Source organism: Epargyreus clarus, unplaced genomic scaffold (genome assembly GCF_041222505.1).
Source record: "Epargyreus clarus isolate Ecla_fem2 unplaced genomic scaffold, WU_Ecla_fem_2.2 ptg000023l, whole genome shotgun sequence".
NCBI classification, from domain to species: Eukaryota; Metazoa; Arthropoda; class Insecta; order Lepidoptera; family Hesperiidae; genus Epargyreus; species Epargyreus clarus.
The window spans coordinates 13,254,394-13,315,341 of record NW_027332230.1 but is presented as its reverse complement, the minus strand read 5'-3'; the positions used below and the strand labels follow the sequence as shown (position 1 = coordinate 13,315,341).

Here is a 60,948-nt window from a genome sequence, read left to right as displayed (position 1 = left end):
CAGTAAATACAAGAGTGGAAGCACATGTTTACTAAGTGCGAGCTTACGTAGCAACAAATGAGCTGACCACCGCCTCGGGGACAAATCGCGTCCAGCCGAGCTTAGCGAATCTAGGACCGGGGTCTTGTTTATAAATTGGGAGCGTGAAATATTTTGCGAAGTTAGATATTGGACTAACTAAATTTATTCCTCGAGTTAAATTGAACTAAATTTGCCTTTAAGTGAAGCAACACATATACTGCCCTACTAAAAACTACCCACTACTACTACTACCTACTACCCCCTGGGTAGTGGGTAGGGGTCTATCTGGGGTAGATTAAACATGTCAATGGACGACGGTAGTCACACTCACGAATGGACTGTATTCTCGTTTGTTACTTCATTATTTTAAAAAATAAAAATAACTTGCCTTGAGTGTTACAAATCTTAAATTAGACAATGCAATATAATAAGTAAATATAATACAGGACCCAATTCTCATGAATAATTACATTAAAAATAAATAAAATTACAATCGAGTTCGACAAATAGTGAGCAAATATAACTCGTTCGCAAAAATAAATTTAATTTATGAGTGTGTTTTTAACGAAGCCGCCTGGTGAGCACTTGATAGAAGAATAACAAATATGTTATTAATACTATTTTTACGTTCGTTCAAAAACATTACTATCATAGGGTAATTATAAAGTATAGAATGAGTTTATTCGATACGAGCAGAAGGTAAAGATCAAAATACTATCACTATGGCAACACTCATAATTCAATTTTAAATGTAGAGAATAGCTAATTTCGTGAAATTTTGAATACACGTTTCATTTGGTTGACGATACATTATTAAGTTTGTTGAGGTTTTAAATCCAATATGGCTGACGACCTAAGACGGACAACCAATTATTTTTAATACACTCCTAATATACGGGAAACCCCGCACGAAATGACTGGTTGTTTTTAATATAATTAAACAGGTATAACAGGTTTATAACAGGTTGTATAACAGGTTTATAATATAATTAAACAGTTGTATTGGATAAATAAATCTTTGAATGAATAGCACATCTGCCTACGATTCGAACCGTGTTAGCGTGGTCGCGCTCCATGATAATTATAACTCTGAGACCAGCGTATTCCCATTTCTCGAATTTTGACAATCCCATCCGATCTGGCTTCAACTTCATAAGCCTTGGTGCCATAAATCCTAATTGCTTACAGTGAACTGGAGTGGATCGCAGGTAATTTATTGAACGGGGACCAGATAAAGCCATTCATTTCGCACACAACTGCAAGGCTCGTATTTCAAGAAGTTTTGATATGCACTAATAAATGGCGTTCGGGATATAGCGCTTGGGATCATCAACATTCGGGATAGTTTGTTTACGGGAATGGCTGAATTACTTTAGGAATTTATTGAAATAATGCATGTTATGGTTTTGTACTATGTCCATTTACCCATAGTCATGAACCATGTTTTGTTTTTATAATATAGGAATAGCAGACGAGCATGCAGTCCACCTGATGGTAGGTAAGTGGCTACTGCCGCCCATAGATATCTGTAATCAACCCCAGGCTGGATAAGATATTACTACCTGAGTTCAGCCACAGATGCCCCGCTGCCCCTGAGAAATAAGCTAGAATGCCTCAGAAAATTACGTCTCCCTTACCACACAATTCAAACCAGAAAACAGCAGCGCTTAACACTACTATTAATAGGCAGAAATAGCTATGGCGGTGGTGCTGCCAGAGATGAACCAGAAAGAGTTCTACCACCTTCAAAGTAATGAACAAACTATATATATATATATATATCGGAGAAAACACGATTAGGACATCAAAAGGACACATCAGTCAGCAATTCAGTAACACTAAAACAAGTTATCATAGTCAGTCGGTCAAGTATATAGCAAAATAAGCGATTAAATGTGTTAATTAGATAAACCGACAGTTTCGCATTGGAGATGTGACCGGGTCCGTGTCTCACGGTAAACTACCCTCATTCTCGAATACGACTGTCCACATGGCGCACTTTTTTAAATAAAAGTGACGTCACGGCGTTTACCTAAGTTACACGTACTAAGATAATAAAATTAGCAATCTTATTAAACAACGATATCGATATCCACGACATATACATAGTATCAAAAGTTGAACGGTTTATTTTAGGATACCTCTTAATTCAACTGATTAATTCCACAAAACCATTACAGCATCGCAGAATGAAAACGAAATAACTGTTGGTACCGCGACCCCCGAAATGCGTAAAATTGTAAAAGTTAAACGCCCGTAGCCGCAAAGAAGCTTAGCAAACATAAACATTTTGGGAAAGTTGTTAATGAAACCGCAACGGGCCTTTTGTAAACGTTCAATATTATTTAATAAGGCCCTTTACAGTTCATATTATGGACGTGAAAGTAGAATTTATGCATTTGAAGCTGGAAAAGAGTTTTGAAAGTGGTAGAATAAGTATCGATTGACCGGTTAGGTACCACCGGCACCCCTATTTGTAATTTGAAGCAGTTCTTACGTTTCGGATGTGGATGCCGACTGACATACAAACGGTGGTATTGGATAAATGGCATCTAAGATCAACTTCAGGTAAACCACCTATTCTCTATGGATAAATTATATCTATTATATTATTATATACAGGGTGTCCGGTAAGTACCACGACAAACTTGGGGAGAACATAGGTGAGGGTCTGACCTCTCTGAGAAAAAAAAAATCTAAATATATACCTATTTTTTTTCATGGTTTCTTTACATCTTTTAACCAATTTACATTTCAATATGATAGACCTATCTATCATATTGAACAGAAAAAATAAACACTACATCACCAAATTTGTACACGCAGTTAACGAAAGAAGATGAAGAGAGTTGAATTTCTCAAAAAATCTAAAACAATTGATAGTGCAAAAACGGTGTTACTTTTACTAAGGAATTTTTTTTTCCCCAGACAGGTCAGACCCTCACCTACGTTCTCCCCAAGTTTGTCGTGGTACTTATGGGACATCCTGTATAAAATATTCATAGGCAGCAATGTCATACAGTCCACTTGATGGTAAGTGGCTCAGACATCAGGTAGATTGTGAGCATATTCGTTACTTCAATTTTGTAAAAAAATATGTGGTAATACTTCAGTAAAATTTAATATTAACAACATAGATTAGTAAAGATACTTCGCCGCCTTGAAATTGAATGAAGCCACAAACGTCTTATTAGTAAGTTCTTTTTTTTAATTCTTGACAAATAAAAACATTTTTAGAGAAAATTTAGGAATAAATAACTAATACTGCGTAATTTACATAATAAATAAATAATTATTTCAAATATTTTAGGGATATTTTAGCACGGAGACGTGGCAAATTTTTTTACGCAACTATTTCAATTCTCAAAACTGGGTACATTTTCTTGTTAGGAGTGAGTAATCTTTACTAATCTATGATTAACAATGATCGAACATTTAAAATATAAAATACCTATATGACATAGTATATTATACATCAACCATGAGTTATATTAATAAAAGAATATGTATGTGCACATCGCCTACCATTTATATTATTAAGCATTAGTTTACTCAAAAATATTTGAAACGATACCTAACGTAAAACTTTACTGTAGCAACCGCAAGCTTCAAACAGCATTAGGATAAAACGTTATTAATAAATATTTAAAGACGGAATTCCAATTCAAGCTAAACTTCGTTAAAAGTTCCGTAGCGCGGTTGTCCGCAAATAGCCCTTTGTTAGGCTCCAACTCCAGCTTCCGGCCTGAAAACTGAATAACTGCTTGGAAATTGACGCTTTCACTTGTCGCTAACTTGCTGTTAGGGTTGGAAATCTCTAATTTAATATTTTTTAGCAGCTTTCTTTCTTCTTTCTTTAAAAAAATAAAGTGGCAAACGAGCATGTCAACGGTCAAGTTAAACAGCCTCTGCCGCCCATGGACATCTGATCTCAGCGCATTACATAACTACAGGGCATTGCCAAGGGAGCCAAATGAAATATGAATCGTATACAACATAACGTTATCTCAAAGACCGAAACCTAGATGGGATATCCCTAAGGCCCAAACCGCAAATCTGCAGGAATGAATGCTTTCTACGCCCATAGTTTCAGATTAGGGTTAACTGTGTCATCATGGAAATCTAGATATTTCTTTGGCTGGATATCATGCTAAGAGACCAACTCAAGACGCTTTATATAACATACTCGTATGATGACCGCTGCTCCCTGTGGGTCATCAAAACTTATGTTTAACTCCACTGTACCCATTTAAATTATTTTGTAATATTCAATGATGAGTCCTCATGGTAAGTGACTACTGCCGTCCATCTACATGCATCGCATATGTGTAATCAACACCAGATACGAGTAGGATCGGATTCCTTCCCAAAGTTGACCACAAGTGCGTTACTACCCCTGTGGACCTAGTAGAAGCGATTCGAATAAGTATGTCTCCCTTACCACACCTTTGAAAGCGGAACATAGCATCGCTTAACACTGCTATTATAATGCAGATATAAATGTGGTGGTGGTAATGGTAACGGAATCACAGAGAGTTCTACACCCTTCAAATGATACGCGTCGACATAAAGGGATGTATAAGATGATTCATTAACTCGAGTAAATATATCGCACGTTTTCCTGCGAACAAAATAATATCCCAGTGTAATAAATCACAGATTTCGCTTACAAAATATTATAAACTATCTTGTGTGGTTACGCCTACTATTATGTTTTGTGATAAAACGCGTGGGAGCAATTAATTTTGTCTAGTACGTTCATGAAGCTTTTATAAACTATAATACACCTTTTAGATACGTTTATTTAGATATTTGAATTCGAATTACGTGTTATAAGAAAGCATAGTGGCTCTGAGGTAATGCGACAATCTTTGCTAAGAGGTTCTGGGTTTACATTTTTTTCTAATTTTAAGAATGCCTTCCGACCTCTGGTACTTATAGGTAAGGTTAACATTCAGGCTCGAGCACTGTCCAGGTGTCCAGTGTCGGAGCGGATGGTCCAGGTGCAACATGTAGGGCCGGACCTCACCCCAGATACTGTAGTTGGTCGCCACCGAGGTGTGATATCTCAGACGTGGTCACATTCTGTAACCGTGCCATCCTTGCGAAAAATGCCAGTAAGGTGTGAACGGACCGTGTCATTGTACAATATCAAATTATACAAACTCAATATTAAATGTAGAATTTGAATTAGATAATCAAAATTGTAAAATTCATGAAGTAACTACCACCAGAAATATCCATCGAATAACCTAATTTTTGGGATGGAACCGAAATGTTATTAGTGTGCATTTGTGCAACACACTTCTATTCTCATCTCAATTTAATAAGCGGGTCATTAACTTAACTATACAAAATTTAATACATTTTTTTTATTTTACGAAGAACAAATGCGTAGGTGCAGTTAATTTTCTTCTCGCCGTTTCACCGCCCACTGATTTATAAAACAAAGCTTAGCGCTTAGTAATTAACTTTTCATTTTACTTTGTTTAACTTAATTACCTAGTAATTACACTTTCATGGAATAGAAGAAAAATGAAGTAATATTAATTTGAAAACAAAGGATAACAAAGTTGTCTCTAATATTTTTTAATTGACAGTAACATGATATAAAACTCGATTCTATGAATATGGTATTACTGAATTACATAATATATTTTATGCCTCTCATTCATGCTTTATATGTATGAGTATGATCATATGAATGAGTGAAAAACTACACAAAATACTAAGCTATCAACATTTAAAAACTAAGTGGCGAATACATTTTATATTCCACATGACGTTCACAATGACTCAGACCCGATCACGGATGTTAATCCACTTGCATAACCTAGTGGGACGTAGAAGGTCCAAGGAAAGTCTTTGCAAGCGATGGAAAATAAAGAAGAGTAATAGAAAATCAAAATGACTTGTTACATGATCAGTGACGTTTCAACCGCGATCAAATCAACTGTTTTTATGTGGAACGAAAAAAGTTGACTTGTCGTTTATGTCGTCAAGTGGAACGAAGAATTAGTTTTTTTAAATAGAACTTTTTTCTTAATTAATATTAATTTTTATAAAAATTGTAAAACGGGTTTATTACATGTAAACATAATATCAGAGTTGTTCGCAATACAAAGTAAATCCTCAATTTTGTGATAAAAACTGCAGTAATTTAAAGATAACATAAGTTCCTATCTTACACAGTTGCAATTTCATAACATAAATACTAGAGTCCATGTAAAAATATTGTCATTTTAAAAATATGCAGCGTATTCTGCCAACATGAACCGAGTAAAGTACGGGTAGGTTACGCTGCTAGTAGGGTTGGTATTTTTTCTTTGTATGATCGTTAAACTATGATTTTGTTGACTAAAAAAATATTTCTGCTAAACGGATTGCAGGCTCTGGACCCCTCCACTCCTCTCCAAAAATCCATCCATAAACTAGTAAACACAGTCTCACAATGAAAACGGTTAAATAGTTAAACGCTCTTTCAGCCTTATCTTGTTAGGCTTAGGATTAGGAGAAACTTTACACATATTTTTGATCTTTTTTTCCAATTTAGAATACAGTCAAAAGCACTAAAGTTTTTTAACTTTCAAATTAAATAAAAATGTTAAAAGTATAATGCGCGGCAACCCTACGGCAAGGATGAGCCAATTTCATATTTGCAGCTTTGCAAAGCTTAGCTGTAAGAGAATCGCTTGTGTCAAAGAATAAGCAAAGTGATAAAAATAAATGCACTGTATCGTAGTAGACTTTATTACCAATGTTGTCAAAAATTTAATAAGCGGATACTTGTAGTAATGTTTTCTTTTTAAGAATATGAACGAAATATTTTATTTGTCTTTAACATTTTTTGCCCCTTTCTATAATAAAAAAAGAAAATAACTGTGTGGTTGGGATTGAGCTACTATATTTATTAATTTGAAGTATTTAAGATAATAAAAATATGTAATTACATTTCTACTACCTGTAATATTAATTTTTAATTTGCTAATAGTTAATACTCTGTAAAGTATTCTTTAATGAGTTCCATTCATAAAATTCAGAGCCTTTGTTCTGAATTTTAAAGGTCTCATAATCGAAATTCCTTACTTTGCTAAATGAAAATACACATAGCGAGTAAATACCTAATCAAGCCCAAAACTTCAACATTGTTCTCAACTCTAACCCAGCGACCTAAGCCTAATCCCTCAGTATTTATTGAAGAGAACCTTAGTACAGTAGAACTGAAACAGTATATAATTACAAAAATTGTAACTCGAAGAATCGTAATCATTCGGACACCAAAACACGAAATTCCCAATAATTATTACCGAGCAGTTTAGCTTCAATAATGTAGAATTATAGAGCAATGTTCCGATAGCTCAGTGCAGGTAACGTTGAGTGGTAAATAAATAGAGCGCGTTCGCAACTTATTTCAAACCACCGCATACGTTGCCTGGATCTGATAGGATTTACATTTTATACACTCTGCGGAATCAAGTGGGTTCTCAGAAAGCGCTTTAAGTAGTCGAGTAAAATCAAATCGATACGGAAATTGAAAAAGCGTTTAGCTTCGCTGCTTTGGACATAAAATTAATAGTTTTAACTGAAACGTATGATTCATTTGTAAATGTGTTATTGCATCGATTTGTATGTTTGTTTTTTGTATACTTCCTGATCATACTCAAGTTGTCACTGTAGACTGTGATATGTAAATAACACTGCATACAGTGTTTCGGGTACTTATTCACGCAAGTATCTGAATTTTTAATTTAAGTATCCACTCTATCTTCTTTAGCAATGTGAGGACTGACCATCAGATGGACTGCATGCTCGCTTACTAAGTACTTCAATAATTTAGCTTCAGAATTTATTAGAAAAAAGGCACCTATCTACAGTACAGTCGTTGTCAACCAAATACTGTCCCACTGCTGGGCACGGATTTTCTCTCAGAGTCAGAGGGGTTTAGATAATAGTAAATAGATCGAGGTAGTCAAGCGCAAACTTCACGTGCCTTTTAATATTTTTTACGACCGACGATTCACAAACGTGCAGGATTCCTCACGAAGTTTTCCTTCACCGTTACAGCTAGCAATAATTCATTGCTTACCTGGTACAGTGATAAATTGATATCGACGAATGTAGCACATTACTAGTTTATATAATCGAAGTATTCTTATTATAAATGGTACCAATACTACCAATAATAACATTGTTTCAAGATACCTACATTCCAAGTTCCAATACTTACATCGAAAACAATAAAGGAAACTGACCGGAATCGCTTCACGAAAGGTAATAACTACACGAGAGTTTCACGGCAATATGACCCCTATGCAATGAAAGCGAAAGAGTAGTTTAGCGTGAACAGTAATAAATTTCCGGGTATATAAAAACAATATTTAGAGAGAGGTTCCCATCGAGACAAAGAGTGATTTTGACGCATAGACCCTCATAACAGAGAAGGGCATTCAATTCGATCAAATGTACCTTTTATTTTGGTAGTTTGCCGTTTTCTAATATCACTAACGGATCTACCGAGTCCGAATGGGTTCCTCTTGTAATTTTGTATTCGTTCCCTTTATGTATGAATAGTATGTGTACCTCTGGTTAAATATGTAAGTCGTTTCCAAGTAGATGTTCGTTCTGAAACTATGTATGTTTTTCAGCTGATAATTATGTTTTGACTTGATAGCTATCCTTGAAACAAAAAGCCCCTTAAATGGTAATAAATTTAATATTCCTTTTAAAGATTATAATTTTATTACATAAAATCAATTACTTTATAAACACAAATTTTATAAATCAAAAACTAAAACTAGGTTTCGGAAGCGTAAATATGTAAGTCGTTACCAAGTAGATGTTCGTTCTGAAACTATGTATGTTTTTCAGCTGATAATTATGTATTGACTTGATAGCTATCCTTGAGACAAAAAACCCTTTAAATGATAATAAATTTAATATTCCTTTTAAAGATTATAATACATAAAATCAATTACTTTATAAACACAAATTTTATAAATCAAACACTAAAACTAGGTTTCGGAAGCGTAAACCTTGGAAAAATCTAAAGTAGGATTTAAAACTGAAACCCGCAGTGTTAGATGTAAAATCCACACAATAACTAAGTATAGCAAATCACTACTTTAAAGTGAAAACTATAAAGGTATAAAATATAGTACATACACATTTCATACAGTCTAAGACAGCAAATCTTTTCCTTAATAACCGTACTAGATTTTATAACTTCACTCAGGGAAGGACATTGCATACAGTGCATCTTGAGAAAATTTCATAACTTTTTATGGCTCCCGAGGGAAAAATATTTCTTGGCCCCAACTGTTTTGACTGGACGCGCGCGAACAAATACTGTCTCAAACAAATTTTCTTACGGCTATATCAGAGAAAATCACACAATGTGATTGTGTCTTCCTTTAAAATGAAGATTTTTACGTTAATCATGAAGAATATATACAATTGTACAATCGTCTGGTAGAATCGTTTTTTGCCTAAAAACACTAGTGTTCAGCGCTACTTTGTTATTTATCCGATTGATATGTCTTCAGAGGTAACACAGCCTCGGTGATTGACCTCTTATCTTATCTGGGGTTGTTTACAGATATCCATGCACGGCCGTAGCCACTTAGCATCGAGCTGCATCGTTTACTACTTCAGTATTACAAGAAAGGAGTATAACAACATTTGTCTAAAACTTAAAAGATAAGTACTTGATAAAATTAACTACTCGAATCAGCTTTAAGACGTAGAATTTTCTTACATCACTCATGAAGTGTGTAAAGTATTTTCTAACAAATAAAATGAAATTAGTCAAGTTAAGAAAACTATTTGACAAAATTAAGGCAAGTATACAATATATGTTTTGTAACAATGACGCCTACCGTGCCAATGGAACTATGAAGGTGTACTACAATATTTTGTTTGAAACTGGCAATCAGGTAATTACAGAATGCTCGCCGTAAATCACAATCAATCACGTCAGCTCAGACGTTATTCATATAACGAGGGAAATCTCCTTTATCTATCGTATTTATCGTTATTCGTTTTAAACACATACTTTGTATTTATAATTATGTTAAAAGTATACTTACAAGCACTTTAAAGACATATTGTCTGGTATTCATATGAAAGTAAATTACTCCACGAAGTCTCAGAAAAACAAAAAGTTTCGGATCCGTGATATAACTATCAAATGAAACAACTTTTTATACAAATGACGTAGCAAATAAGCCAACCTGATGGTAAATAGCAACTACCGCCCATGAACATATATTTTAATAACTGTAATATACTGAAGACAACGCTTTCTCCATAAAGCCTAAATCTAAAGCTCTTTCTATTAAAGATCCCGCTCGTAAGGACTAACATAGTTACCTCATATGTAATTCAGCGATTATCCACACCATTCCACCGAAACGCAGAACTGCTTCAAGCTAAATAATTGTAGCGGTGATACATCCCCTCGAACCCTACATCTACAATATATCACCATCAAAAAAGGCCCGACACTTCAAGCGAATCTACATTCGTACAAAACCGTATAGGATTTCTCTGTTCACCTAATATCCACCAGTTCTAATTCTGTTTTTACATTTAATATCGTCCGCTCTAACAGAAATGACGTTTAACGTGACGTGGATTGATTGTGATTTATGAAGCGCCGCGTTCCTCGTAATTAACTTCTATCTGCACTAACAAACCTAGACTAGTCAGCAGAATATAATTTATAGTGACAGATTTTGTTAGAGAACCCTGTTAAAATGTAACATAGGTATAGGTAATTTCATATGACCGCATGAGCGTTTGGGAATTAAAATACAATTATGTTTCCTTATATATATCTGCTGTGAGGCGTCTGTAGAATGCAGAAAGCATCTGTTTTTTTCAATTTGTACGGTGGTAGAAGTACACAGTACGCCGATACCATAATCACACTTGTCCCTGTTTTATTCCTCGTTTATATCTACGGATGTTGAAAGTATCAGACACGGGCCGTGGCAGACAAAATCATATGTTGTCGTTTAAGTGTGTACGCAGCATACGCGGCTGTGTTACGGCACATATACATAGATACGATACGATAGGATAGATTACACGATATAATATTAAATGTCTGCTGCGACACGCGACTGGCACGCCATATGTCTGTAAGAAAAAATAAACCATAATAGTTATAATTATGGATTTTTTCCGAATTAACAGGAGTAAATAAGAAGGAACTACCTAGCACCGTTGAACGGGAATAACGGGTTTATTAAGCAGAAAAACCTCGCAACCTCCTGAAACTTAATTTACAAGTATAAATCAGTATGATACAAATATTATACTTATAATTCCACTGAATACACATTTAGGACAACAGACAGCTGTCGCGCCCCAATTTGACGAAGTGAAACATTAGTATAAATTACAATCTTAAAAAGCTTTTCGGCATCTCAATGTAAATATGACATCTGGCACTTTCTTAAATATTAAAATCACAAATCGTCCGATTCTAATCATCATTTTAAATTAAGGCTATTTTTACATGTACATGAAGATAATAAACTTGAGTAGAGCTGCTGCGTTCTAGTATGAAGGGGTAGACATTTATACGAGGTCAAGTTTAGCTCTAAACTCTAAGAGTAACACAACATCGGTGGTGGAACTTAGGTAAAATTCTTAACCTATCTAAAGATGATAACAGATGTCCATGAGCTACTATGGCGCCACTTATCATCAAGTAAATTTATCATTACAAATTAATTATTATGAAACATCGCGAGGAAACCTGTATATCTGACAGTTCTAAAAGTAGTACCAAAATAAAACAATCCATATTTTGCTAGCTAGTGGACTTTAGCCTAAACTCTTCTCACCTCGACACGAGGCCGGTGCCCAGCAGTGGGACAGTAATGTGTAGATGACGTCAACCCGCACCTAATTTAATATAACTTCACGATACGTTATATACATTACAATAAGAATTATTAATATTATTTTATTATTTAGTTAACGATAAAAATCCTTCTAAAACGCAACGCAAACACAAAACTAGTAGTAAACGCACTCTAACAAAGCTAGCAAAGCCTGAAATTGCCCGTAAAAGAGCACAGATTGCTATAAATTCTCTTTAGTGGGTGATTGTTATGGATATATTTCGGTCTTTTCATATTTTGTGACCATTGTACTTCAAAAAATAGCTTAGATATATAAAATTTTATATTAATATATTTTATATATTTACTATCACTTGAGGGTATTGTGTCTAGGTAGGTATGTAATTTATCCTAAAGTTGATTAAGATCTTATTAAACCAATTAATTTCGTATTCGTACTTTTAAATTAATAATAACAACGACCTATCTTCGTAAAGGAATAGTTACCATATCCATAAATATGTAACAATTATGACAAAAGTAATGTGCTAAAATGGCCCAAGATCGGGAGAAAACTTTATTTACAAAGGTGTATAAGCAAATACTTTTCTTACAAGATGTACTAAGTATTTTAGAAAAGAATCGTAAAACCAAGCCCGAAACGAATAAAGACTTGTTTGAACCATTTAATAAAATAGCATAAAAGTCGATGGACTTTCAGCCACATACGTTCCCAAAAAGCTATTTGGTGCTCAAATTACCCGCAAACGCACTAAGAAAACTAGCAAGGCATGAAATTGGCCGTAAGAGTTCTATAAATTCCGTTTAGAGAGCGAGTGCCGTGGTCGCCTTTTGGAGCTTTACAACCAAAGGGCACGAGATTTCGCCTTTTAAAGCTTGTTGGAGGCATTCGGCTTTAAAACGACCGACAATGGAGTTGACGTGTATCTCGTATCTACCGAGTCCTGACGTTATGGAGAGTATACTAAAGTAACGATTCTAGATCCTTAGTAGACTTACGGTCGTTATTTTTAATGTGTCCAATTTTTGCCTATTATGATCAAGGTGACTAACAGTTGTCAGTAGTTGTCAAATTTAGATTTTTAGTAATTTCTGCCTAATAGAAATTATTACGTCATTTATAGGAGACTTACTTAGCCAAGAATGAAATGGCAATATTGATGATTTGTTATGTAATGAAGCATAATATAAAACCATCACCTTTTTCCAAAGTGAAGCAGTTGTTGTGTTTAAGTGAAAAAGTGTGATTTCATGCGGCTGACTTACATATAAGACGAGCATCTTAGTCCTCAGGAGTGCCAAGACATCTGTGATCAGCTTCAGGTAAAACCTCTGTTGGGACCGTGGACGACTGCTGCTACTAGCATACCCGTGGTCCCGACAAAAGGCGTTCAAAAGAACACCGCGGGGTTTTAATCGGTAGGAGTCGGGCATATCCTTTCCGCTAACCCCGCAGCTGAGAGGAACCCTTGAAGGATACACACGGAAAAAGAAAACCTATGTTAAAATAAAGAATTATTGTTGACAATCCGTTTCAGAAGAAATAAATGTTTCTTTGTTTATAATGTGTACAAAAGTATAAAACATATTAAATTAAACGATCACATGTATAAAATGCTATTCGGAGATTTCTTACGTGTTGGTCGTATGAGCACACATAAAGTATGTAGCTATAACAGCTGCTTTGAGACTAAGTCGGCCCTGAAAGTGTGAACAATTTCTATAAAGAAATGTAATAGATTTCGCAAAACATTTTTGTAGGTCGCTTTAACAACTTTATCATAGTCGGTGGTAATATCAATAAACACTGTTTAGTATTCAAATACTATATTAGATGTAAACATTGATGGGGTATATAACTTGACTGAATTCGAAGTTCACGTAGACATTGAATAGACTTATATTAAGTTCAATAGGAGGCTTTATAAATTAGTCTTCAGGGACAGAATTCAGAAAGAGTTCATGTTTTATTTCAATTTGATAATGATATGATGATAATTTAATATAGGTTGCATATCCCCTTTAATATTTCATTCTATGTCATCCTTAATTTTTTGCAATTTTGAAAATATAACATTCTTATAACTGTAATGGGATAAGTATAGTATTTTTGTAAAGTAAAAATTATTTCAGCCATTTCATAAATAAAATCTGAACTTTTAAACATGTCTCTACAATGGAAAAGCGGTCTTTAACGTTTTAAAATAGTTAAAAAATAAGCTATTTCTCTAATATATTACGTTGTTTGAAAATAGAGCGCCTCAAATAACCTCAACAAATCACAATTTAATTTGTTTAAGTAAAAACATGAAAAATTTAATACGATTGACTCTTGACCTGTCTGTGTCTGAAGTAATAAATAAAATTCAATGTTTTCTTCACCAGAGTGAAATATTGCACTGAAGAAAGATATAAACCTGTATTAGACAGCAATATTGAAAAACTTTGTTTGAGATATAAATTCCTGAGTGTAGAGAACTTTTCAATTTATTAAATTGAACGCAATCGTGTTAGGAGGTAACGTAATTTATACCTAAGGGTCAAAACACGTACACGACACGACATGACACTTTAGTAAGAATTTATGATCGACTAGTGGTGCCCGCGGCTTCGCCCGCATTTTAAAGATATAATATGACATACATAAAACAGAAAATTCGTACCTTCATTGGAATGACAGTGGTGCCATCTGTCGGTCTTACCAACTCCCAAACCTTCGTGGGCTCTTGGACAACAACTTTGCAAAAGATCATCACTTGATCAAATGCATAGTTTCCGATTTTATAAAATGTATATAGACAAATATTCATTTTTATATAAATAGATAGATGATCGACTAACATGGATAAGTAAAGTAACTGTAGGTAAATTATGAAAAAATCGAATTTAGATCTTCTGGGTTGAAAGATCGATTCACTTAATCGATCCATTACTGGAGATCGATTAAAATAATCGATTTTTTTGTTCAAAACATCGATTCTCCGATTAATCGATCTCAGATCGCCATCCCATCCGTAGTTCCCGTGGGATTTCCGGGATAAAAACTATGCTATGTCCTTTCTCGGGTCTCAGACTATCTTTGTACAGAATTTCATTAAAATCAGTTCAGTGGTTTAGGCGTGAAGAAGAGACATACAGACAGACCTGATAACCTTCGCATTTATAATATTAGTAAGGATATCGATTAAAATAATCGACTTTTTGGTCCAAAAGATCGATTCTCCGATTAATCGATCTTAGATCGCCATCCCTAGTTCCCGTGGGATTTCCGGGATAAAAACTATCCTATGTCCGTTCTCGGGTCTCAGACTATCTTTGTACAAAATTTCATTAAAATCGGTTCAGTGGTTTAGGCGTGAAGAAAAGACAACCAGACAGACAGACAGACAGACAGAGTTACTTTCGGATTTATAATATTAGTAAGGATTAAACGTTACTGTAATGAAAACGTTGTACCGTACACATAGATACATATCATGAGACAACTTCATGTTCTATTTTACGATCCACATCCTAGTTTCCCACGACACGACATCGTATCACTACACGACTTTACAGCGTGCGACTACGCGACGGCGTATTCTATGTATGTATGTGTTTAGACCCTAAGTCCGCCGCATACTAGTTCGAAAACTAAACAACATTTTCGATGCACTTCACGTATGAAGCTTAGTTTACATTCGCTCATGAATATTTAATAACTATCTTCGAAAATGCATCAACATAACGATATGTTAATTAATGTAAGGACGCTATAGGTGCTATATACTATACGACTATTATACTATAGCATTCCTAAATTACTAGCTATTTTGTCTCCTCAAAGAAAAAAGGATCCAAAAATCCTATATACTAAATCATAGTACCTAAACATACACACAAAGGTACACATTGTAGAAGAAACGACGCTGCGTTCTGCTTTGAAGGGTCTGGTAAAAGAAACAAATTTATGAAACGTTCCAACTTAGTCCTCAGTAGTAACACATCTGTGGTAAACCTTAGGTCAGATTAATCCTAGCTTAGGATTGTTTATTGATGTCCGTGAACCATGTCCATTAGCCACTTTTTATATAATATAGGAGTAGCAGACGAGCATACAGTCCACCTGGTGGTAAGTGGCTACTGCCGCCCATGGACGTAATCAACCCCAGATATGACCAAATATTCCTCCCTGAGGTCGGTCACAAATGCGCCGCTATGATGCACCCCTGAGGACTAAGCTGGAACGCCTCGGAAAAGTATGTCTCCCTTACCGTACCCTTCAGACCAGAACACACCAGCTTTTAACACTGCTGTTATGAGTAATAGGTGTAGCGGTGGTGCCGCCGGAGTCGAATTACAAAGGGTCCTACCACCTTCAAAACTATTAGGAGGACGGCATACTCATTTCATACTTCTATAAAAAAATATTTTAGAATATTTACTTAGGCAAAAGTTCTATATGTAGGTCGACTCGTTTTCTAAAACCGGCGGAAACTATTCAATAGTGAACACCCTATTGTGTCACCAAAGATTTCGACTACTAATTTATTTACAACCACCGCGGGCAATATTTCAACGCCCAACCCCTATCTTTGGTTTCGCCCTCTATTCATGCTGGAAAGAGTTATGAATTCTTACGTATGCTATTTCGATTCGACATAGCAAACAACTTGTTCTATTGAAATTTATTGTGAAAGTAAAATATTACTGGCTTACACCTTTGTATTTAAAAAAAGCGGTGTCGAGCGCTTTTATGTTTTGATTTCAGTCGTTTTTTTGGGTTCCGTACCCAAAGGGTAAAAACGGAACTCTATTACTAAGACTTCGTTGTCTGTCCGGCTGTCCATCTGTCACAGGGCTATATCTCCGGAACCGTAATAGATAGACACATTATTTTTTTACAGGGGATGCATAACGGTGACCGTAAAAATAAGATAAAACTGAATATTAAAGACCCCCTTAGTTGGTATTGTCAAACAACAAACCGGTATTTTTCGGCATTTTTCGATCTAACTGTTAAACCGTACTAGGAAGACGGTTGAATTTTTTACAATCCATTTACTACTATAACTGGTATTATAATAAATACAAATAAGAACCATAAAACATATTTTAATATACTTATTTTATTTTATTATACGTTGTTTACGTATCATTCATCATCAACCCAACGCCATCTATTTTTGTGTTATATAACTAAGTATTGTTGAAAATTTACGTATCATTCATAATCGCCCCAACGCCATCTATTGTTGTTTCATATAACTATGTATTGTTGAAAATAATAAAATGAATAAAAATAAGTAAAAAATAATGAATGCTGGTACAGAAGGCTCCATTTGCGAGTTCGACTCGTACTTGGCGAATTATTTAAGTTGCAGTAGGAAATGAGTATTCAGTCGACCTGTAAATATTCACTGCCGTCCATGAATATCGTTAACCAACTCCATATAGAACGAGGGTTCCCAAAAGGAAAAACCTAACGCCGATCAAAGAAGCGTGGCCACTCCTGAGGACTAAGAATGAAGATGTAAGCCAGTCTGTACCCACATTTCCAGCAAAACACAGCAAATACCTTCAGCTAAAAATAGATGTGACGGCGGTACATCCCCTGACAAAATATGCATTCATAATCATACTTCATATTCAACTATATTTTAATTTATTTGATTTCCATCTTACTTCAATTTCATAACAAAAGTTTTAAAAATAAAACATCACCTAACACCTAGGCTTATGTTATTTAATTATATATAAATTATAAAATACGACCAGTATAAATAAGAACTCCAGACTTTACTCTAGATTATAAAAAAAAGCAACGCAAATACTTTATGACTGCTAAAAATAAATAAATGGGCGACAAATATTGACTCGCCGTCTGCTCATTTCATTTTACACACACGAAACATTAGTCATATGTTTGCGATATTAGGTACAGTCCCTCTTATCAGTTATCGGGAAAAACGTATTTTCTCATAAGTGTTTTGTAATTAATCCATTGACCCATTTTATTGGTGCGTGAAACCATTCTCTAACAGTGTAGGTATATTCAACTACATTGTTAGCAAATAGTGTTATTCCTTATCTATTAGTGGAAATGCAAAATTCTAAGAATAATAATAATTTTTTGTGCTATTGCGATGAACGCTTTAACGCGTGGGTACTCCTATCGGTATATTTTGTTATTTGCCCAGGATTCTTATATATTTTACAGGCAAACAGTAGTCTGCGTCCGTTCCTAATAAACCTAATAATTTTAATCGTTCCTAATAATTTATTTATGTGTGCGAGTGGGACGCGTGTGAAGGCATAATAAACGCGCGACAGGCTAAACGCCAAACATTAAGTTTAACAGAAATGGTTACACAAGCACCTAAACTTGCCTATAAGCGTTCTAAATGCCTTGATCTACCTGTTTTAAAAGGATCTTTTTTTTTGTTTACGAGGGGGAAACCTTCAAAAGGTACCCGGTGCCGTGGGAACGACAAGGGGTTATGTGGGATTCTTACCGCACTAAAACCCTTCCCCCCGGTGACCGTCCTCGACACTGCTTTGAGGACTCCGGGATCTTCAAAGAAACGCAACCGAAGTCCTCTAAGCATCTTGCCCCGTCGGGCTCTACCCTGGTGAGTATAGAACACCCAAAACTATCTTAGGTGTACGACGGTATGCGGCCACAAATATAGCCGCCCTTCCCGGAGACGCTTACCGAGCGGTTCGAGCTCCAACTCTTGCCACCCGCAACGCCGGAAGCCCATTTTAGTCGCCTCTTTCGACAGGCAGGGGATACCGTAGCCCTATTCTGGTCCCGGAACTACAGGGACAATAAAAAATTAGGGTCTAAGGAGATCTTAAGGCAGCAACACATCTACGATCATCATTACAGTTGCTATTAAATTGCTATTGGATTCAGTCTATCATCTTAACATCAGACGGACTGTGCTAATAGGTACATACTGATTTACTGCTCTCTATAATAAAGAAGTCCCTATAAATCGGTAAACTAAACTTTTAAAATACATATAAGAGTGGATAGAGGAAAATGTGTACTCCTTGAATTTTGATAGAAAATTGTTGTATTTCCTCCAATTGTGGGGCAAGTCTCCGAAGCGGTCGTATTGGAGCAATCTTGATTTGTGGGTGGTCTCTAGAGAAATTAACAATTTTTTACGTCTTTCAGATGAAACGTACTCAGAAATAAAGCCTATGGTCCCAAATGAATTGGGCACTGCTACTAAAGGAAGCGTGCATAGAATCGCCCGGGCAGCATGCAACTCTATTTAACTATTTAGAAAGTGGTAGAACACGATCATACTGTCCATCGAAGAGAGGAACATTGGGGAATCCTACATTTCGTTTTTGAGCCCAGTCCATACATTTTGGGCCATCATTTATTTATCGTAAATTAAAAAATATAATTTTTATTTTTTTCTTGCACATTACGATTTACTTACATTTATGTTTTGATGTCATTAATTAATATTTTTTTAACATTTTGCTACTATTTTATTCTTTGTAACTTTCATTTTATATAAAATATTTAATTCTTAATACAAATAGCATTTTAATCTTGATAAGCGACTCCCCCTTTAATTTCCAATCAATGTTAATCAAGCATGTAAAAATTAAAGGTTGTAAAATAATAAACAGACTATAATTTAACAATATTGTTTAATATTTTATTATTACATATAATAATTATTATTTAAGTCTCATGTTTCTGGATTCTTATTTGCATAGTGATAAAAAATACCTGAAAATACTCTTATATATGAATGCAAAGCCCTAAAAAAGTCATTCCATCAAGTACGTTCTGAATTTTCGGTTACAAACATAATGGAAGTTGATTATATACATATTAATAAAACTTTTATTTATTATGTTTACAGACATTTAATTATTTTTACCAACAAAAGCATACAATATAGCATTTTCCCTTCTTATAACCTTGCACGACAGTGCATTGTACGTGGCAATCATGGTCGTCACACAGGAATCCACGCCTAGATCGATGATTCTGTATTTCTTCCATAGAAGCAGGGTCAGTTAATTGGTCCTCTGGAACATTGCCTGAAAATGAATTATTGTTAAAGTTCAGTGAGTACATTGACACTTACGTACCTTGTGGCACTTTGTTTTCCAAATTTTTAACACTTTGGACAATTAAATTGAATACCCTCCTACTTTTCTATACCCTTCAAACCAAAATACTAAAGATGTGCCGAGTCAGGCCGAATCGAGTCAGTACTCGAGTACTTACATAAACTCGCATACTCGAGTACTAATATGTGATACTGTACCAGTACTCGATTACTGACGGTACTCGTACACTGACTCCAGTCTTAGGTATATAGGCAAACGAGTTGATGATTGAGAGGTATTGTGCAAGTTACAACTTGCGTAATGTTGTGTTTAGTAAATGACCTTTTTTTTGGTGGTCGAGTTACTGGACTCTGTGTTACAAAGTAGTCGAGTACTTCATGCAAACTCGAGTAGGTACTATTATGAATACTCTGGACTCGAGTACTGACTCGATTCTTTTTATATGAGTACTAAAGTATTCGAATACAAAAAATGGCCGACTCGGCACATCATTACAAAATACAGGAGCGCTTAACACAGGTGTTAATATAATAGGCTGAAATAGGTTCGGTGGTAGTGCCGCCGGTTTCGAACCAAAAAGCGTTCTATCACCTTCATATGATTGTATTTTCATGTAAAATTCCACCCACACAGTAAAACCCAAAGCGAGTTAATAAAAACATTATAATAAAATACATACCCGTGACAGACGCAGCATTTACAGTCATAAGGCAAATTAATACAAGAAATAAGACTAAAGAAGCCTTCATTGTAATTCCTTTAACTCGTAATTTCTAACAATTTTCTAAATTTAATCCACTAATAATACTTCCACTACTTCTAGGCTAAAAATATGCAATTTATACGAGAGAGGGCCAGCGACTAAATGCTGTGTAAAGCAATGTTAAGCGGAAAATCCCTTATGATTGATTCCATAAACAACGCCAATATATACATCTTCTAATCTGTGACACAACTTTTATCAAACAAAGATGTGGTAAGAGATACTTATACCTATACGAGATTCATTCGAACATTCTCAGGGTAAGTACCTGAGCGGCTGTCCTTAGATAGACTACAATCATATTGGTGTTGATTAAATATGGTTACGGTTAGGTAAACTGCATGTTCATTTTCATGCAATTTATAAAAAAAAAAACTTTAAATGCATTTTTTGTATTAAAGACATTTTTCAAAACTAATTGGTCCGTCGTGGAGGTACTAACAAGACAAATTAAATAAAAGCTTGTAATTTTTTAAATTGAACATCTTCTTTGAAGTTTATGATAATTACTAATTTTTTTATGTTCTTTTTATGATTTAGACTTGAAGAAATAATATACTTGTAGGTTATAATTTGAGTTGAACTTTTTTCATAACTAGAAAATATAACTAAAATAGTGCAAGGACAAGGTACGTTTATAGAGAAACGGTTTCCAATAACAAGTGGCTTGCAACGAACACCTTTATGGGCAGTAAATATAACATTACAGTCTCGGCAACTCCGCTCATTTTCACGCGTTTACTGTCCATATTGGACAGAACAGATAAAACGCTACATTTTATTACAGTGTCAACAACGTAGATGACATTTATGCCTTTCTTTTGTATAAAACAAAACTTTCTATTCGATTTTTTATAATATAGGAGTAGCAGACGAGCATGCAATCCACCTGATGGTACGTGGCTACTGCCCATGGACATATTTAATCAACCACAGATAGGATTACATATTCCTTTTTTTTGCTTACGAGGGGGAAACCTACAAAAGGTACCCGACGCCGTGGGACGTCGGGTTATGTGGGATTTTTACCCCAATAAAACCCCCCCGGTGGCCGTCCTCAACGCTTAATGGAGATCTTCGACGGAACACAACCGGAGTCCTCCAAGCGCGATGCCCCGATCGGGCTCTGCCCTGGGGGAGCAATTTTCGCTCCTCCCACATTATCTGGTGTTTACGATGGAAAACCACACATACCGTCGTCCTTCCCGGGGTTGCTTGCTTCAAGCTCCCACTCTTGCCTGCAACCCAGGAAGCCCCCTTTTAAACGCCTCTTACGACAGGCAGGGAATACCGTAGTCCTATTATAGTCCCCTGACTAAAGGGACAAGAATTAGATATTCCTACCTGAGGTCGACGACAGATGCGCCGCTACCCCTGAGGATTAAGCCGGAATGCCTTAGAACAGTATGTCTCCCTTACCACACCCATCAAACGAGAACACAGCAGCGTGACACTACTGTTAATATGCAGAAACAGATGTAGCGGTGGTGCCACCGGAGTAGATCCACAAAGGGTTACCACCTCCAATAATGAAGGCTAGTAGAATCAGTATAGATAGACGAAGGAAGTGCCATCGCCACGCCTATTTCTATCTTGAAGCAGTTCTTGAGTTTCGGTTCTTGCATTTCGGATGTATTGATTCACCGCATGTGGTGACGCCTACATCTCTATTCAAGCCGAGATAGAATTGAAGTCCTACCTGACTCGGCCGCAATTACATTACGACCCCTGAAAGGAAATTCAATGTCTAGTCTACCGGTATACCTAAATAGACACCGGTCGCAAATGATTGTAGGAATCATAATTTTAATAAAAACTTCACCGATTTTTTCATGTTCTCATGTGGTGTTCAAACTTTGTCTTTTATAACTCTACAAAAGTTTATTCCTGGTTTATGTAGGAAAATGAGTGTAAAATTTATTGATAAGTCCACAAAAACTGGACTGTGTACTTCTCTCATAGAAAAACACGTTCAAATGCGAAATGAAAATCGACGATTTTTTATAAGGGATAATACATATTCCTATGTTAGCACTTCGTAGTAGCCTTCATAAGTTCTCATACACATACGCGTACATTGGTAGGTGTAGACTATGTCTAGACGTTTTCAATGTTCTTTCTTTTCTTAACATCACTGCTGTTTCTTTTTTAGTATTTTCAATGTACTATTGCTTTTGTAGAAATATTATACGATAATAGAATTTTACACGTATTTTAACATTAATTCAATACTTCAGGGATAGGATTCTATATTTCGCTTTTAGTAGTTTTATGTCAACTTATCAGTCTCTATTATTCTTTTAAACTATTATTTTCTTATTACTTTACATTTGTATTTAGCAGATCGCTTTATTGATCTCCAAATTAAAACACAATAGATGTTTAAATTATATCGACTATCGATATAATTTGAATGCATCTTAATTTTAATTATCTTAAGGCATATTACTAGTATTAGTAGGCGTCCCTGGTCTGAGTCCCTGATATCGATAAAATCGGATGTTTAAATAATTTTGAGAATGTTTCTAAATTAATGTCTTTGTTATATTTATCCGTGCGTGATGTATAACTGATAGCCAGTGAATCCATCGAGTTCAGCATATCTTCTGTTATTATACCTACCTATCCAAAAACTAATTTAATGTCATGTAAAATGGTTTTTGGTAGCAGACTTTAAAAATGCCAATAATGAATAAAAAAGTTTATTTTAAGCAAACATTTTATTTATTTTTCTGAGGTCTACGAGTTCATCTATAACACCTACAGGAGCCAGTGAGGCAGATGCCACCGGTGTAGTGTATACGGAAGCAGTACATATCACAGCTCCTTGGGTCGCAGTCACAGCTCCCACGGGGCACTGTCGACCTCATACTAACATCTGAAACATAACAAGTAATTTTCAAAAAAAAATCATCAACGCTAAGTAAAAAAGAGTTCATAATTTAATCATAGCCGATTCTTTCAATCAACGCACTTGATTGTTAATAAACATCTATAATTAACCCCAGATATGATTGAGTCCTCCCTGCAGTCGGCACAGATACGATGCTACCACAAAGAACTAAATTAGAATGCCTCTATGTATCTCTCTTACTTCCATCAAACCAAATCATAGGAACGCTTAAGTTTATTGTTATTCGAATTGAATGCGGTGGCGGGATCTCTATAGTCAAACTTAGATGATAGAACCTTCTACTATATCTAAATAGACTTAGAAACTAACATAGCAGAAATAGAAGCAACTAAGCAAGTATATTGGTTAGAAATATGATTCTAATTTTAGTTCATTAGTGTTCAAAAACTAATCTTGGTAGCACGATCAATTTTCCAGCAATTTGCCGTAATCGGTTATCTCTTCACCGCTTCCCTAAAATCAAATTTCAGCGGTCGATTCCAACGCTCCCCGCCCTATTCCCTAAAAAAGCCTAGGTACGAGTTACGTTAGCGTAATGTGTAAAAGAGGAAACATTAAGTTGTGTTACGGTGAGTCGACGGTGAGAAAGATAGGTGTGACAATCAGTTCTGTTAGAGACTTCTTAGTGTTCGGACACATTTTTAATACCGCTCGTGTTCTATAAATTCTGTATTAGTTTAGGTAACTAAATATTTTTTTTAAAAAAACCAATTTCGTTGCCCACGCAATTTTACTTACGTTACATTATTTTGAAGATCGATTTCCAAAAATATTGTTACTTAGGTTTATCAACAACCAATATTCATTCAGTCGCGAATACCTGAACACCTACGAGATTTTTTAAATAATTTTTAGGCAACGAAACGATGTACTTAAAAACTTTTCAAATATATAAGTAAGTGGTGAATACCACGCAAATAACTTTAAAGTAGTTCAATAAAAAATAGTTACTTAATAAAAAAATATTTGAATTTTTGAAAAAATCAGTACCTGGATTCTGTTCCTTCTCAACAAGTGATTCATAGGCGTGAGCTACATTAGCAACTGGTATTTCGTTCTCCTCTGAAAAAATATGTATTTCGTTGTTATATAATAAGCAATAGTTACTAAGTTTTAAGAATTTTCAACAATATAAATAATACCAAAAATGAACCCTTATTAACTTTCCCTTGTAGCGTCAACATCAGTAACGGAATAACACTACTTAGTAAGTAGGTTGCAGTCGATCTGTTGTTAAATGACCCCTGTATCCCACGGGCATCTTACCAAAGTCGCCAGATCGTAACCGATCAACAAAGTTAAGCAACATTAGACGAGGTTAGGAGTGAGATATATGACCGCCACTTGCTTGACATGTACCCATTGATGTTTTGGAAGACATGTTAGGCCGTGACAGCCTAGTAGTTAGAAAAACGGCCTCGCATTCGATGGATCCGAGGTTCGAATCACAAGTACCTTTGAATTCTACAAAGTCACTGCGTCGTATGTGAATATATATTTTAATAGTCGGATCCACAGAATACGCTTTATTGTCTGAACTAACTGAATGTTCAAAGATGACTTTAAATATTTAACATTTCCATGTAGCCCATAAATAACTGGACAAGTAAATACAACACGCATTATAACATAGAAACACGACTACATACAATAGTCATGCTACTTTTGAAAGTTAATGTTAATATTAATTCTTATTACCACGCTTTTATTAGCTTGACCTGTATGTATTTGTGTAACGAAATCTTTGAACTCGATTTTTACCCACTTTGAATGGTCCGATTAATTTAAAATTTTGAACAAATATCAAAAACCGATGACAATACACGATTTAAATAATTTTATCCCTCATCAGGATTGTCAGGAATCAGAATTAACGATTTTCCTTGTGCGATTTTAGCGTGGTTCTTAGTTTTTAAACTATAATTATTCTATTATAATATTGTATGCCCATCAGGCCGGGATATGGCAAATATTAACCAAAGTACAGCTATGTTTTAACTTTGTGTTCCACAATTAAGTTATTTGATATGAAAATGTAATTAATGTCAGCTTACCGTCGAATGGCCAAGTATCGCATTTGCATTGTCCAGCAAAACAGGAGCCACCAGGAAGGCCGTGCGAACGGCAACGCTGATTGCACTGTTGCCAATCGCAGCTTCTCAAGTTACGATTAAGCAAAGAACCTGAAATGTAAGGTCTATCGTTAGTCTCACAAAGTGGAATATATACGACCTCGTGGCGGAGCGGTCACCATACTGGTCTGATGAATGTAGAATTCTGTTCTGGCTCTAGGTATTTGTGTACTCGTCTTTGTATGTATCCATGGCACCCACGACACAGAGAATCCTAGTATGGATCCATGAGTGTAGAAAGTGTTTTTTACGTGCAAAAATAACCGTCGAAATGAGCGTGTAAGTAATAAAATAAACGTCCTCAAAATAAAAACATAGCTAAAATTTACATATGTTAAACAATAATCTTACCTAGCGATTGTTTGAAGTTGTCACACTTGCAGCGACCGCCCACACATGCTCCGCCGGGGAAGCCCAACCTTCGGCACAGTTGGTCGCATGCTTTGTAATTACAGTCGTCAACTGCACGCTGACTTTCTGGCTCTTTGTCTGCAAAAAACTCCCTTATTAACACTTATTCAAAATCAATTTTAAAAGACAATTTAATACATAATCGCGCTTCGTCAAAGATTGTTTAACAACATACGAGTACAACATCATTCAAAACAGAAAACAGCAGTAAAACACAACTGCCGTAAACATAAGGATGGGGGGTTCAAGCAACAGATGAACCACAAAGAATTCCACCTCGTTTAACAATGATGTCGAAAATCGATACATGAATTTCAAAGAAAAAATATTACGATATGCAAACGTAATCGCTGAATAGCAAGGAGTAAAGATTTAAGATGAGAAATACGAATATATGTATGTACTATTTATGTATGTCACCTAGGGATTTTTTGAAGTTATCACAATCGCAGCGGTCGCCCACACATGCGCCGCCAGGGAAGCCCAACCTTCGGCACAGTTGGTCGCATGCGTTGTAATTACAGTCGTCCACTGATGCAGGCTGAATTTCTGACTCCTCATCTGCGACTAAGTCGTTAATTAACACTTATTAGACAATTTAAAACATAATCGTGATTCGTCAAACATTTTTTAACAACATTCAACATCATTCAAAAAATAATACAACAAAAAAATATATAAATGTGCGTTTAAAGCGGTATGTATGTACTATTTATGTATGTCACCTAGGGATTTTTTGAAGTTATCACACTTGCAACGGTCGCCCACACATGCGCCGCCAGGGAAGCCCAACCGTCGGCACAGTTGGTCGCATGCGTTGTAATTGCAGTCATCAACTGATGCAGAAGGACTTAACGACTCCTTACTCTGGCCTGTAAATTTATTAATTAAAAAATTAAACAGCGTAAATTTAGTTAACGAATAAAATTATTTCTTTGGAACATAGTATAGAACGAATACAAAAAACAAACAAAAAACTTTGTACATTTCATGTAATATGAATAATTTTATGATCCAGTAGAACCCAGGGTAAAATTATATAAAAACACTTCAAAGTTGTGTAATATATGGATCAATTTCAGTTTCAGTTTAAGTTTTTTGGACGCTTATAATTATACGAAAAATATTTTTCATGTCCGTAATAGATAGGCTATGGACATAAGTTTAATATCGCTTTGATTTGTTTGGCAATAATGATTTCTTGTTTGATTTGACTGTTTGCTGTTACCTAGTTATCAATAAACATTTGGAAAATTCGTTATGGTCGAATGTCGAAAATTATCTCCCCGTTACTCTTAAAAAATGCACGTACTTTGCTGTTCTTTTCTCTCACATTTGCACTCTCCGTCCACGCACTGTCCATCAGTGAACCCCAAGAGCCGACAAAGTGCGTCACATCCTCGTGGATCACAACTTTTTATTGTCTGAGCATCGTCTACACTGTTTGGTAGTTCCAAATCTAAAAACAGTATTTTTTTTTTATTAAATGGCGTATGAATTATCACAAACGGTCGCGACATCGTGAAATAATCGGTGAAGACAAAAACACTCATGACAAAAATATATAACAACTATAATTATTAATTAATTATTATGAATAAAAAATTTAGAGGCCATAAAATAAAGTATTTACAAACAAAAATGTAAATTGTATCTTGTAAATGACATGCATCTCCATATAAAATTGCGTCATCATAATCAGTATACTGATTCTATCGTGAAAGCACAATATTGTTTTTTTCTGTTATAAGTAATATTAGAATGGTTTAAAAAATAAAACTTACTATCATCGTAGGCATTAACAGTGAGAGCTGCGCTGGCGCAGCACAAGGTTGCTGCAAGGATGAGAATATAGCACTCCATGTTGCTTAGTAACCAATAGACGCGAAACTAAACATACTTAACAACGAAACGGGATATATATAGAGGGAGACTCGGGACTTCACCAGGACTTCACAGCGATTGTATGTGCGTAGGGTTGCTACCATATCAGTAATTCAGATTTATTATGTTAATAGAATAGTGTATATATTTCACCGCCTTGTAAATGTGTCATTCGTAAATGCTCTAAAAACTCTAAAACTCTAAGCTCTAATTTTTTTAATAGTTTTCCAAACACGAAAATAGACAGTAACAATTTCAATTCTCAAAACTGATTACATTTTTTTGTTAGGAGTGAGTAATCTTTACTAATATATGTGTATGGTATTAATTACCATACACATATATTAGTATACACATATGTATGGTATTCATTACCATACACATATATTAGTAAAGATTACTCACTCCTAACAAAAAAATGTAATCAGTTTTGAGAATTGAAATTGTTACTGTCTATTTTCGTGTTTGGAAAACTATTAAAAAAAATAGAGGAGTATTAACTCCTGCTAATAGGAGGAGCGGATACGTTGCCACTCTAGTGCACTAAAACGGTTGTCTTATATGTAAGTCAGTTACCATCCACACCGTTCCAATGTAACGCAGAACTATTTCACGCTGGAAATAAGTGAGTAATTTCCCGATCGAACCATAGCCATATTGACTCTACACCAACTTTCAATGTGTATAGATGTTATTATATTTATTTTTTCGAGCTGTAGACTTGATGTATCTTAACATATTTGGAATGCCATTCACCATCAAACCATAGCACAGCAGCATATAACACTGCTGTTATCAATTAAATAGATACATGTAGCGATGTTGCCTCCGGAGTTATACGAATACCCTAAGTATGAGATTTTACGTTTTTACAAAAATGTAAATGTATTTGTTTACATATTTCCCATACATATCCAATCAGTTCTGATACAGTCTGCTAGGGGCGGTGATTGGAAATGTATGGGCAAATACGTAAACAAATACAAAAACAGTCTTTTTTGTAAATACATAAAAACACATACTAAGGGTACAGGTAGAGTTAGCTACCTTTGGCAAGTCTGTTTAATAAAACTATCAATACCAATATCAAAAAACGTACGTACAAAAATAATAATGTTAACTATAATTAACATGAATTTTGACACCCCTAGTGGGAGTAGATGAGTCACTCGATCACACAGTACATATATAGCTACAAAGGATCATTGTCTGTCTGTTGTACAGCGTCTTTTGTTTAATATGACGATAGACATGATAAGTGTCCTAAGGCATATGATAAGTTACTGATAAATATTTATCTAACTCAACATAAGTGTTTTAAGAAATGTTTATTCAATATTCAAAGAGTGTTTCCATGGAACTATATTCGTTGCGTAAACAACTCATTTGTAGAATTAGTTCGTTTCAAGAACTACGAAACAACGACACACGTCGCAAATCTTTACTTAAGTGCTATACATCCTATCCTTTCATATATACATACAGAATATACTAAATTTTAACATAACTATAATGCTCATAGAATAGCAGCTTCTGTAGCACTACCATGAGTTGGCATAGAAACGCCACTATAGAAATTGTAAATAGAAAACTATTGTCATTTTGGCTAGTGAATAACATAACTAGTATCGTTACGGTATTTCTTGACAACGTCTGTCAAATTAATGACTCATGGGACCGAATTTGTATGGCAATAGATCACAATGACATTCGCTAGCGATTTGATTTCGATAGGTTTTTTACGTTACGAGTGGCTCACACTACGGAATTTAGTTCTACGAGTACCAGAGGCGCTATATAATTTTTCATACATTTATTTTACGCAATCGCTAGCGAGTAATACTTTTGTAAACTCATGGTAGTGCTACTGTAAATCTTAACCAAGCTACAAAGTTGGGTGGGTGGCCGCTAATGGCAATTACATATAATAGCAATAAAATTTCTTGCCTACTCCCATGCTTCCAAGGTCACGTTAAGCCATCGTTCTTGATCGTTATCATTGTATAGCAGTCGCTAAACCTTGTACCCCTAGTATGAGTTGTTACTTTTTGTCAAAAATGACTGCTTTTGTATTTCTTTACGTATTTCCCATACATTTCCAATCAGTTCTGATACAGTCCGCTAGGGACGCTGATTGGAAATGTATGGGCAAATACGTAAACAAATACAAAAACAGTTCCTTTTGTTAAAACGTAACAATTCATACTAAGGGTACTGAACGGAGACTTTATCGATTTGAAAATATCTGACACAGGACGGCCACGAACTCATACCTCCTTCGATAAATCCCATATCTACAGAAAAAAACACCTATCAAAGCTTTGCGTAGAGACCAGTGCCAAGTAACGGGACTTATACAGGATTACATTTTTTTCTTTTTTTTTTATAATATAGGAGTAGCAGACGAGCATGCAGTCCACCTGATGGTAAGTGGCTACTGCCGCCCATGGACATCTGTAATCAACCCCAGATAGGATTAGATATTCCTACCTGAGGTCGGCCACAGATGCGCCGCTACCCCTGAGGACTAAGCTGGAACGCCTCGGAAAAGTATGTCTCCCTTACCACACCCTTCAAACCGGAACACAGCAGCGCCTAACACTGCGGTTATTAGGTAGAAATAGGTGTGGCGGTGGTGCCGCCGGAGTCGAAGCACAAAGGGTTCTACCACCTTCATTATTTTATCTTATCTTTCAAATTATTTTACCTCAAAATTACATTTATCGACTTATTACCGACTTAATAGAAACTCCTTAAGATAAGGGACACTCCTTCTAGGCCTCGCCTAGACCTTCCTTTAAATAGATATATTAATCTACCTAAATGTCTTACCTACCGAACTCACTCCTACATATAGATCCAAACATATAGAAATAATTCTATATTCCTTAAAATACCCGAAAATAGTTTTGACTTTTCAGTTCTTCTAAAATATGTAGCTCAGTAGGTTCAACCGACGGTATGCGTCATTTATTATTCAAGCTGCATAGTACGCTCTTGAAAACTGTTGAGTTTTTAACTAACCACTCCCAAGTGAACTTTATTGACGACACACCGATGAACTACGCGGGTGGTTCTCGACCCCTTAGGGGTAAACACTACGCCATTCCACTGCAGTGTGCATTTTAGGCAAATGCCTTCCGTTGTTATTTATGTGGGGTATATAAGACAATCAAAAAAGAGCGTTGTAAATGTGTGCTAACTGTAAAAAGTATATACCGACGGCGGGGCTGTGTTCAATACCTATGAAGGTTAGTGTAAAGCAGAAAAATAATTACACTATTTGTAACTTAAATAGTGTAATTTAACTCTGACTGTATGATCGTTTGTTACCAACTGCTTAAAATATAGCCTATATCACTGCCTCAATTTCGACTCATCTAACGACACCTCATATATTAAAGTGCAGCTAGTTAACTGCAGGGCATACCAAATAATTAAACTTACATACAAACGCTTGAAAAACCTTACCCGCCGGGCAAAGAGACGGATAGTCAGGTAAGTTCCACCCCGAGTGATTAGTGAAACCCAAAACTTTATTTGCGTCAAATAACCAGCTGTGCCTCGTGTTCTTAATCAATCGTTGTAATACTATAAAACGATACGAAATGAACGTATGAATCAGCGCTATAATTGCTGCATAATTTTATCGGCAGATGACTGTAAATAAGGCGAGCCATAACAAACGCGATTCACATCGGGACCGTACGCTATCGATAACAGTGCATTATAAATATTTCACGTGAATAAACAGTTCATACGAAATGAAAATAACAACTTGTGTGTTTATCGTCGCCTTGATGATTATTTCAGGATTGCAAGGTATTTTGAGTCTTATTTTTTTGTAAAGTTAGCGTAAAGTGAAGTTATATTACAAGACATGAGGTCAGCATTTAATCTGTGGATTTTCTGTTACAAAAAGAAATATGTTTTTCAAACAAGGTGCAAAAGAATAAATTTATAACCGGCGACGCATTGGTAATAGTTAACTCTGGTATAATCTATATGTAATAAAAATAATGTCCATAGATTACGGTGACTTATTATTTGTTTATCAGGTAACTTATGGGTTTTATGATTAGGCATAGAAATAATCGTGATTGACGATTATATTTCATTTATTTATATTTAAATTTACTAAGCAATTTTATAAGATCTTGAACGTACCTCCGTGAGATATTTCGTATAATAAAATATTCAATAGGTACCGTCGTCAATCACATTAATATTTTAGGGATATAGAGTATTACGAAATATGTCTCACGCTAGAGGCCTCATATATCAGCGGATCGACACATTTGGAGCATTCCTTTTTGCATGAATCTAGGCAGCGATTACATGTTGATGGATATTCATACGTTATGTATTGCTAAAATTGGCATATTTGATTGAATATTTTTTGCATAATACAACAATTTAAAAGACCAAGATACCATTCCGGTTTGACACGCAGTAGGATCTGGTCAGATAGATATCTAAATGATGACGTAGATTTCTATTTTGGATCTGATTTACATACGGATAAATTATCAGAAAATAACTAGAAATATATTTTTGGTTGGTTTTAGATTTTTTACTTTCGGTTGAAGGTCAAATTGTTAATTGTTTATGAAAGGCCAACGTCAGCCCGGACTACTACCGTCTACTAGTATTACATACTAAGATGGAAGTAATCTATAGCCTATATGAATGCCGGCCGACACTCATAAAATGTTCCCATGCTAATTTGTGCCCACGAATCAATGATAGGTTTCATATAGAACCTCAATTTTGTATGAACTTGGTTAGAGATGTCTATAAGCAACAGGAACGACTTACCATCAGACAAACAAAATATCTTACAAAAAAATATGAGTTCTTCTACTATGTATTACTATAGATTTGAAGGTGGTAGAACCCTTTGTGGTTCGACTCCGGCGGCACCACCGCCACACCTATTTCTGCCTAATAGCAGCAGTGTTAGGACCTGCTATGTTCCGTTTTGACCGGTGTGGTAAGGGAGACATACTTTTCCGAGGCATTCCAGCTTAGTCCTCAGGGGAAGCGGCGCATCTGTGGCCGACCTCAGGCAGGAATATCTAACCCTATCTCGGGTTGATTACAGATGTCCATGGGCCGCAGTAGCCACTTACCATCAGGTGGACTGCATGCTCGTCTGCTACTCCTATATTATTAAAAAATGGTGTCCTCAATTGTAACACCTATTATTATACGTATTACTCATAAATTCCTTCACGCTTGCCCGATGCCGGTATTCCCCATTTTTTGCTGCTCTTATCATACTTATTCGTCATTGTTCTAATCTAAACATCCTTTGCAAAAAAAGGTCAGAAAAGTCCCCGCACCTAAATAAATGCATTGTATTTTTCTTTTGTGCACGAGTAGCAAATCTGATGAATAGTGATTAGTGGCAATTTATAATATGTAAGGTATACTAATAAGAAATGTAACAATAAGTATTTTTAATATATACATATTCGAACCTCGGAACCCAGATTTAGAAGTCGAATTTAAAGCTACTTAATAAGTATGCGTCACCAGTGGAGCAACTTTAGAACGATAGTGATACATAAATGATTGTCGCCGTACCCCGCTATATTAGACCCCTAAGCACCATAATGGGGGACTGTCCCTGACAGTCGAGGTATATATCAAGTTTATAGCCCCGACTTATAGATATTAAATAGAGGACTCGTGCGTTTTTATATCCAAGGTCAAAATTATGATTCTTGAATGAAAAAGGGAACCAGATTTAAACGCACCTACGATTTTTTATCATTACATACTTGTCTAATTCTTATCTAACTCTACCGCAAATGTGTATTGTATTATTATTACAACAACCTTTATTTAACTTGCCCAGTTTGTTGGTATGTAGGTATTTGAAAATCAAATATTGTAACTGAATCTTCGGTCTATTTGAGCTGACCCTTTCATATTTTCCAAGAAAATACGAAGAAAGCACGATTTATAATTTTATGTTTGAATATAAATTAATGAAAATACCTTAAATTAAAAAAATATACCTAAGCCGCAAATAGAACTAGCATTGGTAAATCTCCTAGTGTGGCAGACGTTATAGAGTAGCGGTTATCTATATGCAACCGTAATACTTATACAGTTGCCCGTGTACCTTTCTAGTTGTAATAAAAACAATTATGTCAAGTACAAGTGGGAAACACGAAGAGTTAAGTAAAATAAAATATTTTGTTGAGTCAAACAATTTTAAAATTAGCTTTTATAGAAATGCTCACAAACTTTAAACAATAATGTCCTTAATGTGTTATATTTTTTTTATATAAATACTCATGAGATTTATCCAATCTATAATAATACTTATTGTTTTTTTAAGACTTAATTTAATTTAATTTAATACTAATGATATGATAATTATGAATGCGTTTTTGATTCATGTCAATAGAATAATATGTTACAGTATGTATATCAACACACGTTAGAGTAGGCAAGGAACTCTACTACTCTAATATCAGTAGCATAACTACTTGTTACTAACTTGTCCTATGTATATAAGACTGGTTAATTAACTGCATATTTATTATTACCTATAATTGGATTAGAAATGAGGGATTTATCCGTTATTTCTTATCAAAAAAAGACAGTGATAGCCTAGTGGTTAAGAAACTCGGCCGCTCGATTAGGGGTCCGAGGTTCCAATCCCCGGCACGCCACCTTTGATTTTTCAAAGTTATGTGCGTATTAGATAGAAATTAAATGTCACTTGCTTAAAAGATGAAGGATGCTTGCTTGCTTTCTTGCTCTCAGGTATGCTGTTTCGTCACGATGTTTCGTGAGGAAACAGCAAACCTGAGAGATTTATTATAAAAATATCTCAAAAGTATATGAAGTCTACCAATACGCATTTGGCCAGCGCGGTAGAATATATGGCTTAATCCTTCTCACTCCGAGAGGAAACCCGTGCCCAGCAGTGGGACAATAGTGGGTTGATGACGATTTCTTATTCCTAAACATTTTGGTAAAATGCAAACCGCATACGGTTTTACTTCTTCCGTCGCATGAAAAAATATATCATTTCAATAGTATCACCAGTCCACTGGTTGCCAATCGATATTGACCCAGACCGAAGCCCTTGAGCCGTGCACATGTGTCGAGATTGGCACTACGTTATTTTTAGCAGCACTCACGTATCAGCGAGTAATTATTATTATAAGCGAGATGTTGCATATGTAAGGTACATATTAAATTATTATTTTCTTTCAAAGTATGTTCATAAAGTATAAGCAGAGGAAATACAAAAATATAAATGTCATGTGTGTATAATAATTTTTATAAAACTAATCTCTAAATAATTAAGACAAAAAGTTCATATAATTTTTCTAACATAATTCTAAATAAGTGTTTTCTTTAAAAATTATAGTACAAAGTTCAGTTGAAACGTCTTTTATTTTCATAGGTAACTCAGTAATTTGTTGGTTAACTTACTTAATTTTATTTATTGAAGAAAATTAATATATGGAAGTATATATCACGCGGTTGGATTTCAAAACAAATACATATTTTTAGTCTTCGTAATTTAATTTGTAACGAATGCCTTTATTTAATTTCAGACATACATGCAGCAGCGAAGGAAAAACACCCCTGTTTGCAAGATTGCTCCCAAATGTGTCATTTGAAGGGCAGAAGTCACGGAAACTGTATCCACGGAGTCTGCAGATGTTTGAGAAGAAACAGTCTTATTGATGATCAAACGTGATAATTAAAAACTATTAAATGGCAAAAGTTATCATAGATAGTTAATAAGTAATTATAAGTTGTTTGCTAAGTACAATTTGTAAATAAACTGTGTCACTGACCACTGGATAGAGAAATGCATTTACAATAGAGAATCATGATATTACTCTGCAAACGTAACTATTATGACGATCACAATTAATAATAAATTGATGGTGATAATTACTAATTAATTAAAACTTGTTTTATTTAATACAATTTGTTTATCAACAATGTCATTGACTGTTGGAGAGACGTCATCTATAATAGATTAACATCGTATTGTACAAAGAACGTGCTCAACTGATCATAGTTGTTGTAGTTACGAGTAATTATAAATTAATAGTGATAATTTATCATTAATTAAAAGTTGATTACTTACTACAATTTGCTAATCAACGATATCACGGACTATCTATTCGGGAGGTGAATGCCATTAAAAATAGTAAAAAGTCATATGATATTGAATCAACAATAAAAAAAATATTATATTTAAATAAGAAAATATCTTACTAATGACAGTCTTAACAAAACTCAATAGGATACTGATAGATTAACTGGAATTTATTACACAACATTACATTCCTATATAAGACTGTGTTTATATACTTTTATTTACTAGATAATATATCGAATTGAGCCACAAAGAAGAGTTCTGGTTTCATAAGATTCGAGACAATTTTTTTAAGCATAATAGATAATAAGATACTTGTATTTACATTTTTTTAATTATACTGGTCATTTACAGATGGCGAATTTAATTTATTACAATAGATAATACTTTCAAATTACAATCCTTTTAGAATTCAACTATACATTATTGAATAAACTTAAACAGTATTTGGGCAGCTGTTTATCTAAGTGCGTCATTCAAAGTACGTATTCCATTTTACTTCTCATTATATTGTTTACCTGTGACCAATCTTAGAATACTTCATTTTGTATCATATAGGAGACGAGCATGCAGTCCACCTTATGGTAAGTGGCTACTGTCGCCCATTGACATCTGTAATGAATCCCAGATAGGATTACATATTCCTACCTGAGGTCAGCCACAGATGCGCCGCTACTAGGACTAAGCTGGAACGTCTCGGAAAAGTCTCTCTTACCAATTGTGTGGTCGTTAAAATAAGTAAGACTTAAATCTTAAGAAAATCTCACTTCACCGATCAATCGTTTAAAAGCGATTAGGATCATTCACAAAGAAACCATTGCACTAAAAATACTGGATTCCGCTTTGATACTATTGAAAATATCATTTTTCAATACGGCTTACAGTTACCCTTAAGCGGGATTTAAACGAATAAATATTATGTCTGATAAAATATATTTTCCAATTTTCCGTTTTCAATATTTTATCGTTCTGATATAATGAAAATGAATCACGATTTACCACAGTTTAATCGCTTCTCTGAATGACATATAATTAAGATAATTATGATAATTACCAGTATCAATCCTTTGCGGAGGATTTTATTATTTGTACGATTTTCCCCGTTTTATTTGAAAATTACAATTATTAACTTGCTTACATTTACTAGTAGATTTCACCTACTTGACGATAACTGGTAATTGCGAACTATGTAAATATGGACATCTTTATAATGGAGCCCAATTTGAGTTAGAGTTATAAATAAATACCAACAAAGATGATAGAGTATATTAAAGTACATTACCTATAAGGTTGGTTAGTTCATCCCAAAATTACCTTTACTTTTAATTCTTAAAAAATACTTCAGACCTGCAGCAAAATTATGCTAATAAATAAATCGTAACACCTATAAATGTAATTTACCTACCTACATTAACATTAAATTAATATAAACCCAATTCAAATCAAGGTCCTTATTTGAATATAACCACTATTGTTGGGACACAATATATCTTAAACTTACAATACACATTTAATAACAGATTAAATCCTTGGCCGTAAAGGTAGCACTTCACTGAAATTCTTTAACATATGTACTCGTATATCATTAAAGTTGCAAGTGCCAACTACTTTTGGCTACCAATATTACATGTTAATCTAAATGTACAGCAAAACAGCATACATAGTATTTGAGCTGAGCAAATTAATATTCAATATTATTCCTGATTACATATTACTCCTAAACGATAACTTTAATCGTAAAATGAAGCTTCTACACTCAGGTTATATTGTACTCAAAATTACATACCTACATACGAACACGTACTGTGTGCAATATAAAAAATATTTCTATTTCAAGAAATAGAGCCCTAAAATAGACTGACGGACGGACAATAGAGGCTTAATAATAGAGTCATAATAATATACAAAACACAGAAATATATATAGTACTTTTAGAAAAAAATCCGAAGTTCACAAGTAACTTGATAAACTAGTACGTACTTTATCAGAAAAATAATTGTTCAACGAACTAAAGCGATTATTGACGAGCGAACGGACCAGAGTCTTAAATTCTCTCGAATTTTGAGCAAAGTCTTCACTCGCTTTATCTTGAAGCTCGTAAGTTTAAGCTACAGTGTTCGAGATGGTCACGAAGGTACAGATTTTCATTATATACGAGTAGATAAATCACAGGAATACTTTTGAAACCGAGACACTGAGTTTAAGTATCAAGACTATATTTTATCTAGCTGAGAATCAATGGTAAGAGTATATAATCAAGTTATGATTACAATTCTTAAAGTAATTTTTGCACCTTTTACAAACTCTTTCTTGTTTTAACGCGCTAATTGCTGGGTTTAGAATCTGATGTAAAAAATGTATTGTAAAGGGTTTTTTTTATTAAGGAAAGTTTTTAACTATAATTTATAAAAAATCGTTTATTTGTATTATTACCGTAGCTCTAACTTGACCTATCTGAGATGCGTACTCTCATTGATAAAGTCGGTAATTGAACCAGATATAATGGATGGAACATAGGTATAGTTTGTATTTAATAAAAAATACACAAAATATGTAATTATAAAGGATTATTCAAAAAGCCATAATATCGTGCACGATAGCTTTTAGTGTGTAGACAAGTTAACATTTTCACCTCTGCCGGATAATTGCCGATTGGAACAAGAACCTTTGCAGGAAACTCGATAAAGTATATAGGGCACTTTAGGTACTTAGTATTTGGTACATTTGGTACAAGAATACTTTTTCGAGTGTCTTATAACATCAGTGTTATGTATTCTGATTTGAAGGGAAGTGAGTAAGTGACAAACGCGTTTGAACTTTGATCTATAGGGTAGCCACTTCCTTCAGGTATTATATCCTTTCGTAATACAAATTGATATAACTTTTTAGGCTGACATAATTTTTGGACTAAATTTGAAACAAATAATAAATAGATTCAATGTAGAAACATTTTAAAACCGAGATGATCCAATTTTTTATAACCGAGAACTTTAACTTTGTTAACTGTGATTTCGCTATCCTGATTTTTATATTAAAAATAATATCATCATATCATTTTCTATCGACACATCTGTCTTTATTTTCATCGCACAACCGTGTTTTATTTTAATCAACTGTGTTATTATCCTATTATTATTGTAATAGAGAAATAAAGATACGATACTTATTATTAATTGGAATCATATAACTAAGTTGAGTCAAATTTATAGTTATTTATCCATAAAAACGTTCAATCAGAAAATATATTCGTTCAAAGAAAGGGTTTTCATCAAGCGCGCAATTTTCTAAGAAAAACAGGCCACTTTGTTGGATAATAAGAACTGCTCATTTTGTTTTTGTACACAAAACGTTATTAGAGACCAACGGTAATTCATTGTAGAAAATAATAAGAGGCGATTTCTCCTTACTGGCAAGAATTTTTACTAAGAATCGGTACCAAGGTTCCTACTGATTGAAATTAAATCTACTTAAGTGTTGTGATGTTGTTATTTCTAGTTTTCCTAGTAAGTACTTTTTTATACTATTATAAAATATCTAAATAAATAATGTCTGTAAAAACAACATGATATGACGACCGAACGTTGAGAAACGTCTTTTAAATACAACTCCTTATAAAAACGAAGTCTGCACAGCACCAACTCTATTAGCTAATGAATTTTAATAACTATGAACAAAGTATCACGTGCCTTCATTTTCTAAGACAACAAGAAGGACTATTAGTGTACATTTACCCTAATTAAGCTCCCCTCAGATGTGCTCTAGAAGTGTGCAGAAGATATAATCAAACGCAGGAGAAATTCCGCCAGCCCCGTGCAGAATACTAACGAGTCCTGTAACTAGGGAATGTCGGGCATATCTAATGCGGGGTCTAATTCGCCCCGGGCGAGATACTCGAGTTACCTTCTTACATTTACGAATGCCGTAACTTTTGGGTTGCAAAGTCACCTCGGTCCATTTTTGGCGTCTCTACACCGATTACCTAAAGTTAGTACTTTGGGAACGTTGAAAATCTAGATATTGGATATTCTCAGAGAATGTTGGAAATGTTTTGTTTTTTTTGTACCCGACTGGACAGGATATATTTTTTCCAGTATTTCTGTATTTCTCTTTAGTCATTGGATTCAGTCGTTTTTTATTTTTGTTTTTTATAATCATACTCTGCTTTACGTGTTTAAATATTAGCTAAAGGTACAAGCTTAATAATGGTTAATTTAACTTAAATTGAAATTCACGTGCAATACATTCATGCTTATGTCAATAAGGCTAGGTCACACGTCTCTTAAACAAAAATCCTCGAAATAATTTTGATAATGATAATTTATTCATTCCTAAAATCGATATGAAACCGAATACTAACTCATGTTTTACGTACAAGGAGCGTACATAGTTTCCAGGCTGTAGGCTTGTAGGACATCTTTTAAAAGAAATGTTTACACAGTAAATGACGTAGCAAAAGTGGGTTGTACGTAGGGTTGCTAATAACAGTTATTTCAGGATTCATCATTATGTACCTTCTGCTATCCTACTGCTCGGCACGAGTATTTTTCCGAAATAGAAAACGGTGTAGTATTTACATATCTTTGAGATCTTTTGCAAGTACCTACTCTGCACTTCTAAACAGTACTTCTTCTAACTCCAAAAAAAGGTACACGGGACAACATCGAGGACCCAAATAGTGAAAGAACGAATCTAAAATTTTTAGACTATTCAGACAGGTCGGTTCAAAAACAGGTATTATAAGTGTAGTTTATTAAACGGATAAACCGATTATGATTTAGATTTTTTTATTTGAAAGATAACTTGATCGAGATTGTTTTTGAGTTGTATGATTGTAACCATATATTATCCGTTTTTGAAGATCACCAATGCTCTTCTAGTTTTTTTAGTTTATGTAAAGTTTATCTTGTTGACAACCCTAGTAGTGCGCAACTATCCTGCGCCTAGCCCGGGGCGTGTTCTTTGCGCGATCCAGTTCAACGTGAGACAGGTAATTGCTATTTTATAGTTTGTTTAACCAGGAGTCCTGGTTAAACAAACTATACCTGGTCCAGGACACGTGCTCAAATCAAAAACTAGTGTCGATTTTAGAAAGCTGTTATCAAAATAATACTAATTTTCAAGTGTAAATGTTGTAATTGGACGAACGTGTGACACTGCGCGCAGTTGTGAAGGATCTTCAATTTTATTTGTTTATCTAGATTTTAGAATATATAATAGTTAAAAACAAGGTATTAACAAATTTAATAAAGTTATGTTATACATACCTATTATTTAATACTTTTGGAATATTTTATTTAAAAAAATATATAAGTTCAAAATAGCATACGCGCATGCAGTTCATCTGATGGAAATTGGTTACTGCCTAGACATCTGAAACCAACTCCATATTGAATAGAGTTTCAACCTGAGGATGGTTGCCTCATATATAAGTCAGCAGGCATTCACAATGCACATCCATCCATCGAAACGCAGAACCTTTTTACGCTGTAAATAAATGTGGCAGTGGTACCTCACCCCAAATAGAGATTATTTCACCACAAATAGCATTTTAGATTGAACCACCTATGAATAGTTGAATACTCTCATGCTCTTATTATTTCAGACAAAACACGTAATTGCTTAAGCACCTTGATATTTTAACTGGGGCACGGCTTAAAGAATTAAGTTTCTGTTTAAACCGGATCACTGTGGAATGGATTTGTAATCACATACAGACTTATTCTAAAGATATTTTATTTAGGTACAAACGTGATTCATACATTCTATAAGGTGAATGTTTGAACTGCTCTATAACTGCAGACGAGAGAACAATGTTTAGTTATACACCTGTTTCTACCTAATACAGCAGTGTTGGGCGCTGCTGTGTTCCGTTTTGAAGGGTGTGGTAAGGGAGACAGACTTTTCCGAGGAGTTCCAGCTTAGACCTCAGGGGTAGCGGCGTATCTGTGGCCGACCTCAGGTAGGAATATCTCATCCTATCTGGGGTTGATGACAGATGTCCATGGGCGGCAGTAGCCACTTACGATCAGGTGGACTGCAAGCTCGTCTGTTACTCTAATTATAAAAAAAAATGACATAGTATGCGGCCACACACACCGTCGTCCTTTCAGGTATCGCTGGCCGGGCAGTTCGAGCTCCAACTCTAGCAACCCTGGAAGTCCCCTTTTAGTCGCCTCTTACGAAATACAGATAATACTATATTCTGGACTCGAGACGACTACAGAGACAAAACATCTAAAAGTAATTTTAAGATCTTTTGTTGGATCTTGGTGTTTGCATATACGTAATGAGTATGTAGTAAAACATATAAGGCTCATCACCTAGAGATTCCTAGAAATAATTATTTTAGTCGGTTCTTACTCAAATAAACATTATTTAACTAGCCATATAAATATGAAACTAGGCATAGAAATATGTATAAATCTAGTCAAATAAATGATTATAGCAGATTTTAACATGAGAGATATTCTTTGACCTACAGCTATTTTAGGCTGACATTGCTACTTGTTTCCACTTGTCAAGTAGATAACGTTATGTTGAAATTTCGGGATAATATTCTGGGACAGCCTCCAAAATATGAAGGTGGATTTTATTTTATGTACGACACAAATATAAATACACATAAATAAATACGACATTGTAAGCGCGTGTAACTCTAGATATTATGAATAAATAAATTGTGTAAATCTTTTTATATAATATAGGAGCAGTAAACGAGCATGCAGTCCACATGATGGTAAGTGGCTACTGCCGCCCGTGGACAACTGTATTCAACGCGAGATAGGATTAGATTACCTGAGGTCAGACACAGATGCGCCGCTAGCCCTGAGGACTAAGCTGGAACACCTTGGAAAATTGTCTTCCATACCACACCCTTCAAAACGGAACACAGCAGCGCCTAACACTGCTGTTATTAGGCAGAAATAGGTGTAGCGGTGGTGCCGCCGGAGTCGAAACACAAAGGGTTCTACCACCTTTAAATCATATTTTTGTCGTAAGATTGAAATAGCAAGCGGTGACTGCCGCCCATGGAAATCTGTTACTAACTCTGTATAAAACTCCACAACTACCTACTAAGAGCCTAGAACATAGGTAATACACCATGCTGTTCCAACAATGCAATATAATCCAACGTAACTAAATAATTACCTTCATAACACATTTCTCATTTTGTTACAAAGAATAGATTTTTTGCAAGACTACGGAGTTATTTCTGCAAAGGGCATTTTTATTTCTTTTTCTCTACGCCTTTCAAGCACTCGCTTTGTAATGGCGTTTTGTGACGTGAGTCGGAGAAAGGATGCAAACACTTTTCTTAGAGTTGTCTATACAAAGCTCAAAGGACTATCATTTCTCGCACGCAGCGGTGGGAATGCACGCACTTCTGTAAAATGGCGCAATTACTGGCACGCCTGTTTGAATACGAAACGTCAGTGTTTGTGAATAGACTCTAGCTTCTATGTTACGACCGTAGCAGACGTGCTACTTTTAGCAGCAGCGATTTGCGTTATGACGATTGTACTCGTATCAATACTGCATCACGTTTGGGCGACATGCTACGTTCCACTATAACTTGGTAAAGAAAAAGCGCTTTGAAGGAAGCTGCATCGCATTTTCGCCCAGTTGCTGCATCAACAGTCCAAATGTAGCTCCGAGTAGAGCTCAAATAGGTGCGGAATGTTAAATTTGATCGCTGCACTTAACTTTCAAAATACAAATAACCCATAGATCGCCGATGCTAAACGTAGTATGTCTGCTGCGGTCCTTAGGTTTTACAGAAGTATCTACACAATACATAAATGAAGTAAAAAGAAGTCGAGCTTTTCTCTGGCTTTAGCGATATTTTACCTTTTGTGTAGCGTAGAAATTGCGTCTAATTAGACCACAAAATCAATATTTTTAGATTTCTTGATAATATTTTCTTAGTTCATACTTTCATTCTTTGAAATACCATGTCTACAATTCAATTTCTCGTTTTCATTTCGTTTAAATATATTCTCTAATAACACTAAACTTGTAGCAAATATAATACTTAAATTATCGCAATCGATCAATTAAAGCAGAGTGTTAACATTTTTTTATCGACGATTTAAAAACGTATTAAGTTTAGTAAAATATACTATTGTCATATAATTTATTAAGTTAAACTGTCTTTTTATCGAAAAGGCGTCCCTTAAGGATTTTAAGGGCCTTTTAACTCCGTTTAATTGTCTCACTTTCTTGTCACGTCCGAGACGCTCGCAGCATTTTCAAATTCTTCACCACTACCTCCAATTACATTTTCGCCTTTTGGTACCCAATTGATAAACAATTGTTTCGGTACACGTATTGAATTGAACAGGGGAATTAAGAACGAAATGCGCAAAGATATCGCCATGTCACGCAGTAATAGAAAAGAATCAAGAAAATTGGTGGCGAAAATTACGACTCGTACGATAAAGATACAATATCTTTATATATATATATATATATATATATATATATATATATATATATATATAAAGATATTGTAAGATATATATATAAACACATAAGAAATATATATATATATATATATATATATTTCTTATGTGCGTGCGTATGTCACGGAACTCCTCCTAAACGACTGGACTGATGTTGCTGAAACTTGTTGTGTGTGTTCAAGGGGACTTGAGAATGGTTTAGATTCACAATTTAGTCCGTGGGAAAAGGTTTTTTTAATTAATTTTTAATTCGTAAGTAGTTGTTGATTTTGGAATGTTTCACATTGGATTCGACAGACCTCGCTACCATCGCAGTTTCAAATATTATATCTATTTTTCAAACCCGTAAGTGATAAGGGTTGTTCACTCTTAACATTTTTTTTATTTATATGGCAACACAACGTTTGCCGGGTCAGCTAGTATTCTATAATATACATAAAAATTGAGTTTCTTTCTAAAACAACAGGTGTTAAAACTTAATCTTGAGGACTCGCGTGGCGGAACGGTAATCATTTCGATCTGACACGCAAAGGGTTCCAGTTCGATCCCCGACCAGACAGATATCTAAATGATGAATTTAAGTTTCTGTTTCTGGGTCTGTGTATTTGTCTCTGCATGTGCCCATAGCACCCACGATATAGAGAATCCTAGTGTGGGGCTGTGAGTGTTGAAGGCGTTAAAAAAAGCGTTAATCATCAGGGGTAGCAATTCCTTGGTGATGAGTTAGGCGTCTATAATTAAAATTGATTAATGTCCATGCACGGCAATGACCACCGATCATGACTGTATGTTACATCAATTTTATAAAAACTATTTCAAAATACCGACTTTATTCTAAGTACACAATCATATTCCTACGAACAATTAATAATCCGTCTGTATATATATAACTACTAAAATATGCAATAACGCCAAAAAAGTGGCGTTTTATGCATTTTCATATGCAAATATGCAATTACGTATAATCCGATGTCTAGTGATAATTAATAAGGTTTTTATTTGTAGGCACAACAATTGGTAACTAGTTTATTCACAATAATAAATTACTTAACAAATACTTAACGATACTTAAAAAGTTTAAAAACAATACTTTTACCGGCGTTAAATATAACAAGATATTATACAAGATATTTTTAGCTACCTTTGATTTCTCCCGATTTCCCCCGGATTTGACAGGCCTTTTAGGCAAAGATATACTTAATTAAAATGAATAATAAAACAGTAAAATAGCCCTCATATGTAGAGCATAATTATAAATCAAAGATATTGTAACAAAAATATTTCTGTCTATCCGTTCGAGTAGGGGAGCCAGGGGTAAGTTTTAACGGGGGTCATTTTTTTACGACTATATCAAAGAGGGATAGTTATTATATGTTGATAATGAACCCTGTCTTCATAATTTAATTAAGTTCAGAATTACAGCAAAAGCAATAAAATTTAGTTTAGTTAGTAGTTAGTACATGTCCCTGGCTCCCCTACTTATATAGAGTACGAGTACTTTATGGTGATTTAATTTCACGCATATTCTAAACACTCTTATACTTACCACATCATGAGTCAAGTTTTCAGAAGACCAGACAACCTGCTTTTGATTCAAATACTAAACAAATAGACAGAGATTATAAGACTTTTCAAGACAACGCACAATGTATTGAAATTGTTTAAGATTGTGATTAAATGACCTATTAACTGTGTTATTTACACAAGAGGTTTATAGATGTGAAGTACGTCAACCTTGTTATCAGGGCATCCCCTATTAGTAGATTATCGTTTACTCACGTCTTACTTATCAAATCACACGTATATAAATGGACATGTCTTAAGTCATTCGGCATTACTTGAAGCTGAGTCGAAAATGAAGAGAGATATTTGTATAGCGTTGCTTCTCCTGCTAGCAGTGCAGGTGGCATCCGGCCAAGACACTGATGATGCTGTTTTTAATGGTAAGTAAATTGGATTCAGTACAAAAGTATAGAATAGTAAATTGTAGTTTCTTTTTAAAATAGTAAAGGAAGTTACAGTCCAGCCGTTGCTCATCTGTAATCGATGCTAAAGTTTCGCCGAAGGTCCTTTGAAATGTCTCATTTAAGTGTCTCTAGTATACTTAAGGTACACTTAGAGTCAATATTTATACTGCCTTCGTGGATTATCTGGGAATCCTAAGTATGTCTAACAGTGTATGCTTTTAGCATTAATTTAATCTTCGAAAATTATATTTTTAACTTAATGAAGAAAATTATTTGATAGTGTTATTAAAACTTTATCAAGTATCGGTTAAAAAGATAGATATTTATTGCAAATTTTATTTTGTAATATGATAGACATAAAAATATTGTCTTTAAATAGGAGTCATTTCATAAGAGAAGTTACATTACAAGCTTTTGTTCTGTAGATTATGGGTTTTCAAATAAAACTCCAACTTGAATCTTCAGTTCTTTTCTTCTTGTTTTTATTCCGAGGCGTACACACTTTTCCATACAAAAAGGCGAGCTTAAGTACTTATTTTGGGTACCGCAACAGGCGCAGGCTCAGTCAGCAACCGCGTCCTATTGCCGTCCCTTTCTAACATAGCCTGTCTTACTCTTACAATTCTATGCTTACACTCTATTGCTATCCTACTCTTACATATCTATTCTTATTACGTAGGACTTATATCTATTGCAATAAAATGTCTTATTTACATAGTCTTAATTACATACACAAGTTACATTAATCAACATTTACATTTAAATTCTTAGGCCGTTGTCGTCCGTAATATTCTCCCCCCGGCGTAGATTCTTCGAAGCCTCCTCCATCTGAAGGACGGCAAGCTTCGTCGCTGGCCTCTGGAACACACCTCCCTTTGTGCGGACGTCTGCAGACCGGACGATGCCATCAGGTCCCGGGTGAACTCGCTCGACGACTCCTCTCGGCCAGGTATTGCGGGGTAAGGCGTAGTCGACCACAATTACGAGATCGCCTTCCCGCAGTTGTGACGCCTGTGCGTTGGACGGCCCCCGCGGAATGAGCGTAGGCAGGTACTCTCGCAGCCATCGCTGCCAGAACTGGTCCGCCAGTGCCTGCGCCCTTCTCCACGTGCTGCGGTCCGCCTCGGTGCATGGCCCCGTCCGCGGTAGCCCCGTCGATGAGCCGATGAGGAAGTGATTCGGCGTTAGTGCTTCCTCGTCCTCGGGGTCCACGGAGACGTGCGTGAGCGGTCGCGCGTTCACGCTGTACTCGGCCTCGGTGATTAACGTCTGCAGTACCTCTTCCTTTGGCGACTTTTCTTTGAGCGTGGTGCTTAGTGCGGTTTTTACTGAACGCACTAAGCGCTCCCAGGCTCCTCCCATGTGTGGCGCCCCCGGCGGTATGAAACGCCAGTCGGTGTTGTACTGCAGACCGTAGTCCCGTAGTGCTGCGATCCATGCTCCGTATGTATTTCTCAGTTCGACGTCGGCCCCTCTAAAGTTAGTGGCGTTGTCGGAGTATATGACGCGCGGCCAACCCCTTCTGGCGGCCATCCTTCGCAGCGCCATAACAGCTGAGTCCGTAGAGAGCGACTGGACGATCTCTAAATGAATGGCCCTTGTGGTGAGACAGGTAAATAGTGCACACCACCTCTTTTCGTGTCTTCGTCCGATAGTCACCGTTAGGGGCCCGAAATAGTCCACGCCACAATAGGTGAAGGCGCGGTGCCCCGAGTCCAACCTCACTTTAGGTAGGTCTCCTTTCGGTGGTGTCGTCGGAGTCGCCTTGTACACGCGACAGTATTGACACGCTCGTGCTACTTTCTTGACTGTAGGCCTCAAGCGCAGTATGATGAATCGTTGACGGAGCTCGTTGACGACTCGTTCGTTATTCGCGTGTCCCGCCCGGCAATGATAATGCTCGACAAGCAGGTGAGTAAAGGGATGCTGCCCGTCGAGTATTACCGGCTCATTAGAGTGCGTTGTAGAATAGAGCGCACCTATACGGCCTCTTGCGGTTATTAGCCCGTCGTTCAATACTGCGTCGAGCCTTTTAAATTTGCTGTGTCGTTGTAGCGGCTGGTTGTGACTTAACCGCGCTAAGTCTTCGCTGAAGGAGTCCCGCTGCGCGCGTTGAAACCACCGTCGTTCGGCCGCTTCTAAGTGTGACACTTCTAAGTGTAGAGTCTTGTCTCTAGATCGAAGCTTCTCGACGAATAGCTGAGTAAGTGCCGTCGCCCTTATAAGCTTCAGGTAACTGGAGAACCTTCTAATGTCGGGTAATGAGTCGTTGCGGTCCGAGTCCTCTTCTGAGACGGTGTAACACGTCTCCCCGGTCTCTTCACCTTCCCCGTTCTCCGTAGGCCAGTGCTCTTCTGTGGCTCGTAGGAATTGCGGTCCCGTGAACCACCGGTCCCGGCTGTCGATCCCGTCGGTTTGAAGCCTGGTCGCATCGTCGGCTACGTTGAGTGTTGTAGGCACCCATCGCCAATCCTCTGTATGTGTGAGCTCGGCGATCTCAGCTAGGCGATGTGAGACGAACGGCGTGTATTTTTTCGTCTCGTTTCTTATCCACTGAAGGACGGTGCGGGAGTCACTCCAGTATATGACTCGTTTGGGTTTCCAACAGCTGTGCTCCCTGACTATAGTGTTAGCCATTCGTGCCCCGATTAACGCAGCTTGGAGCTCCAGTCTCGGAATGGTTAGTAACTTCAGTGGAGCCACCTTCGCCTTGGCCATTACTTGTATTGTTTCTATGTGATCGCCGTGTGCGATCCTCCAGTAGGCCACCGTAGCGTAGGCTTGCTCGCTTGCGTCGACAAACACGTGTAACTCGATGTGAGTTTCCGGCGTTACGTTGTAGCTATAGCACCGCGGTATTGCTAGTGCTGAGACATCTGGGAGTCGCCTTATCTACTCGTCGAATAGGTTAGCGTCTTCAGATGGCAATTCCTGGTCCCAATCAACCTTCTTGAGCCACAAGCGTTGTAATATCATCTTGCCGACGATCGTATATTGACTGATAAGCCCCAGTGGGTCGTACACCGACATAACCGCGCTTAGGGTTTCGCGTTTAGTCGGTGCTCTCAACCGCAGTCTGACCTCATCGGGAACCCTCTTGATGTCAGTGTTGAAGGTGAGGGTGTCGGAGCTCGGGTCCCAGCGCAGCCCCAATGTCTTTTCCTTCTGGTGTGCTGCTAACGTTACATTCGCGCTTTCAGACTTCTTATCTTCGGGTATGCTAGCTAAAACTCTCTTGCTATTTGAGTTCCATCTTCTTAAGTTGAAGTCCGCTTGTTGATGGATGTAGGTAACTTCGTTCACCATTTTAATAGCCTCCTCTTCAGATGGGAAACTGTCTAGGTAATCGTCCATGTAGTGTCGCTCCTTGACCGCCGTGGCCGCCTCTGGGTATTTACTTTCATAGTCGACGGCGTTGCGGTTTCTTACGCTGTGAGCGAGGTATGGCGAACTCCTGGCTCCGAATATCATGGAGACCATTTTAAATCTTCTCGGAGGGTCCGTAGGCTTGTCCCTCCATAAAAACATCTGTGCCGGTTGGTCCTCGGGTCTGATTTTAACCCTAAGGAACATTTCTTCGATGTCCGCTGTGACGGCGATTCTCTTTTCTCTGAACCCGAACAATATTCTTGTGAGTGAAGCTAGTAGGTCGGGTCCTTCTAGTAGGAAGTCATTGAGACAGACTCCCTTCACCTTAGCCGCCGCGTCGAAGACCATTCTAACTTTTCCCGGCTTGTTGTGATTGGTGACGGCGAAGTGCGGCAGGAACCATTTTACGTTGCTATCCCTTTCGCTGCCGTCGCATTGCACCGCGTAACCCTTTTGTATAAGGTTAACGATCTGAGCCGCGTATTCCTTTTTAAACGCCGGCTCCTTAGTCATCCTCTTCTCGAGCGTGTGTAGTCTCTTAAGGGCAGACTCGTAGCTATCTGGGAACGTGGGGTTATCTATCTTCCAGGGCAGACCCATTTCGAAGTGGCCGTCCTTTCTTGTGGCGGTCGCTTCGAAAATGTCGTTGGCTCTCTTCTCATGCTTATTAATTTTTTCTTTAGTCGATACGCCAAGCGAGTCCACGTCGAAATGTGACTCGACGAGCTTCTGTAGTTGGACGTCGCTCGCGCAGATGTGAAGTACGGCCGCCTGGTCTTGATAAATCGATTTCCTGGGTACCGACCCGTGCAGTACCCATCCCAACTTCGTTCTCGACGCGGCGGGTTCATTTCTCTTGCCGGCGCGCAGCTGTCGCGATATTATTAGATGCCAGTTGTCGGCACCTATCAATATGCGAGGTCGAGCTTCTCCCTTACTGATGCTATCTTGTACAACTCGCAGGTGCTTGTACCGTTCTAAGTTGTGCGGTACGCGTTGGTGATGTAGCTGTAGTCCTTTTACTGTGCGGGCTGTCACTAAGTAGGCTTCTTGTTCGTGTACCCCTTTGACACGAACCTTGACCGCTTCGCTGTCGATCCTTCTCTGATCGTTAATACCCCTTATGTTCAGAGGTCGATTCGGTCCGCCGTTAGTGAGTTGCTTCGCTAATTCTTCGTCTATTAGCGTCACAGTAGACCCTTCGTCTAGGAGGGCGTACGTATTTACCTCCCCCCGTGGACCGCTGAGTTTCACCTCGCAGGTTTTGAGCAGTACTGATGTAATAGGCGACCTCCTTGTCGTGACGCTCATTACTAGCGCGGCTGCTTCGTCTTCCCTGCCGTCGTCCGGAGTGCTCACTGTAGTCGTAGACTCCGTTACTTTTTCTTTATGTAGTAGCGCGTGATGTTGGTAGGTACATCCGTGGACTCCGCAGGCCTTGGCTTTGCATGTGAACCTGCTGTGCTTCCTTTTCATGCATTTGAAGCACATCTTGTTGTCCTTTGCCCACTTCCATCGCTCGTTGACGTCGAGTGCTTTGAGTTTATCGCACTCAGTAGTGTAGTGTCCCCCAGTTGGACACATGAAGCATTTTCTTTCTTCCGGTTGACTTTCCCCCGCAGTGTATACGCCCTTGGTAGCAACCCGCTTTGGTGCTACTTCTCTTCTGACGGGTACCGGAACGCTTCGCTTCGTTGTGTGGGTGTACCTTATCATAAGGTCCGCTTCGGCCATTAAAAACTCGGAGAGTACTATCATTTCATTATCTTCCATGATGCGTGCTTCGTTATTGGCTGCGTACTCCGCCCATTTGCTTATGAGATGAGGACTCAGTTTGTCCATTACGTCTCGAACGAGTAGCGGGTTTCGTAGGTAGCCTCTTCTATCTATACTTTTTATCGTATAGACAATATTTTGAATCTTCACCGCGAACTCATACAGATCGGTGCTCGCGCTCCCTAATTTCGGGATCTTTTTGAGCTCTTCCATGGCTCGATCTATTATGAATTCCGGTCTTCCATATTTCATCTCTAATGTGCGCATGATGATATCTGGGTTAGATGCGGTGAATAGCTGTGACAGCACGGTTTCTCTCGCTTCCCCTCGCAGGCTGTTTCGCAGTCGAAGGAGATTTTCCGTTGGAGAGAACTTAAAGAGTCTTGTAGAATCTTCCATGGCGGCCTTATACGGTAGCCACTCGGCGACGGCTCCCTTGAATATAGGTAGTTCCGCTGTTTGGCGAGGCAACGGTCTTGAGGCGACTAGTTTTTCTAAGGTGTCGGCTAGCCGTTGAATGCCTTGGAATTTCGCGTTCTCCCCCCGTTGCTTACTAACGGGAGGGCGAACCTCTTCCGGTTCTTCCCTGTATTTCGTCGCCGTTGGTTGTTCCATGCTTCTATCCACCCAGTCTTGTACCCTTTCGTTGCATGAGCTCGCCGCATATTCAGATTCGGCTTCGATTGCAGTCATTTCGGCGGCTAATCTCGATTTGATTAGCTTTTCTTTCATAAGTAGCCGCTTCTCTTCTATAGCCGCGAGTTCTTTCTCCGCTTCGTATTGTGCCATCTTCATACGTGCGTCGATGCTTCGCTTTGAAGTGTTACTGCGAGCGGTGTGTGCCGGCGACGTAGGTCTCCGCACCGGCGATGTAGGTCTCCGCACCGGCGATGAAGTTTCACGCCTTGGTGGCGTGCTAGCTGGTCGTGCAGGTGGCCCCATGACGGACGTCCGCGTTGACGTCGCTGGTGCTGTCTCTCTCGCCCCTTCTGGCGGAGAGTGCTCCATCCTTTTTTCTTGGGAATTTCCTGCGACCGTCGACGGCGACTGCGGAGAATCTTCATAAATTCGGTGTAGCGATGGCCCTGGCGCACCCTTAGCGCCCGGGGCTGCTTCTGACTCGCTGTACCCCGATTCGGAGCGAACACGACCCCTTGTGTTCATTGCGATCGGCGTATTCATCTTGAGTCTTCTTTAAATCCGGCTTCTCGAAGGACCAATGTAGATTATGGGTTTTCAAATAAAACTCCAACTTGAATCTTCAGTTCTTTTCTTCTTGTTTTTATTCCGAGGCGTACACACTTTTCCATATATTTTTTTTTTTTTTTTTTGGCGCCCAGATGTAGGTGGAAAAAGGGCTGACCCTCTACGGAGAGGGAGGAGCAAAAAATGCGTCCAAGCACTTACAGGCCGCGACGGCCGGTGCCTGCGTCGTGTGGGGCTGACTGAAAGGTCCTCCTGAAGGGAGGACCATCCCACTAAAAACTCCTTTAAGGCATTCGTCCAAGGGGACCGTACAGCCGACATCGGATAGCGACCTCTCGTTTGCGGAGCGAGAGGCGCTAGCGGCGCTCCCTAGAGAGCTACCGCTGGATAGATGACACTGAAGGTGTCAACGTATCATGAATAAGATTAGAATCGTCGGGAAGACGATTCTCTATGGAGAGTTGTACGCCCCTGTGGGCGGCCAGAAGATTCTCCACATCGGTGGAGAGTTTGTTAGGAGCGTCGGTCAAGATATTTCTTGGCCGACGGCAATTGTAACGGGTAGGAAGAGGGGCAGCATAGTCCGCTGCACCCTTGATTAAGGGGTTGGAATGGTTTTCTGAGCGGTCGAAGAACGCTTCAGAGAATTGTCTGAGGACTTGTTGTATTGGAGCGAGCTCCAGGTCGCGGTGGAGGTCAGCGTTTCTGACATACCAGGGGGCATTAAGTGCCCGACGACAAAAGAGATTTTGTATGACCTGGAGTTTGTCTAGGATGGTGGGATTCGCGTGAGCGAAGACTGGAGAGGCGTATGTTAACACCGGTCGAATGCAAACCTTATACAGCGTTCGCTTATTCCTGGCTGACAACTTGCTGTGTCTGCCAATCATGGCGTTGAGGCGGCTCATGTAAGAGCGGGCGGTATGGGTGACCTTAGAGACGTGGGGTCTAAAGGTGAGGCCCGGGTCAAGGGTAACTCCTAGGTATTTTACTGTGGGCCTCCATGGAATGGGGGCCCCAAGTAATTTGACGGAGGGCAGGTTGTTTAAGCGCCTGCGTTTGTGGTCGAAGCGCATTGCGGAGCTTTTCTCCGCATTGACTTCGATGCGCCATTTCCTAAACCAATCTCCTAACTCGTTGACCGAGCGTTGGAGTTTGGCGAGGACAGATGACTCCTTTTGCCCTTGGATGTAAAGGGCGGTGTCATCGGCGAAGAGTGAGAGCTGCACCCCATTTTTGGGGATAGGAATATCGTTGGAGTACGATATGAATAATGTAGGAGCGAGCACTGAGCCTTGAGGGACTCCGGCTGTTACGGGGCGTGGGGGAGAGAGGATACCTTCGTGTCTGTAGCGGAAGGTTCTGTCCTGAAGGTAGGAAGCCACGATGCGGACTAGGCGATCAGGAAGACCAGAATGGTATAGCTTGTATACCAGTCCTCCATGCCAGACTTTGTCAAAAGCCTTGGCGACGTCGAAGAAGACTGCTAGTGTCTTGTTACGTCTTGGATAAAACCCGCTTGTGATGTACTCGACAATGCGGTGGACTTGTTGGGGGCACGAGTGCTGGAGGCGAAAGCCAAATTGGTGAGGAATGATGAGTGGGGGAGCATCTATTGGGAAGAGGTGCCCTCTTATGTGAACGAGGATCACCCGTTCGAAAACCTTGCCCATTGCATTGAGGAGGCTAATGGGGCGGTGGTTGGAGGGAATATGTTTCGGTTTCCCAGGCTTGGGAATACCGATAACTGTTGCTGTCTTCCAGGCTGTTGGAAAGAAGCTGAGATCGAGGCAGGCATTGAAGATAATGACCAGAAGGGTCAGTGCCTGCTCGGGGAAGTGTTTGAGCGCCAGGTTGGAGATACCATCCGGACCTGGGGCTTTACGAGGTTTCAAACCGCGGATGACGGTCCGGACCTCGTCTGTAGTGATTTTAATGGGAGCAGAGGTGACAGGGAGAGAGATCTTTTTAAGGACCTCCTCCTCCACCTTGTGAATGTGGATAGGGTCGCACGGTTGAGTGCTGGGGGAGCACTGCGCAGCGATGCTATCTGCGAAGCATTCGGCCTTCTCAGCGTCTTCGAAGGCTATGCTGCCGTCGGGACGCGTGAGAGGGGGAGTGCTTGAGAAGGCTTCGGTACGAAATCGTCTAGCGACTTTGTAGAATGCCTTATGAGAAGGTTGGATATCCTCCATGAGAGAGTTCCAGTTGGAGTCCCTCATTTCGGCTAGCCGGGATCTGACTTTCCTTTGGAGGGCGTTAGCGCGCCTCCTAAGGACAGGGGTGGGATACTTGGCGGCCCATCTGAGGGCTGCGTTTTTAGTTTGGATTAGCTTCCTGACCTCGCGAGGTAGTTTTCGGTTCGGGACCTCTACCACCTTCGCGTTGTCATGAAGCGAAGTCTGAACTAGCTGGGTGAGTGAGTTCACCGTACTGTCTATTTTCTCCGAGCTAACAAGGTAGTCTGGGGGAATAGTATACGGTGAATCGGGGGCCTCTATGGCCGAGGTGAGAGATTTCTCGTACCCTTCCCAATTAGTGAAGGTTTTCGAGGAGGTATGGGGAGTTGGATCATAGGGACCTAACTGTAGAGAGACTGGACGGTGGTCTGAGCCCAGATCGTCCAGTGTTTCGATCGCTCTTGTATTGAGCGCGACGCCTTTAAGGAGGGCGAAATCCAGCACGTCGGGTTCTTGGTCTTCCCGATCGGGGTAGTGGGTTGGCGCTGTTGGAGAGAAGATATCAAAGTCCAGTGCGCGGGAAATGGTTAAGAGTTTCTTACCGTTGGTGTTAGTCAGACGACTGTTCCAAACGGTATGTTTGCAATTGAAATCTCCAAATAGTACGACAGAGTCTCCGAGCGAGAGGAGGGCCTCCAAGTCGCTTTGGAGAGGGGCTTTATTGGCGGGGAGGTAAATTGAGGCTATGATCAGGGACGGGTGTCCTGTCATGCCTAATTTGCATATGGTGGCTTCCATATTGGTGAGCTTGGGTGTTTCCAGAGGGGTGCAATGGAAGGATCTCTTGTAGTAGATGGCAGTGCCTCCGCCACGACGGTCGTCGGCTCTGTCATTACGTACAAGCGCGTAAGAGGGGAGACTTACGCCTTTAAGGGAGGGCTTGAGGAAAGTTTCCTGAACAAGCAACAGGTCGATATCCCTGTTGCGGACGAACTCTTTGAGTTCGGGAATGCAAGGCTTAAGACCTCGTGCATTGAAGGAGATAAGCGAGACGCCTTTAGGTTTTTGACGACCGGGATGAAGGGGTTGAGTATGAACGTTACTCATTGAATGGATTTGAACAACGCTAGGTGTTCAGAGTAGATTGCGATGCGCTCCGCCTGGCTGGCGTTACGCATCTTTTGCGAGACGAGTATGATCTCGTCGAGGTTCACGCCCTTAACGCAGTCCTTAAGGAACATGATATGTTCCCTTACCGATGCGTCTTGGGTGGGACGGGGAGTGGGAGTGGGCTTAGGGGCCGGGGTTGGTGGGGCGGTCGCGGGTGCGACTTTCCTCCAACTCATGGGAGCGGTTGGGGTTTTGGAGGCCCCTAGCCGCGGGAAATTGGTCGAATTGACCGGAGGTGGGCCTGCTTTCGAGGGCTGCTTTTTAGCAACCTTCTTTTGAGCGGGACGGGGGGCTTTAGGGCAGCCACGGTAGTTAGCCGGGTGCCCTGAAGTGGTGCATAGCACGCAGGCAGGAGGGGATTCGTCTTCACGAGTCCTCTTGCACTCACGTGTGGCGTGGGGTTCTAGGCACTTGACGCACCTTGGGGGGGCAGTGCAGTTCGCCGCTGCATGGCCGTAAAGCTGGCAGCGGTGGCACTGGGCAGGGTAGCCACGCTTGTTAGGTGGTTCCACCTTGATCTCAGAAAGGCCACAGATTGTGAGCTCCTTCTCCTTGAAAATGTCCTTGGAGGACGGGGTCTTGGCTAGAATGGCCAGGGCTAGAGGGTATTTGACCCCGTTGCGGTTGTACAACTTGTGTACACCTTCCACGGGGAACCCTTGGTTGACTAGATCCGTTAGGATTTCGTCGGTGGGAAGCTCGTAGGGGAGACCCATAAGGACCGCTTTGATTTTGCGGTCCTCTTCTAAAGCGTACGTGTGGTACGGGAGTTGAAGGTGAGTTAGGAGCCTAATGAAGCTCCTGAAGTCCTCGGTGGTGGGGCATGAAACGCGAATAGAGTCGCGAAGGTTACGTGCCTTGGTGTAGTGGATCTGTTTTTCCACTAGGGTTTTAGAGAAGTCGGACCATTTCGACTTATCTCTGAAGAAAATGTGTGGGGGCGGTTTGCACTTGGCAAGTGCCGGTTCGCAGCGCGTGGCTGGCTTGGCGGGCTTAGCCGCGGGGGTTGAGCTCTGGGGCTCGGTGGAGGTTTTTGGCACGGGGGCCAGAGTGGAGGCTTTTGGCACGGGGGCCAGAGCGGGGGCCGCTGGGGCTGGGGTGGCTTCAATAGAGGCCTCGGAAGAGGTTTCACTTGTCGCCTTAGCGACGCGTTTCACCGGTCGTTTTTTCGTCTTCTTCGACTTGACTGGGGTGAAACCCTGGTCGTCGTCGGAGAAGGCGGCGGAGGTAAGAGTGTTCTCCGACGATTCGTCGGAGGAGGCGGGGCGTTTGAGCGAGATGGCATCGAAGTCCATCTCGTGTCTCGGGGTGGCATCAGGGGATGCGGGTGAATCAGTAACGGACAGGGGATCCGTTACGGATTTTAAGGGCTCGCAAAGGGAGCGGAGTTTGACTGAGTCAAATGGGCGATTGAGCTCCTTGCTCAAGAGGGAGGACAGAGCCTCGAAAAACCTATCTGTTACCACGTAGGCCATGGTAACCTGGGATGCCTCCCTGCCGAGGCAGGGAGCTAACGGGGAGGGGGAGGGAAATGCAATTACCCCTAAGGGAAAGTAACTGCTACCGTCACCCTTGGGATAGCCCAAGTGCAGTGGGATCGGGTCTGCCGGTTTCTCTCAGGCCGAGAGGTCTGAGAAGCGCACCGGGTCAACGCTAGCTGGTTTCGTTGGCACCGTTAGGTATCCACCAACTCAAACGCGTCGGGACGTGAGTTTTGTTTATTCCCAATAAATTGGCAATAAACAAAGCACGGACCGCTATCGATAATATCGAGTAGGCGAGAACCGGCCGAAAGGCCAGAGAAAATTCTGGGTTAGGAAACACTAGAGCGCGAGCAGGCGGGGCTGCTCGGTCTGGCGTTCAAACGCAGAGTGACTTTTCCATACAAAAAGGCGAGCTTAAGTACTTATTTTGGGTACCGCAACAGGCGCAGGCTCAGTCAGCAACCGCGTCCTATTGCCGTCCCTTTCTAACATAGCCTGTCTTACTCTTACAATTCTATGCTTACACTCTATTGCTATCCTACTCTTACATATCTATTCTTATTACGTAGGACTTATATCTATTGCAATAAAATGTCTTATTTACATAGTCTTAATTACATACACAAGTTACATTAATCAACATTTACATTTAAATTCTTAGGCCGTTGTCGTCCGTAATATGTTCCTAATTACTGTTTATGCTCCAATTTCTTGCAGTATTTCTTAATATTAATGAAAATTTTATTTTCAGAAGCAGACACTCCTGTTACAAACGAAACCCCTCACGCGCTTTACAACAAAGGCGTCGAGCTGGGCATAATCAATACCACAAAGTACACGTTTAAATCCTTTGAGAACGATGACTTGACGATTTTTAGACCCATTTACACACAAAACGTGATGAACAGCACCGATCCTGTCAGCTACGAAGAATTCTTAATCAACAACAATTACGGTATACTGGCTGATACCCAAGAATCGTTGTTTGAAAGGAAGATTACTAAGCGCAGCACAGCTGACAATAAGCGAAGATTTGTGAACACTGTGAAGAAAGGAGATATTTTGATAACCGGACGGGGTATCGGTGGGTTAGTAGGTCACGCTGCGATCATGACGACTGATAACTGGGTGTTAGAGATGCCCGGAGGTGCAGGATGGCAGAACGGTATTAAAGACAATAATAGACAGCTTACGAAGCACGCTTGGTTTGATGTGCACAAATCGGATTGGACCACTGTATACCGTAATAGAAACGCGGATGTAGCGAGGGCGGCCGCTGTGTGGGCGGACCACACTTACTACAATCCGAGCGGGGGTACAAAGAAGACGAGGCATATAACCTACAGATTGACTGACGACATTTGGTCGACGAACCCCAGTTACTGTTCAAAACTAGTTATACAAGCGTATTACTTTGGAACTGGCAAACGGAAGGTTGTTAGGGATTTGTCACTCATCGGCAAATTGATCGTTCCGGCAACGATACCGAATTATTTTCTGAGTCCCTACACCTTGGTAAACAAAGGGAAGTTTTAATTAACCTACAGCTATATTAGAAGTAACTAGAACACCAGTTTTTTGGAAATGCAGTTGTGTTTTATTAGGGACTTTATTTTTTATTATTAATTAGCTATTTTTCAGAGTAGGTACGTGATATATTTTTTTTCCTTCAGGGGCGATAAGCAAAAGGTTTTCAGCGATTTGTCAATAGTGACACTAATCGTACAGACGATATCGATACCAAAAATTCCCCCACAGTATTAATAGCATAAATAAACTAAACATTTAGAAATTAATATTATATGTAGGTACTCGTATCTCTATATGGTGATGAATCGTGTGATTTCGGCCTAGCACTAACACCATTTTCTTCTAAACAAGGTCTAAGGGATTTAATCCAGGAGTTGGCATCTAGCGTTTTTTTGAGAAGTTATTTGTCAATTGCAGTCACCAGAGCTTACAACTAAAGGCTGTACTGCACGAGCGACAGTCCTCGTCGACGACTGTCGCTCACTTTCGCCGTTTGATGTTAGCGACTGCTGGCAACAATCAGCGCGGACTGTCGCTCACGTATTTGCTTATGGTCGCTCGTATGTTGCCTCCCTATAGGTGACTATAGCAATTTTCTTCTCAAAGGAAACGGTGTGTCCAGAGGATGTATAAGAGCTGATAGATTTCATTGTTTGCAAGCCCATTTGTCCTGTGTGGGACAGAGGGTGATGTTAGTAAGGTAATGACTTTATGAGATGCAAAATTTGTCTTAATAGTTTTATGTTATAATATTGTAACACTTTTTGTAATAAGGTTTTTATCAAAAATAAATATAAGACATGTAATACGTATTTTATGTTTCCCTTTCCCTACTTTTTTCCTCGAACGTGTTAGAAATAATCAAAATTGCGATGATTAATCATTGCAGTAAATTCCCTATTTTATATCGATAACATTATTGTTATTAATTTAAACGGTATGGATTTGTAGCATCTACTAAAAATATAAGGTTTTGAAAAGTCAGAAACCCTACATTCCTAGAAGTTTTGTTTACAGTAATCTTAAAGTTGTGTGAAGGTTACCTACTGAAAAAAAACCGTGTCCAACAATGGATATTATAAATAGGTTGCAGCGAGAAGTCTGTAGTGAACCCAGTAATGATTTCAAGTACAAGGACATAATAAAAATAAGGTTCGACCTACAAATAATAATAACAATTATGCTAAATAAAGGGCCTTTGACACTACGACACGAAGAGTCGACCAATCAGTCTCCCAATCAGTGAGTCCGAGGTTCGAATTCAATAGTTCTCAATTCTCTGGTTTTTCAAAGCTATGTGCGTATTAGAAATTAATTATCACTTTCTACAACGAAGTAATATGGTAACCATGATGAAATTTATACGCCTGAGGGCTCTTAAAAAAAATAAAAGAGTTGTCAAGTCTGCCAATTCGTTCGTGGCCCCTTCTCACAAAGAGGAGGTCCATTATATAATAGTGGAACAGTAATGGTTTGTTGACATAGTATTATAATTTGAAAGGTTTGTAACGGATAGATAGATTGAAACGTTCCAACTTAGTACCGACAGAAACGCATCTGTGACCGACGTGATGC

The 60,948-nt window shown here is 38.2% G+C and overlaps 2 protein-coding genes and 1 long non-coding RNA gene across 3 annotated transcripts; 2 read left to right on the top strand and 1 right to left on the bottom strand.

Moving 5' to 3' along the window:
• Positions 1-23,433: 23,433 nt before the first annotated feature.
• Positions 23,434-28,126, bottom strand: 6tox (antimicrobial protein 6Tox). Its single transcript, XM_073085996.1, has 8 exons — positions 27,987-28,126; positions 27,515-27,661; positions 26,928-27,074; positions 26,623-26,769; positions 26,143-26,280; positions 25,714-25,842; positions 24,650-24,721; positions 23,434-23,623 (listed from the first exon to the last, which is right to left on the bottom strand). Exons 1-8 carry the CDS (start codon positions 28,063-28,065, stop codon positions 23,493-23,495), a joined length of 990 nt encoding a protein of 329 aa, XP_072942097.1. The 5' UTR covers positions 28,066-28,126; the 3' UTR covers positions 23,434-23,492.
• A 3,638-nt stretch (positions 28,127-31,764) lies between these two features.
• On the top strand, positions 31,765-36,582 carry LOC140751793 (uncharacterized). The gene is made up of 2 exons (XR_012103382.1): positions 31,765-31,908; positions 35,673-36,582. It is a non-coding gene; the product is annotated as an uncharacterized LOC140751793 (long non-coding RNA).
• Positions 36,583-46,510: 9,928 nt separating this feature from the next.
• Positions 46,511-59,565, top strand: LOC140751932 (uncharacterized 30.3 kDa protein-like). Its single transcript, XM_073086047.1, has 2 exons — positions 46,511-46,634; positions 58,595-59,565. The coding sequence occupies exons 1-2, from the start codon at positions 46,547-46,549 to the stop codon at positions 59,377-59,379; spliced, it is 873 nt and encodes a 290-aa protein (XP_072942148.1). The 5' UTR covers positions 46,511-46,546; the 3' UTR covers positions 59,380-59,565.
• The last annotated feature ends 1,383 nt before the right edge of the window (positions 59,566-60,948 follow it).

Coding starts and splice junctions, on each gene's coding strand:
- LOC140751932 (XM_073086047.1), top strand. CDS start 46,547: ATGAAGAGAGATATTTGTATAGCGTTGCTTCTCCTGCTAGCAGTGCAG. Junction 46,635..58,594: donor TGATGATGCTGTTTTTAATG/GTAAGTAAATTG, acceptor TTTTATTTTCAG/AAGCAGACACTCCTGTTACA.
- 6tox (XM_073085996.1), bottom strand. CDS start 28,065: ATGGAGTGCTATATTCTCATCCTTGCAGCAACCTTGTGCTGCGCCAGC. Junction 27,075..27,514: donor TGAGAGAAAAGAACAGCAAA/GTACGTGCATTT, acceptor ATAAATTTACAG/GCCAGAGTAAGGAGTCGTTA. Junction 24,722..25,713: donor CGATACTTGGCCATTCGACG/GTAAGCTGACAT, acceptor ATATTTTTTCAG/AGGAGAACGAAATACCAGTT.